General features: G+C 38.9%; 1 protein-coding gene across 1 annotated transcript; it reads left to right on the top strand.

Annotated features, from left to right (window-relative positions):
* Positions 1–36191: 36191 nt before the first annotated feature.
* Positions 36192–52773, top strand: LOC107832199 (uncharacterized). Its single transcript, XM_016660012.2, has 4 exons — positions 36192–36351; positions 51160–51371; positions 52209–52357; positions 52445–52773. The coding sequence occupies exons 1-4, from the start codon at positions 36312–36314 to the stop codon at positions 52527–52529; spliced, it is 486 nt and encodes a 161-aa protein (XP_016515498.1). The 5' UTR covers positions 36192–36311; the 3' UTR covers positions 52530–52773.
* The last annotated feature ends 19316 nt before the right edge of the window (positions 52774–72089 follow it).

Below are 72089 nucleotides of genomic sequence, written 5' to 3'. Positions count from 1 at the left end.
GCAAACACTTTAAGATAATCACATAATGAACATGAACTCGAGAAGCAAACTAATACATTAGGGCAGAGTTACATATGACAAGAAACAGGGAGCCTGGATTGCAAAGTCAGCAGGCAAGGGCATTAGACTAGTAAAACCAATTAATACAACCAGTTTAGAACTTAAAGGATCAAATTATACCAAACTCAGGATTAAACAGTATAACACAAACAGGATCAGGTACCATAGAGGGCATCAGTCAAGAAAGAAAGGATAACAGGTTATTAGAGGTAAAGAATTGGATACGGCAAGAACACATAGAGTGAAAATCATATTCGTAGGGGCACACTATACATTTAGAATGAAGGTCTTAAACAAACTAAGGCATATTAATGACAAAAACTGATCACTAGAGGCAAAACACATGGATTAAGCCATATAATCAAGGCAGAACATTCAGATTATCAGCAATCACCAAGCTAAACATGCTTCAATCTGTCCAAATTGACTAAGCTAGGTGCAAAGACATTATTAGGCTAGTAATTATAAGCAGAATTAGACAGAAAAGAGTCAAGGGAATACATAAAGTCATGCTGTTTCAGAAAATATGCTAAGTTAATGGAATAAACATTGCGAAGGTTTAGAAACTAACCGGTGATTGTTTAATAAACAAGAAAGAACAGCAAATAGGACCCAGAGTCTCAAATGTGTCAAGTTCCCAAGGATTTCAAGAACCCAGGGTAGTGCTCACACCCAAGAAAGGTAAAAAGAATAGAAAACTGGTGGCCTAGGATTTCAGCCAACCAAGAGCCCAAAACAGAACAAGATACTCAACGAGCACAGAGTAAAGCTTCAGTTTTAGTGGGAAAATAGTGATTGAAGTTCTGTCCCAAAAAGGGGAAGGGGAATGGGTTTTTATAGTAGTAGGAATCGAACAAACAAACAAGAAAATATAATCAATCAGACATAAAAATAAGGAAAGAAGAGCATGCAGAATCAATTAGAACCAATTTAGGAGAAAAATTAGGTCAAACCCTAGTTTTAGGGAAAACAAATATCAACGAAAAATACACAAAAACAGTAACATAGGATGAATATAGACACAAATAGCACTAAAAATCAGGGATTCGAACCAATTATGGTCTGATTTAAGGAAATCTGAAAACTCTAATTTTAGGGTAAGTAAGAATCAACAGAATATAAATGAATATTTGGACACACAGTAGCATAGGATGAATATAGACAGAATAATACTCAAAATTAGGGGTTTGAACCAATTTTGGTTCGATTTTGAAGAAAATCTGCAAACCCTAGTTTTAGGGTATGTAAGAATCAACAAAATATAAATAAAATCGGACTCACACGGTGTAGAATAAACGTGTGTAGACGGAATATCATCCAGATTCAAGAAATGGGAGTCAATCGGACAGAATCAGAGTGGTAATACTTGCCATGTTTAGGCAAGTATTAGGTAATACCATGGAGAATCAACCAATAGCGAAGATATACTAATATGGTAAGGAGATGAGAGGAAAATCCCATTAACCGTAGTATTAGGAGAGGGTTTTGAGAGGCGGCGGCTAGGGTTTCTCAAAGAAGAATAGAGAGTATAGAGGATTTAGGGGCGATGGGTGGTGAGAATAGTTAGGGTTTGGGCGGGTTTGGATAGTTAAAGAGAGGGGGTGAACGGGGGCCATTGAGAGATCAATGCCTGGGATTAAAGATAAATGAGGCGGGTCGTATAAAATAGGTATTGACCGAATTTTGTAAAGGGGTGTTTGGTTTGGGCTTGAGATTTATTGGGCTAGGGTGTTAGGTTTGGGCCAGCAATTGGTCCGAAAATGGGTGAGTTTTTAGTCTAGTTTTTAAATACCCAATATTTAATAAATAAATAATTTATAAAAGTAATTAATAAATAACAAAATATAATTTATGCACTAAAATAATTAAAAATAATTAATTAACATTATAAAAATATAAAAGTCATTTTCTGCATAAATAATGTAATTATACATGCATATGGGCTATTATTGCAAAAATGTGCAATTATCCCTAAAATGCAAATGCAATTATAAGAAATGCACTGGAAAAAAAATTTAAAACCTCATGCTGGTGTAAATGATAAGTTTAGATGATTAAATCATCATAAAAATAATTTGGAGGATAATTATTGAATATTTATATAATAAAATGCAGGAATAAATTAGTTTAAAGTCTTTAGAAATTATGAAAATTTATGAAAAATACTTGTGTATGTTTATAAATCAAAATGATGATGTATATGCACTATTTTGAAAGTATATATTTATATATTTAAAAATATGAGGGAAAATTGGGTATCAACAGGTGCCCCTCTTTACCCGGGAATGATGAAAGAATTGTCGAGTAAAGAAATAATGACCGATTTTGTCCGAATGGGGTAATTTTGAAAACTATAGGCCGAACCCTGGTTTCTGGTTTGCCTACATTTCCCTGGTTTTACATGAATTAGGCCATGTGTAGTTCTGGATCCTACGATGGAATAAACCGATGGAATTGTGGTAGGAACGGACAAGCTTTTCTGGATAGGACGATATCGGAATTGTGAATGGATGTACCTTGGAATGGTTATGGATATTTTAACGGTTATCATATGGAAATGGTCAATGGACGGTGGTTGGTTACATTTGAAATAATTGCAAGAATTGAACGCTGAACGAAAGTCGGAGCGAAGATTGCTCCCGTTAGGAGAACGGTTATTTCCTGGATTACCTGCAAAACTTAAAACACAATGCATGCAAGTATATATGGATTATTGCGAGAATTTAAACATGATGCAAATTTCCTTTGGACCATGAAAACTATCTTTGGACGATGGAGATAGTGTCCTTAGACCATGATGTCCTGGGCCATGAATTGCGTGATAAGGGATTCGCAGGCCATGAAATGATGTTCTCGGGCCATGAAAATGGTGCCTCTGAACTATGACGCCTTTGAATAATGATGTGTGCTATTGAGAGATCCTCAGGCCATGGCATGGTGTCTTCCGGCTATGAGGATGATGTCTTAGGACTATGATGCCTTCGGACAAAAATGGCGGTATTTAGCCCATGAGATGCAAAGACATGGCATTTGGGTATGCGAAGCGAAACAAGACAGAGCTTAGTCTTGTGTAAGATCGGGGGCAGAGCTTAGCCTGAGGTGGAGAATAGTGCTAAATTTCAAGTAGCATAGCATTTGGGGTTACACAAGGAAAGGCAGAGCTTAGCCTTATGTGATTAGGGAGGCAATGCTTAGCCTCATGCAAAGTGGGAGACGATGATTGGTCTCATGCAATTGAGGAGGCGTGGCTTAGCCTCATGCGGGATGGGAGACAATGCTTAGTCTCATCTAAGGAAAGACAGTGCTTAGCCTTGTGCAAGATTGAGGCATGGCTTAGTCTCATGCAAAATAGAGACAATGCTTAGTCTCATGCAGGGGAAGGCAGTGCTTATCCTTATGCAATTAAGGAGGCAGGGCTTAGCCTCATACAAAAATGGAGACAATGCTTAGTCTCATGCAGGGGAAGGCAGTGCTTAGCCTTTTGCAATTGAGGAGGCAAGGCTTAACCTCATGCAAAGGTGGAGACAATGCTTAGTCTCATGCAGGGGAAGGCAGTGCTTAGCCTTATGCAATTGAGGAGGCAGGGCTTAGCCTCATGCAAAATAGAGACAATGCTTAGTCTCCTGCAGGGGAAGGCAGTGCTTAGCCTTATTCAATTAAGGAGGCAGGGCTTAGCCTCATGCAAGATGGAGACAATGCTTAGTCTCATGCAATGAACAAATAATAAGTAGTAGCAGAGTATTTCTTAGCTGGAAATGTGTTTGCGCTTGGCAGCTTTGTCGTTATGAAGTGATTCTGAGGTGTGCCCGAATTTGAGAATATTTCTTGTTCCTACATCCAAAGGACAATCGTAAGTTTTACGGGGGAAGGTTGGTTCGTGCCTCCGCTTGTCTTCTTTGCTTAACTCTGTATCGAAGTCCTGCTTGAGTTACCACGGGTAGCATCTGGTTGTTTCATAAAAATAAAGTTTTCAAAAATGTGTGTGCATATGATGAAGGTAGTTATTTAAAATACATCAATATGCAATATCGGATAAATTAGATGAACCAATGACTCTGACACTTTAGAGATATTGCGACCTCCTTAGAATTTTGAGGGTCCTCCTCAAAATTTTGCCCCAGTTTACTTAGGCGATTCTCTGACCGTTATGCATATGATGACGTTGACTCGACTTGCTCCGGAATTTTGAGGGTCCTCCTCAACATTCTGCCCTAGTTTCTAGTTGTGGGGAAAATGAAAATTTTATTGAATTATGACCGAACCCACAGGGCTGCCTGCATATCCCCTCTTAAACGGGAATCAGGTTAAGCGTAGTTCAATTACATCAGATGAAGAAATGCAAACATTCTAAACATAATATCTTTTGATTGTGTCTGAATTGATAGGCTTTGGCCAAACCTCTCCGTCGATTTCTGTGAGTATGAGTGCTCCTCATGTTAGTACTTTGTGAACCATGTAGGGCCCTTTCCAATTGGGCGAAAATTTCGCTTTGGCTTCATCTTGATGCGGGAAGATCCACTTAAGTACCAGCTGCCTCGGTGCAAACTGTCTAGGTTTGACCCTTTTGTTGAAAGCTCTGGACATCCTATTCTGATAGAGTTGACCATAACACACTGCATTCATTCTTTTTCCATCAATGAGAGCTAATTGCTTATAGTGGCTTCTTATCCATTATGCATCACTGAGTTTAGCTTCTTGTATAATTCTTAAATATGGAATTTCAACCTCGGTAGGAATGACAGCTTCGGTACCGTAGACCAGCAAATAGGGAGTTGCCCCGGTTGATGTGCGGACTGTGGTACGGTACCCCAATAATGCAAATGGTAACTTCTCGTGCCATTGCTTGTGGTTGTCTACCATATTCCTTAGTATTTTTTTGATATTCTTGTTTGTGGCCTCCACGGCTCCATTCATTTCAGGCATGTATGCTGTGGAATTCTTGTGCTTGATTTTGAAGGTTTCGCACATAGCTTTCATTAGGTCACTATTGAGATTGACGGTGTTGTCGGTGATGATGGACTCTGGAACACCGAATCGGCAAACAATACGATCTCTGACAAAATCTGCGATGACTTTCTTGGTTACAACTTTGTAGGATGCAGCTTTGACCCATTTTGTGAAGTAGTCTATGGCCACTAAAATGAACATGTTCCCATTCGAAGCAGCGGGCTCGATTGGTCCAATGACGTCCATTCCCCAAGCGGCAAAAGGCCAAGGTGCACTCATTGCATTGAGTTCATTTGGCGGTACTCGTATCATATCTGCGTGTATTTGGCATTGATGACATTTCTAGACATACCTGATGCAGTCTGTTTCCATAGTCATCCAAAAATAACCTGCCCTCAGTATCTTTTTGGCTAAAACGAAACCATTCATGTGTGGTCCGCAAGTTTCAGAGTGTATCTCTTCGAGCAGTTTGGAAGCTTCCTTGGCGTCAACACACCGTAATAACCCTAAGTCTGGAGTCCTTCTGTACAGAATTCCTCTACTTTGGAAGAAATGGTTGAACAATCTTCGGAGCATGCATTTTTTAGTATGATTTGTATGTTCCGGGTACTTTCCTTTTGCCAAGTACTCCTTGATATCATGGAACCATGGATTCCCGTCTGCTTCTTTTTCAACATGAGCGCAGTAAGCTGGCTGATTATGAAACCTTACCGGAATTGGGTCGATGAAATTCTTGTCCAGATGCTGTATCATGGAGGTCAAAGTGGCCAATGCGTCTGCGGACTAATTCTGGATTCTCGGGACATGTCTAAACTCTATCTTTGTGAACCTCTTCATCATCTCTTACACATGATATAGATATGGTAATATCTTGGTATTCTTTGTAGCCCATCCTCCTTGCACCTGATGTACCGGAAGATCTCAATCACCAATTACCAGTAATTCTTGGATATTTATGTCAACGGCCAAATTGAGCCCCAATATGCAAGCCTCGTATTCTGCCATATTTTTGGTGCACGAAAATCTGAGTTTCACGGATACCGGATAATGTTGACTTATTTCTGACACCAAAACGGCTCTAATACCCACTCATTTGAAGTTTGCGGCTCCATCGAGAAACATTCTCCATCCGTCGTAGGCTTCGGCGATATCTTCTCATACGAATGATACTTCTTCATCAGGAAAATACATTTTTAGTGGTTTGTATTCTAAGCCTACAAGATTTTCCGCAAGATGATCCGCTAATGCTTGTCCCTTAACCGCCTTCTGAGTCACATAGACGATGTCGAATTCACTCAACAATATCTACCATTTTGCCAGCTTCCCTGTAGGCATGGGTTTCTGGAAGATGTACTTCAGAGGATCCATCCTTGATATGAGACATGTGGTATAGGCACAGAAGTAGTGCCTCAGTTTCTAAGCTATCCAGGTCAAAGCACAGCAGGTGCATTCCAGCAAAGAATATTGTGCTTCGTAGGGTGTGAACTTCTTACTCAGATAGTATATGGCATGTTCTTTCTTTCCCATCTCATCGTATTGTCCCAAGACACAACCAAAAGCCACATCTAATACGGAGAGATAGAGTAGCAGTAGTCTACTAGGTTCTAGCGGGACTAGGACTGACGGTGTGGACAAATATTCTTTGATTCTGTCAAAAGCTTTTTGGCAGTCTTCAGTCCAACTGGTTGCGGCATCCTTCTTTAACATTTTGAAAATCGGCTCACAGATCACGATTGATTGTGCTATGAAGCGGCTGATGTAATTAAGACGTCCGAAGAAGCTCATCACGTCTTTCTTGTTCTTTGGATATGGTAAATCCTGGATAGCCTTAACCTTTGACGGGTCTAGCTCAATTTCTCGGCGGTTGACGATGAATCCTAACAACTTTCCTGCGGGGACCCCGAAGGCACATTTTGCGGGATTTAATTTCAAATTGTACCTCCAAAGCCGATCAAAGAATTTTCTCAAGTTTGCTATATGATTTGTACTCTTCTTGGATTTGATGATGACGCCATCCATATATACCTCTATCTGCTTGTGTATCATGTCGTGGAAAATAATTGTCATGGCCCTTATATAAGTGGCCCTGGCATTCTTCAGACCAAACATTATCATTTTATAGCAGTACACCCCCCACTGTGTAATAAAAGTTGTCTTTTAGGCATCCTTTTTATCCATCCAGATCTGATGCTATCCCGTGATGCAATCCACAAAGGATTGGAGTTCATGCTTGGCGCAGTTGTCGATCAGTATGTGTATGTTAGGTAACGGGAAATCATCTTTGGGACTTGCTCTATTTAGGTCCCGATAATCGACGCATACTCTGACTTTCCCACCCTTCTTCGAAACTGGAACGATGTTAGCCAACCAAGTTGGATATTCAACCACTCTAAGAACCTTAGCTTTGATCTGCTTGGTGACTTCTTCTTTGATTTTTAGACTCATATCTGGCTTGAACTTTTTGAGATTCTGCTTTACTGGCGGACACATTGGGTTGGTGGGTAGTTTATGAGCCACTATGGACGTGCTCAAACAAGTCATATCATCATAAGACCATGCGAAAATGTCTTTATATTCTTTCAGGAAACGAGTGTATTCTTCTTTCTCTGATGGTGACAGGTGAATGCTTATGCAAGTTTCTTTGACTGTTTTGGAATCTCCCAAGTTGACTATCTCAGTTTCATCCAGGTTGGACTTAGGCTTGTTCTCAAAATCTTCAGCTTCTCTAACAATTTCCTCAGGTATTATATCCTCTTCTTCTATTTCTTTCGAGTCACTATCCTTATGTTGCGTTGTCTCATTACATGTCACAGTCGTAAGTTCATCGGAATAGGTAATAATAATGTTGTAGAGAAAAAACATACAGAATAATAATAAATACTAAAAAACAATGCATTAGATAAATCTTGAAAATGTCAAACAGGTACGGCTCGATGACCCGAGCAATTATTTCAAAACAAAACATGCTTAAAATAAAATAGTGAAAACGTCTTAAATGCTCATAAAAATTGCTTTTAAAATAAATGATGCTAATTGCCAGGCTACCCAGGAACTCGACGGGCCCTTGTTGGTGTGGCAGTCTAGTTCCTGAGAACAACTCCCTTCTCTACTGTCTGGATGATGAGGCCTTCCTCCTCCTCCTCCTCCTCAACTATTACACTACAGTCCATGTCTTCATCTTCTAAGAATAGATTCCTCAAATTAGCTAGCACTTCATCTTCTTCATATCCCCACATCATATCCGCTTGATGGAAGGACTGGCTCAAATGTGGTATCGGTTGCTCGAGAGGGTGATAGGGACCACGCCATGGTGGCGACCAATTTTGATACTCATGCCAAGTGTATTGATATCCCAGTCCAAAGGTCGTGCTGTGACGTTTTAACTGTATTAATTTGGTGATCCCTTGGAGATTCTTGCCGAGACCCTTGCCGGGTTCATACCCTGTCCATGCCAATATGCTTTCTATTTTGCTACTCCACTATTTGTCCTTCTCGATCATGTTAACATGCTCAATGCGATGGTAAGTCTCTCCCCTTAACTTCCTCATATTCTTCACAATCGGGACAGTCTGGTTGGTGTAAATAGGGTTACTCCCGTCTCCATGAACGATCACCTCCTGATGATTCCATTCGAACTTCACATCCTCATGTAGAGTAGACGCTACAGCCCCAGCGGCACGTATCCAAGGTCGTCCCAATAGCAGATTGTATGAGGCGGATATGTCGAGCACTTGGAATTCAATATCAAACCAAGTTGGACCCATTTGTAAGCAGAGGTTGGTTTCTCCGATTGTGGCCCTTTGAGACCCATCGAGCACTTTTACGTTCATAGTTCCTGCTCGTATCTCATGCAAACCTTTACCTAACCTCTTCAAAATAGTCAACGGGCAGATGTTGAGACTTGAACCCCCATCTATCAGGACCATGGCAATGAATTTGTCTTCGCACTGTACTGTGATATGCAATGCCCTGTTATGGCTCAACCCTTCTGGTGACAATTCATCTTCGTGGAAAGTGATATTATGGCATTCCAATACTTGTCCTACCATGTTGGACATCTCTCCACTGGTAATGTTGTTGGGTACATAAGCCTCATTCAACACTTTTATCAACGCGTTCTTGTATGCCTTAGAATTCTGCAGTAGTGATAGAATGGATATCTGAGCAGGGGTTTTGTTCAAATGATCGACCACAGAATACTCCCTTGCTTGCACCTTTATCCAAAGATCATCCGGGCCGGTTTCAATGACAGGCTGCCTGGAAGCGGCTTATTTACTTGTTCCCCCCAAATGCTCGGGCGTGTAAACCCTACCAGTTCTGGTCATACCTTGTGTTGCACCAGTTTTTTCCATTTTCCCCTTTCCTTTCTTCCTCGCTTCTATAGTATAGTCCCAGGGCACATCATTGGAATTAAAGGATGGTGTGGGTGCTACCGTTACGGTAAATCGTGTGGTCACTTCTACTTCGAACGGAGTTGGCGTGGCTGAGGGCGTTGTTACTTTAACCTCGAATAGAGTTAGTGCGGCTACCTCAACTTCAATCAGTGACTGTATATTTACCACAATAGGTGTGAGAGTGACTGGAGGCATTTTGGGATCATCCCCTTCTCGAATGAGCCCAATTTACCCTTCTGGATCCCATTCTTCATCAGTTTCTATCACATTTACCTCCTCGCCCCTGTGATCCGGGAGGGGATTGTTGCGGATATTAGGTGCAATCTCCTTTTCCTGTATAACTTTGGTATCAATCAGTGTCTGGATCTTATCCTTCAGAGTGCGGCACTCATCAATAGTGTGACCTTTTATGCCCGAATAGTAGGCACATGTATTGTTCAGATTGACCCATTTAGAGGAATTTTCCATGGCGACAGTGGGAATGGGAGTGACATAACCGGAATCTTTCAATCTCTCATACAACTGGTCAATAGGTTTGGCAATATGAGTGTATTGTCTGGGCGGCCTACGGTCGAAATCTGGTCTGGGTTTTTGGTAGTTTTGGCGGGCTGGTGGTGAGTGGTAATATGCTGGCTGAGTGTTGTAAGTGTGGTAGGGGTAGCGGGTTGTTGATATCTAGGAGGTGAAGGCTGATATGTGGGTGGAGGTGTTTGGTATGTGAGAGGAGACTTCGGACCTTGGGCTACCATCACTGCCCCTACTTCCTTCTTTTTAGATATACCGCCCGACTGCAAGGCTTTGTTCGTAGCCTGGAGTGCCTCAAAATTGGTTACCATTCCGCTTTTAATTCCCTCTTTTATTCTTTCTCCCAATTTGATGATGTCGGAAAAATTATGGTTTTCAATAACCATCAACCTCTCGTAATACTGCGGATCCTGAGCTCGGACAAAGAACTTGTTCATTTGCTCTACTTCCAACGCTGGCCTTACTTTTGCAGCTTCAGACCTCCACCGAGTAGCATACTCGCGGAAAGTTTCCGTTGGCTTCTTCTTGATATTTTGAATGTAGAAAACGTCTGGTGTGTTTTCTGTGTTAAACTTGAACCGATCCATGAAATCTGATGCAATTCTTACCCAATTAACTAATTTTTTGGGTTCTGATTGATGTACCAAGATAGGGCGTCTCCAGTGAGGCTTCTCATGAACAGCTTCATGCAGATTCTTTCATCCCTGCCAACTCTTACAAGCTTGTCACAATATGTTCTCAAGTGCACCTTCGGATCACCAGTTCCGTCGATCATTTCGAACTTAGGAGGTTTGTAACCCTCTAACAGTTCTACATCTGGCTAAATACACAAATCTTCATAATTCAAACCCTCAATGCATTTGCCTCATTTGACACTTTGAACCCTGCCAGTAAGTTTCTTGAGTTCCTCTGCCATGTTCTTGATGAGCAGGTCCTTCTCGGCGGATTCGCGAATGTATAGGGTATGTTATGGGGTGTGGGGTAAGGTTGCCACATATATGGGATTGCTTTAGTGGAATCTGGGAATCTGGGAGTAATGGTGGTCATTGGTTGAGTTTTGCGGGTCAGGAGTAGGCTGTGGTGCATTCTGAGGGGTATGGTAGGTGGTAGTTTGTGGGTACTGGGTCGGATGATGATGATGTTGTGGAGGATTTGGTACTGGTGGAGGATTAGGATTTTGGGGAGGCGTGGCGTATTGGTGAGGTGCGGGAGGATTTTGCTGGTGCTGGTTTTGTGTGTTTTGAGGAGGTGTTGGATTTTGGGCATTTTGTTGGTTAATGTCGGGAACATTCAGGGTAAGGGAAAGGTTTGCCAAGTTACGGACCTGCTCAAGTTCCCTTTGTAACTCCAATATCTTCTGTTCTAACCGTAAAACCAAGTCATTCTGCGTCGGAGTACTCCGACCATCCGAAGTTTCGACATTCTCAGCGTGCATAGCGTTGTCTTTCCTGATACCACTCATATCGTCCATCTTAGCTTTTCCTTTATTCTTGGGATCACTTAGAGGAGGAGGAGGTGGAGGACCTCTAGATCTGGTATGATATGCTGATGATGCCAGTATGCACAAACCAACCTTAAGGGATGGGAATAAACAAAGAAAAGAAGAAAAACAAAAGGTAAACAAGTTAGTAAGGAGTATTAAAAGGATATTTACGATATTTAAACACTTATTGAGGAATTATAAATTCGCATCCTAATTTGGGGACCTCATCATGCCCGAGGTAGGCCTAGCTACATATAGCTTTGGAGAAAACTCAATGCCGATAACTGTGTCATTTCATTAATATGGTAAATAAACCAAATCTCTACTAAAATGACAATAATTATAAAGAGTCACTAGTGGCATTTGCCTTATTACAATCAAATTCTAAAACGAATCTAGAAAACATCATTCCTAATCTACTCAGTCCCAGAGGACCTTCTCCAAGCTTGGCATTCTTAGCCCCATCAATTAGATTCCCCATGTCGCGCATGTCCAACAGTAGATACGCCCTTGCTAGATGTCCTCCTTCATTTCCCTCTGCGTTCTGACAATCCGAGACCATTTTCCTCATCTTTCTCTCAAGTTCCATCAAACCCTGGTCCAAATACTCCAACATTTCTATTGATTTAGTAGCCATTCCCCTCCATTCATTGATTGTCTCCATGTCCACTTTATGTTGTTCCAAATGCCTGGCCTCAGATTCAAAGACCCTTTTGCGCAACCTCCTGTATTTGACTTGTGCTTCAGCAGCGTCGTCGATGACCCTATTTCTCAAATCAACCCCTGGCTTGACCTCTCCTTCTATGTCATCGACCATCCATGATGGGTAGAAGTACAAATGGCCAACATGATACATGTCTGGCTCGATGGTATCTTTCTCCACAATAATCTTTTGATGCCACATGTGTTGTGCCTCGAACTTGAATGGAATGGCATTCCCTCGGAAGTCTGCTTTGTAATGAACCATTTTGGAAACTTGTGGTATAACATGTTTTCTCCCAACTTGCCTCATGACTCTGATAGGATCATAAGGATATATTCCCCTTAATCCGATTAGCACTAGATGAGGAACTTCTCTCGATCTGATGATGAATTCACTGCTAGGGAACCACTCGAGCATCCAATGTACCTTGTCATCAGTCAAATTGCTAAAGAAATGTACCTAGCTCACAGCGTTTCCCGGTTATGCAAACTTGTCTGGGATAAAAGTCATTCTCTTCGAATGGTGATAAGCTATGTGGTCATTCCATGGTCGTCGCGGAAATTCTTGATGGTATTGTCCTCTCTGAAGGTGTTCTAACAACCATATTTGCAGCAACAGATTGCAACCCTCGAAATGCCCATATCCCTTTTTGCAACGGTCCAAGGTTCGGTACATCTCAGCCACGATCATTGGGACAATAGTGTAAGTTTGCCCCTCAATTCCTTCCATTAGGGTCTTAGTGACCATAGCTAGGCGAGTGTGGATCCTTTCTCCTTGTATTGGGAATATCAGCATCCCTAGAAAATAGACAATGAATACAAAAACCCGAAGGTGAGTCAAACCCAAAGAAGTGATGGCAAATTCATCATGGTAAAGACGATATGACTTGCTGTGACCATAACGCTCGTAAAGGAAGTCGAATGGTATGTAAGATTTCTTCAGACATACTAACTCATCATTTTTAGGAAACCTCAAGAAGTACAGTTTTCCGGTACCAACAAGCCAGGGCTATCCCATGGGAGCCCGGCGAAGCTTACTATTTCCTCTAGAAGGGGAGTCATTTCTATATCACCAAAACGGAAGATGGCCCTTTTCTCATCCCAGAACATGGTGGCAGACTCAATTAACACATTGTTCGGCTTAATATCTAACAAAGAAGGTAAATTCCCGAGAACTCTTTTCACATGGTTTTTGTCACTCGGCGAGAGATTTTCCCACCAATCTAGCAACAAAGGTGGGATACTTCGAACCATGCCGAACCTAGGGACTTCGTGCCTCATTTCTGCAAAACAAATAAAGTTAGCCATTTCCCCCTCCGGATTCGACTATTTACACATTAATGATTAGCATATCTGCACATTTTCTCCAAATAATGCACATATCATGATTGTACCTATTGGGATTTAAGGAAATCCCGGAAGGCTTTGGACAAGGCTTGCCTTAGAGAGTTATTATGCGGACCACGTTCTAACTCATACTAGGTTTAGACATGATGCATGCACAGTTAATATTAGATTGGGAGTTTCTAAAAGAGTCTAGACCGGTACCGTCAAGTGGATAACTTGAGAGGGGAAGGCATGGAACCGTCGATTGCACCGCTGATCGATTAGTTTTACCACAAATAAGCCTTTCCAAATTTAAAAGGGTGATTTAGGAAGAGCGCGAACACTCATCAAGCGCCGCTATGGTATTAATTACGCACGAGCGGAATATGATGTGGAGCATGCTTTATGTAAAGATAAAACAATACGTTGTCAAGTATTTTGCATGATGAAGACAATAAACGCAGTATTAAATGGAGCGTAAAGATATAAAAAGAAAGGAAAACAAGGAAGAAGTTAGTTCGCGCAATGTGAAAGAATTGCAATAAAGCAAGCAAGGGGGTAGGGGTAGGGAGAGACATGATGTAGCAAATTTAAAAATGATTCGGAGCAAGTGAACATGAGGGACAAAGAGTGATAACTTGGCACCTCTCTTTGGCCAATAAACACATTTCTCTTTTTTCTTCTTTTTTTGGATTTTTCCTCATTCTTCTCTTCCCTTCAATTATTACTTATTACTTATATATATTAAAGAGACCAAAAAATTGATTTAAAACAATAACCGTTTGCCATTCAAAAGTCACGACCGTTTCCAAAGAATCATCAATATATTAAAAGTCCAAGAGTCTCCCTAGGTAAAAAGGCACAAAACTACGATTGCATTGTACAGCAACTCTTCGATAAAATATATTTTACAGAAACTCCTCTAGCAAAAGTGAGGCAATATTCACGAAGCTATTGAGCAATTGTTTTGCCGAAGAGCATGGAAATCCTGATCGTGAGTCTTAATTAATGCTGCTTGCAAGTCTACTAAGGATATTGCAGATGTAGAACCGTCCCTTATACATCCTATACGAACGGCCTATCTTGCAATTTCTCAAAATTTTACAATTAAATTATGAATTATTCCAATTGTGCTTGTAATCGCCAAAAAGGTCAGAGAAAATTTCATTATTCTTTTTTTTGTCTGAACCTTTACAAGCAATTTAAAATTTTCCTTCTTTATAGATCTCTAATTATGGTTGTATAAATTATGTAAACGTCCATTAACAAGGTAGAGAGCACGTGGACAATAGAACTTATTCGCAATAATTTCATTTGATTCTTAACCAGGACATGCAGTACGAGGGAACAGAAGAGATAAAGTAGCAAGAAAATGAGATAATAAGTAGCGGCAAAATGGGTTTAATAAGCAGTTTGTAAAACTTATGAAAATCATTTACTTCATCATTTGATCGCCATGGTAATCTTTTTTCATTGCTTTTATAATTAATTTCTTTACCAATTCTAAATTACATAATAATTTTAAGCTTTCATTCATTATAAAGATCCACTGCTGTGCAAAATTACTCCGGCCACCAAATCAATTCTGCTGGTGCTAAACAAAAGATCATGGGTGATAACCTATTGATTGCTGTATAAAATTCTTCGGATGGCATTATCAAGTCTTTCGGAGGCATAACCAGTGAAAATGAGTTCTTCGATTAACAATACCCATAAAACCTTTGGAGCATTGCATCATCTTTCTTCTTTTTTGGATTGGCAGGGTCTGAGTTATTTGAGCAGTTTCTTGGTATTATTAGTTGTTCATAATAAGTCTTCACATTTGTTGGTTCAGGATCTTAACAAGGGAAGACTAGAGTACTAGACTGCTTTTATGACCTCAATGCAGTACTACATATTCTGAATTTAGGATATTTTCTTTCATGTAAGAAAGTGTTAGCATGTTCTATCATTTATATACATGATTTTTTCAAGAATACAATAAGTTTTATAGTCCGGAAAAATGATACTACTGAAATTATGAAATACTTCTCTCAGTCAATATTTCAAGTTCAATTTGTGGCTATGAATTGCAGATAATTTATGTTATTTCATCTATATTATCAAAGAAATACACATATTTTCATCTGTTGCTTTAATGAAGATCCTTTACTTATAATTTGCAACTATTTGCTCCCTGCAGTGACTCCTGATTTGGTTGTTTGAGATAGCAATTTAGAATGTCAGTCGGCGAAAAAGCAAATGTGAATACATGTCTGATGTCCACTCTTTTTCAACTTTTTCTAAAAGATGAAATTGCTATTATTGGAAAATGAATTCCCTTTAAATTCAGAAATTCTTTGATTCTATGGGCATAAATAAGATTAGCTTCACAAGCAAATGAGCAAGCCCATGTACCTTAGCTGTTCTTTTCTTTCATGGTATCACAGGGGCATTGTTGTGATGAATTCAACCGTTGATGATATACAACAACAACAATCAAGTATAATCTCACAAGTGGGGTATGAGAAGAGTGGTGGGTATGCAGACCTTACCTTCATCCTAGAGAGCAGAGAGATTGTTTCTGATAGACCATTGGCTTAATAGTTGATGATATAAATACTATTATTCACGAGCCAAATAAGAAATAAGAAGCTTATATATCATGTTGAGTACGCTTTACAACTGCCAATATTCTGTTGTGAATCAATCAATTGCGACCCTTTCAGATTACTAGAAATAGAGTTTTCAAGAAATTAATTATTATACATGGTAATGGGAGACACTAGAATTTTGTATTCATAATTTCTTTGCATGTGTATGTATTTAATCTAATTGAAAAACAGAAAGTGAATAGTTTCATGACGAAACATTGTTGGAGATGCTATGCCGAAGTATAGTCAAGTAAAGACAATAACTTATGTTCTATAATCTGAATATATATATATATATATATATTTAATTAATTTTTTTTTGGAATGATCCTCATGGAATATATGCTATTGTAAGCTCTTTTTATTGATTCCCTTTAATATTAAAATTAAAGGAGGAGAGATGAAAGGGAAAAAGAAAAACAAAACAAAAAAAGAACAAGAAAGTCAAAAACCAAAAAAAGTGTAAAAACAAAAACCAACACAAATTTTGACATCGAGATGACAAATTTTATTTTACAATTTCTACAACTCTTTTCTTTGTTTTTATGTGTCTTCAAGGAAACGTGCTCACTGCCAGTCCTTCTATGTAGATGGAGTAGCCGTCAGTTCCTCCCTCTTGGTTACTGAAATTTCTATATTTTTTTCACTAAAATAAAGATCATAATCTTAAAGATTATAATATGATAGGTACCAAAGAGGATGGCAAACATTTAGTAATTGCAAAAATAATGAGTAACGTATATTTTGGAGTTATAACAGAAACAATATTAAGTGTAATAATTATAATATATTTAATAGTAAAAAGTTCACTGAAAAGGGAAAAACTTTTGGACGAAAAAATAACAAAGAATGAGAAATATAACCGCGCGAAGCGCGGATATACTCACTAGTTTAAAAATAATTTGGAGTAAGTGAACATGACTAGAAAATAAAGGAAAACGCACATTGTAACCAAATTAAGCAAAGATTTGCATATTAATACAAATTCAAAAATATAAGAAAATAGGGGAAAGGGTGTGCATGTAGCCATAAAAAGGGAAAATGGAAGCGGGATGTACATGTAACGATAAAGAACAAGGAAACACAATCATCAAAGAAGACTAATCTATATAGACTAAGTTCGCTATGGTAAGAGCCTAAAAATATCCCCAGCAGAGTCGCCATGCTATCGCGACCCTCGTTCTCGCAAAATCGGGTTTCGACACGTGACAACTCTTTTAAAGGAAGGTGTTAAAAGAGAGAGTCGTCACCTAATGGGTTTGAGGTGCGTTAGGGTACCTATTTGCAAATAACTCTGGTTTAACCAGTTTGCGTCACCAAAGATCGGGTAGGGGCTCAAATTACCTCGAAGAGGAGGTGTTAGGCACTCTTCGAGGTCCACAACTGTGTGTCCCGGCCGAACTTGAATTATATGAATTAGTCAAATAGTCAGAGAGAAAAACAAGAAATTTGAAAAAAAAATCATTATTAGAAAGTTCATGAGTAAACACAGATAATTGGTTTAAAGACAAGATGGGGGTCCTAAGTTTTTTAACCTAAAGGATCACCCCGTACAACATAAATAATACTTCGTAACTCTTTCGAGGTGGGGTGTTACTCGTATTATTCAGCGGGCACATATTATCATCTCCTGCTACCCGATTACTATCTTTAAGTTTTTACCTAAAACGCACTAGTTGATTCTAAACTATGCACTATGCGTGCACTACCCGTCCCATGCCTATGGCCCAGGAGGCGTTTGGACCTCTATTTTGGATAGTTTCTAGACTTAGCTTAGGCTGCTCAGAAATGATAAAACTAGGCGACATACAAAACAAGTTGGACTTCATGTGAAGGCAATTAAAGGCTCAAGTTAGCCTCCACACATAGACAACAAATGCACGCAAACAAATTAGGCGTTTGACAGTTTCAGAATTGAAACAAGTTAAAGCCAATAAGCCCTATAGACATAGTTTCTATGTGACCTTGGGATTCAAACGTGCAGGCAGTTTCAGAGCAAGATGCCATTTTAGGTACAATTTCTAAGCGACTACACAACTGGCCTACTAATTACAGATTATAAGCAATTAAACCTATAGACATGATATCTAGGTAGTTTATACGGTAGTTGGCAATGATAACTATTGAAGATAGTCAGAATTACTCAGTTTGATCCTATAGCATGCTTTCTAATAGTGGCAACGAAACAGTGTTGAAAGTTCAATATTAACACTTAAAAGCGAGTGGTATTACCCTATAGGCAGGATTTCTAACGATTAACGATTGAAATTAATTTTTTATACTTAGCTCCTATAGGCATGTCACCTAGGTGGGCAGTATAACAGCGAATTAACCAAGTAGAACCCTATAGGCATGATTTCTAAATGCAGATTTTGTAGAACATAAGCTAACATAGCCCTATAGTCATAGTATCTAATGAATATGCTGCAGTTATGTAAATTGAAAGATTGGTCATTGACATTTTATTTCCTATTGGAATGGTATCTAATAAAATACATCGGAGCAGAATATGTTAAACGAATTAAACACTTGGGTCCTATGGGCAGGTTATCTAACAACACATAGGAGCAGAACATGTTGAGTAAATTAAACACCTATAGGCAGGATTTCTACCCGTTCATGCAAATATTAGAATAAATCCATTTTCTGAATTTTACTAACACCCTAATTGGTATTAAAGCATTATTACAGGCCCAATGAATGAATCAAATTATAAAGTTACAAAATCACTATAGTAGGCCTAAGACAGGCCCAAAGTACACCCAGCCTAGCCAGGCCTTCAAATTTCGTATCCATACAGATTTTACCACAGCCCAGAAGTCATAGCCAACCAAACCCAGAAAATAATCTTCATTTACATAAAATAGCCAAAAACCAGTAACCACAGCTAATTAACAACCATTTACACAAACCAAATGGTTCATTCAGTAGGTTAAAAGGGAGGCAAAATCGAGCAATTGGGACAAAGTGGCCACAGATCCTTAGACCCTAGTGTGTCAGAGTTCCCAAGGGTTTCAAGAATCCAGGGCAGTGCTCATACTAGGGAGGTTAATAGAGAAGATTTAGGGGGCCTTGGCTTCCAGCCAGCCCAGAATTAGACTCATAAAAAGAAACAATCAAAGAAATAGTAATAAAGTAATAGGTTTGGAAAAGCATTTGCAGACACTTTAAGATAATCACATAATGAACATGAACTCGAGAAGCAAACTAATACATTGGGGCAGAGTTACATATGGCAAGAAACTAGGAGCCTGGGATTGCAAAGTTAGCAGGCAAGGGCATTAGACTAGTAAAACAAATTAATACAACCAGTTTAGAACTTAAAGGATCATATTATACCAAACTCTGGATTAAACAGTATAACACAAACAGGATCAGGTACCATATATGGAATCAGTCAAGGAAGAAAGGATAACAGGTTATTAGAGGTACAAAATGGGATATGGCAAGAACATATAGAGTGACAATCATATTCGTAGAGGCACACTATACATTTAGAATGAAGGTCTTAAACAAACTAAGGCATATTAATGACAAAAACGGGTTTCTAAAGATTAAGAATTAGGCAGAACACATGGATTAAGCCATATAATCAAGGCAGAACATTCAGATTATCAGCAATCACCAAGCTAAACATGCTTCAATCTATCCAAATTGACTAAGCTAGGTGCAAAGACATTATTAGGCTAGTAATTATAGGCAGAATTAAACAGAAAAGAGTTAAGGGAATACATGAAGTCATGCTGTTTCATAAAATATGCTAACATAATGGAATAAACATTGCGAAGGTTTAGAAACTAACTAGTGGTTGTTCAATAAATAAGAAAGAACATCAAATAGGACCTAGAGTCTCAAATGTGTCAAGTTCCCAAAGGTTTCAAGAACCCAGGGCAGTGCTCACACCCAAGAAAGGTCGAAAAAATAGAAATCTGGTGGCCTTGGCTTTCAGCCAGCCAAGAGCCCAAAACAGAACAAGATACTCAACGAGCAAAGAGTAAAGCTTCAGTTTTAGTGGGAAAATAGTGATTGAAGTTCTGTCCCAAAAAGGGGAAGGGGAAGGGGAATGGTTTTTTTATAGTAGTAGGAATCGAACAAACAAACAAGGAAATATAATTAATCAGACATAAAAATAAGGAAAGAAAATCAGGGGTTTGAACCAATTTTGGTTCGATTTTGAAGAATATCTATAAACTGTAGTTTTATGGTATGTAAGAATCAACAAAATATAAACAAAATCAGACTCACAAGGTGTAGAATAAACGTGTGTAGACGGAATATCATCCAGATTCAAGAAATGGGAGTCAATCGGACAGAATCAGAGTGGTAATACTTGCCATGTTTAGGCAAGTACTAGGTAATACTATGGAGAATCAACTAATAGCGGAAACATACTAATATGGTAAGGAGATGAGAGGGAAATCCCATTAGAAGAGAGATTAGGGAAGGGTTTTGAGAGGCGGTGGCTAGGGTTTCTCATAGAAGAAGAGAGAGTAGAGAGGATTTAGGGGCGGCGGGTGGTGAGAATAGTTAGGGTTTGGGCGGGTTTGGATAGTTAAAGAGAGGGAGTGAACGGGGGTCGTTGATCTTGAGAGATCAACGGCTGGATTAAAGATAAATGGGGTGGGTCGTATAAAATGGGTACCGACCGGGTTTTGTAATGGGATGTTTGGTTTGGTCTTGAGATTTATTGGGCTAGGGTGTTAGGTTTGGGCCAGCAATTGGTCCGAGAATGGGTGGGTTTTAGGCTAGTTTTTAAATACCCAATATTTAATAAATAAAAAAATTATAAAAGTAATTAATAAATAACAAAATATCATTTGTGCACTAAAATGATTAAAAATAATTACTTAACTTTATAAAAGTATAAAAGTCATTTTCTGCATAAATAATATAATTATACATGCATATGGGCTATTATTGCAAAAATATGCAATTAGCCCTAAAATGCAAATGTAATTATAAGAAATGCACTGAAAAAAAATATTTAAAACCTCATGCTGGTATAAATGATAAGTTTAGATGATTAAATTGTCATAAAAATAATTTGGAGGATAATTATTGGATATTTATATAATAAAATGCAGGAATAAATTGGTTTAAAGTCTTTAGAAATTATGAAAATTTATGAAAAATACTTGTGTATGTTTATAACTCAAAATGATGATGTATATGCACTATTTTGAAAGTATATTCTTGTATGTCTCAAGTTGTTCACCTTCCGAATAAGCTTTGTGACAAGAGATATATGTTCTGTACGTGTTCCAAATGTTATTGTTGTATTGTGTTACTATTGTGAGAACGTGTTCAAAGTATGGATTGCACATCTAAATGTTATAACTTCAAGTCGTGTTTCAAATAAAAACTATGATGCTAAATTGTGTGGAGATTGTGATTGGGATTACACCTCAACCCGCATACATAGGGGTGAGGCGGCAAGGCCGTTTTGTGTAGAGTTTTGGTATTATGGAATACACCTCCACCCGAATACATTGGGGTGAGGCGGCAATGCCGCTTTGTGTAGAGTTTCTTGTATTGTGATTGCACCTCCACCCGCATATATTGGGGTGAGGCGGCAAAGCCGCTCTGTGTAAAGGTAGTTGTAGAGAATTCCCGACTGGAAATTTATAAATGTTATTGGAAGTTCTTAACAAATCTGTTTGACTCTTAAGGCTATCTAAGCCCTATGATTGTTACCACGATTCATCATATCCATGTTGTATTTCCAAGTTCTTGAATAGATGTTTTGGTTTCCATACTAGTACTATTTGACATGTACTAACGTCCCTTTTGCCGGGGGCGCTGCATCTTTAATGGATGCAGGTGGTTCCACAGCAGGAGACATTGATCAGTGATAGCGGTACATCTTCTTCCTATCTGACTTGGTGAGCCCCACTTCATTTCGGGGTCATGTATCTTTTGTTCCTTGTGTATTATGTTTAAGGTATAGCCTGGGCCTTGTTACCGGCAGCATCATTGTACTCTTTTATATCTATTAGAGGCTCTGTAGACATAGTGTGGGTTGTGTATTAGTGTGGGAAAGTTAAACTAAAAATGTCATAATTGTATCTCATGCTTCCACTATAAAACTATGGTTGTGAAATGTATTGTTTTGGAGACCAAGTAATGAAGTTTATATCCTTTTTATTTATGGGTGAGTTGGGTAGAAAGAAATCCAGCATGCTTGCTCGACCGGGTCATCTCGGTTGAGCGCCGGTCGCGCTCTCCGAGTTCAGGGCATGATAACAATGACCCCTCCTCCTCGGTTACCATGATTTTGTACCATCACTCTGACAAATTCCTCACGATCTCTTGTTAAACTTTTCATAACATAACTCGAATTATCATCTCCAAACACACACTCGACCTCCTGGATGCTACACCATCTTCTTCAAGCGATCCCAACTCACATCATAGTACATACTTCATGTTGGATAGAAAATAAAGTTCTTTAGAGGATCTTTACTAGGAATCAAGCAACTCCTAACACTTCACATGAGATATCCCACCTGGGCAACCCCATATCGACATCTTCCAACAACATTGCCCTAATTACAACCATCAAAAAATTAGTTAATTTCCTAAGCCCACGCTAGCCCACCAGTCGAAGGTGCCCGCTCATTACCGTTAACATCAGATGAAGGTCCAGCGATGCATCCAAAACTCAAAGTCATATTGCATCCCAAGAAAATTCTTTTCGTCATATTCAAACTTCATAAGCACAAAGCCACTATCTCAAACGAAATACACAGACTTAGTCCCTTGCTCACTATGACAATAATCGTGCCAAGCTTCCTGGAAGCATGTGGCCATCCTACCACAAAATCCATACGATACGCTAACATTCCCACTCTGAGTTAACCATCCTCCGATGCCAACTACTCGACCTCTAGCAATTCAACCTCCGCGAGACACCTCCCACCATGTTCTTCCTCATCCTTCGCTACCCAAATACTACCTTAATTCATAATCCATGTCGGTATCACCCAAACTAATAAATTACTACCAATTCTAAGCCTCTTCGAAGATCATCTTTTTCAAGCCATCAATATTAGAAACACTTGTTCGACTTTGAAACCGCTACACGCCTCTTAGGCACCATTTCACAACACCCTACCCCGAAGGCAAATCAAAGAAGACCATAACACCGATGAGCCTTAATGCATTCCAACAAGAACTATGACACCATACCACAATAAAAATTCCACCACACTAAAAAATATCAAGTCTCGATACTCCATCAACCAAGGCCTGGTCATCCATAGTCCAATTGCCTTTCCCTCACCGGAACTAAATGCCAAACCTCTAAACCATGAACCGAGAAATCATCTTTTCTAGTTAGTCACTACCGTGACACATAAAAAAGGCACCATACCATTTACACCAACATTGCACTATAACAACACATGAACATTATAATACATTGTGAATAGCCTGAAAACCATAGGCAACACTAGCACTGGGCTGAAACAACTGAACACTCTTCCACAAGGCGACGATAATGGCCTGCCTGAATACGCAGGGAGAAACATCATGCACCACATCTGTAGTACCACTACAACTCCTCGATGCCCATTTGATAATAAGCTCTCATCATCGTATAAGAATGAGTAGGAAGTAAATGATGGCATAAGCTTCAATGAGATCAAATCGCACGACGGGGAATCAAGAATCGAAGTGCTCCTAACCTCCATGTAGCCTCCTCTCGAAGATAAGTATGGACGTCTCTGTAATGATCCGCAAGACTCTACTAGGCTTGATCATGACTCGGGAGACCCAAGTGAACCTAGAGCTCTAATACCAAGCTGTCACGGCCCAAAACCCACTATAGGTCATGATGGCGCCCAACGTCACCGTTAGGCAAGCCAACAGTCAACTACCACGTTAATTATTTATTTTATTATTTGTAAAATCATGAATCTTATTAGATAGAGAAATTAATGCATTAAAATCGTAAATACATACATTATGGATAAAATATAAATTAAAAATGTGTCAATGTGTCAATATAAAGAAAATCATAAACAAATTCAAGAACATCCCAAAACCCGGTGTCACAAGTGCATGAGCATCTACTATGAAGTGCAATAATAATACAACAACTGTCTGGAAAATGAAATAGAAAAGATAAAATAAATAAATAAGATGGAGACTGTGAGGGCTACGGTACGTGGCATAGGAAGCAACTCACCATAAAGCCCCCTCAACAGTTGCGCCTATGCGCTAGGATGACCACCAAATGAACATGTCAGAACCTACACGTTTAGTGCAGAAGTGTAGCGTGAGTACATAAATCAACGCGTACCCAGCAAGTATCTAGCCTAACCCTGGATAAGTAGTGATGAGGGGTCAACATCGACACTTACTAGTGGTCCAATAAATAAAATACAAGAATTATATGTAGACATGAAATACAACAGCATCAATAGAATAAGAAATAGTAATTAACATGAGCCTTTAACGAAATATCAATTTAAATTTTCCATATAGCACATGTCATCTCAACAAATAAGAATCGTCAAGTAATTTATCCAATCTCCGGTTACAATGGGATATCATGTAATTTCCAAGTTCAATCAAGAGGGAAACTCTCGTGGGTATTCGGACTCCTAGCAATTTTACGCACGAATTATGCTGAGGTCGTTCGGCCTGATCCATATAGTCGTGTACATACATTGCCAAGGTCATACGACCCGATCCATGGATGCATCTCATATATACATATACTGTCGAGGCGTTCGGCCCGATCCCCAAAAAGAGAAGAAACTTATCGAATTACGGGCCACGTGCTTACAACACAAGAACATGAGCATAAAGTAAACACAACTTTTACCAAATATCAAATATCTCTCATCAAACAACTCAAGGTGGTAAATCTCGGTCTAACATAATTCCAAATCAATTCCCATTATAAATTCAAGTAATTAAACTAACAAATTGAGTTCAAATAAGACAAATATTGCATGATAAAGTTCTAAGTCTACCTAGACATAAACATGCTTTTAGCTATGTACGGACTCTCGTCACCTCGTACATACGTAGCGCCCACAACTAGTAGCACATAATAATTTAATACCTACGGGGTAGTTTTCCCCCTCACAAAGTTAGACAGGAGACTTACCTCGCTCTGAAATCCCACAACCAGCTCCAATGTCTCTCTAACACCTCAAGTTGATGCCCATCAATCTAAAACTAGTCAAACAACCTGCAAACCAATAAAAATATACCCCAAAACTCTTAATTAATCAATTTTTAACAATTTTTAACTCCACTCGAAAAGTTGACAAAGCCAACCCTCAAGCTCACATGCCCGGATTTAGTAAATATTTGAAGATAAACATTACCCATTTCACCATGAACTCAAATAAATAATTCATTCTCAATTTCATGTCCAATTTCGTGGTCAGAATCCAAAAACACCATTTCTAGGTTTTCTTTCAAAAATTCCACAATTTCTATCGAATTCCATGTTAAAATCCATACATAACCCATGTATTTAACTCGAAACAAGTAGGAATAACTTACCTTATGATATATGGAGAAAATGATCTTCAAGAATCATCCCAAATAGCCCCACATGCGCTCCAAGAACTTAAAAGTGAAGAAATTAGCTGAAAATCTCGAAATTAGATGTTTAATACACCTGTCAGGCCTCCTTCTTCACAATCGCGGTCATAATCCATGCGATCGCGGTTAACAAAAGTTCCAGCAATGTTTCCTTCATCGCGATCGCGACCAAAATCTCGCGATCGCAATGTACAATTTGTGTTTTCTTCTACACAGACACTCTTCAATATAATTGCCATAACGCTTTGTAGAAAATTCTAAATGAAAAGGGTTCAAGTTTTGAAAAACTAGATTCAATGGGCTACAACTTTCATTTTCGGATCATCTGCAAATTCCTTATATATTGCAAGGAATAAGCTCTCGAAGTCAGATTACTGATAACAATAATTTCTTCTACGTGATCGCGATCTTCCTTCCGCGATCGCGATTCTCAATGGCCTGGAATGCAATTTCCTCTTCCCGATCGTGACCCAGACCTCCGCGATCACGAAGAGCACCCCTAGCATCAGATAACAACGGTTCAAAATGGCCTAAAAGTGGTTCGAAACCACCCCAAAACTCTCGAGGTCCGAGGAATCCCGTTCAAACATTCTAACAAGTTTATATACCCTATATAAACTTGTTCAAAGGATCATAACACGAATTACAACATCAAAACCAAGAATTAAAGATAAAACTAAATTTCTTAAACTCTCTTAACTTTCAAGCCTTCATGCTTTGCCGAACACATCCGAATCCCACTTAGACATTCCGGAATGACGCCAAATTTTACGTACAAGTCACAAATCACAATACGAACATATTTCAAGGCTCAGAATCACAAATGGAAATTGATAACACCAAAGTCCACTTCAAGTCAAACTTATGAAACTCTAAAACCTTCAAAATGCCAACTTTCCACATTATGCGCCAAAACGCTCCCGGACCATCCGATACTCAACTCGAACATACGCCCAAGTCCAAAATCATCATACGAACCTATGGGAACCTTCAAATCATGATTCTGAGGTCGTTTACTCAAATGTCAAACCTTAGTCAACTCTTCCAACTTAAAGCTTCTGAATTGAGAATTTCCATCCAAATCAACTCCGAACTTCCTGAAATTCAATTCCGACTACGTGTACAAGTCATAAAACATGAAGTGAAGCTACTCAAGGCCTCAAAACACTGAAAAACGTGCTAGAGATTAAAATGACCGATCGGGTCGTTACATATTCTATTTTTGTTCTCGTGCAGATGGCGAGAACACGCACTCATCTACAGCCGGACATGAGCCAGATCCCCCTATGGCAGCTACTACCAGAGGTAGAGGCCGAGGCAGAGCCAGAGCTCAGCCTAGAGCTCGAGCATAAGCACCCGCAGTGGATCCTTAAATTGATCACAAGAAGGAGGTTCCGGCTCAGACTGTACCCGTCAGACCGGCTCAGGTCCTAGAGGGGTCATAGTAACTCCAGTGATTCAGGACGTTCTAGTCCGTTTGGTGGACCTTATGGAGAGTGTGTCCTAGATCGGTACATTTTCGGTGGTACCAGTAGTCTCTCGGGTTGGAGGAAGAGCACAGACTCCCGCTACTCATATCTCGGAGCAGGTGGCTCCCTAGTATTAGACTCCAACAACCTTGCCAGTTGGGGTAGTTCAGCCGATTGTTGCGGCACAGGCCGGTGATAGGCCTGCTATGTCTACTGAGGCTTTGTTAAGGTTGAATAAGTTTACCAAGCTCTTTCCTATTCATTTTAGTGGTGCACCTTCTAAGGACCAACAGAATTATCTAGATCGATGCCACGAGGTGCTGCGGAACATGGGTATAGTTGAGACCAGTGGAGTCAATTTTGTAGTGTTTCAGATTACTGGTTCTGCCAAGAGATGGTGGAGAGATTATATGTTGAATAGACCAGTTGGTTCGCCTTCACTTACCTGGGATTAGTTCTCATAGCTATTTCTAGAGAAGTTCATCCTTGGCACCCTGTGAGAGGATTACTGCAGGCAGTTTGAGCATTTTTAGCAAGGTAGTATGATTGTTACCCAGTACGAGACTCGATTTATGGATCTAGATCGCCATGCCATTATCTTGCTCCCTACTGAGAGGGAGAGAGTGAGAAGATTCATCGATAGGCTCACTTTCACCATTAGGCTACAGATAGCCAAGGAGACTAGATATGATATTACTTCCCAAAGTGCCGTAGATATTGCTAGACGGATCGAGATAGTTCGTGCTCAGGAGCGGGGGCGGTGTCTAATATGAGGCCTCATCATTCTGATAGTTTTAGTGGTGCCTCATCTGAAGGCAGGGGTAATTTTAGTAGAGGCCATCCTCCCAGACCATTTAAGTCAGCGCTTCAGGCATCTCACAGTGCTTGAGGGAGTCATGGTCCTTTTGTGCCTCATTTTAGGCAGCCATCCTACAGTATACCATCAGCTCCTATCAGTGCACCTCTGATTCATAACTATCACCGTGGTTATTCGGCCCGTTCGGGTCAGCTTCAGCAGCTACAGTAGCAGGATGGGTGTTTTGAGTGTGGAGGTACTGGTCACATCAGAAGGTTCTGTTCAAGATTATTGGGTGGCATGCCACAACAGAGTTCTCGTGCCATGGTCCCGACATTGGTTGCTCCACCGCCCGCTCAGCCAGCTAGAGATAGGGGTCAGGCAACCAGAGGTAGAGGTCAGGCCGTTAGAGGTAGAGGTCGGGCCGCTAGAGGTGGATCCCATCCAGTTAGAGGCCCTAGAGGTGGAGGCCAGCAAGTTAGAGGCGATGTTATCATAAGTATTGTTCCAGTTTACCATAGATATGCTTCAGTTCTAGTTGATCCGGGCTTTACTTATTCCTATATGTCATCCTATTTTGCTTCATAGCTAGTTGTGCCTCATGATTCTTTGAGTGCTCATGTATATGTGTCCATGCCTGTGGGAGATTCTATTATTGTAGATCGTGTCTATCACTCGTGTGTGATCACTATTGGGGGTTTTGAGACTAGCGTAGATCTTCTACTTCTTGATATGGCAGATTTTGATGTTATCTTGGGTATGGATTGGCTGTCACCTTATCATGATATATTGGACTATCACGCCAAGACGGTGACCTTAGCCATGCCAAGGTTGCCTCAATTAAAGTGGAGAGAGACTCATGGATATTCTAGCAGTAGGGTTATTTCCTATGTGAAGGCTCGACGTATGGTCGAGAAGGGATGTCTAGCATATTTGGCCTATGTTCGTGATTCGAGTGCAGAGGTTCCTTCCATGGATTCAGTTCTGTTATGCGTGAGTTTTCAGAGGTGTTTCCTACAGATCTACCGGGGATGCCATCTGACAGAGATATTGACTTATGTATTAATTTGGCTCCGGGCACTCAACCCATTTCTATTCTACCATATCGTATGGCCCCGCCGGAGTTAAAGGAATTGAAGGAGCGATTGCAAGATTTTCTTGATAAACGGTTCATTAGACCTAGTGTCTCACCCTGAGGTGCGCCCGTGTAGTTTGTGAAGAAGAAAGATGGATCGATGAGGATGTGTATGGACTATCGGCAGTTGAACAAAGTCACTATCAAGAACAAGTATCCATTGCCGAGGATTGATGACTTATTTGCTCAGCTTCAGGGTGCCAAGGTGTTTTTGAAGATTGATTTGGGGTCTGGCTACCATCAATTGAAAATTAGGGTATCTTAGGTCCCTAAGACGGCTTTTCGGACTCGGTATGGGCATTATGAGTTCCTAGTGATGTCATTTGGGTTGACAAATACCCCAGCAACATTTATGGATTTGATAAACCGGGTGTTCGTGCCCTATTTGGATGAGCATGAGCAGCATCTTCAGATTGTACTTCAGACTATGACATATAGCTAGTTATATGCCAAGTTTTAAAAGTGTGAGTTTTGGTTAGACTCATTTGCCTTTTTGGGGCATGTCGTATCAGCAAAGGGCATAAAAGTGGATCCTAAGAAGATTGAGGCAGTCCAGAACTGTCCTAGACCTACTTCAGCTATAGAGATCCGGAGTTTCCTAGGTTTGGCGGGTTATTATTGCCGATTCGTGGATGGGTTGTCATCCATAGCATCCCCATTGACTAGATTGACCCAGATGGGTGCCCCATTCAGGTGGTCGGATGAGTGTGAGTTGAGCTTTCAGAAGCTCAAGACTGCTTTGACTACGACGCAAGTGTTGGTGTTGCCCACAGGTTCAGGATCCTATAGGGTGTATTGTGATGCATCTCATATTGGGCTTGGTGCAGTATTGATGCAGGATGACAGGGTGATTGCATACGTGTCGTGGCAGTTGAAGGTTCATGAGAAGAATTACCTTGTTCATGACTTAGAGTTGGCAACCATTGTTCATGCATTGAATATTTGGAGGCACTATCTTTACGGCGTGTTGTGTGAGGTATTCACGGATCATCGGAGTCTGTAGTATCTGTTCAAGCAAAATGATCTCAACTTGAGGTAGATGAGGTGGTTGGAGCTATCAAAAGACTATGATATCACCATTTTATATCATCCTGGGAAGGCCAATATGGTGGTCAATGCCTTGAGTAAAAAGGCTGTGAGCATGGGTAACCTTGCGTATATTCTAGTTGGCGAGAGGCCGCTTGCAGTAGATGTTCAGGCTTTGGCCAATCTGTTCCTGAGGTTAGATATTTCAGAGCCCAATCGTGTTCTAGCTTGCACAGTCTCTCAGTCTTTCTTGTATGAGCGCATCAGGGAGCGTCAGTATGATGACCCCCATTTGCTTGTCCTTAAGGACACGGTGTGGCATGGTAGTGCCAAGTAGGTTACTGTTGGAGATAATGGGGTTTTGCGGATGCAGGGTCGTATTTGTGTTCCTAATGTGGATGGGCTTCGTGAGTTGATTCTTAAGGAGGACCACAACTTCTGGTATTCTATTCATCCGGGTGCCGCCAAGATGTATCGGGACTTACGGCAGCATTATTAGTGGAGGAGGATGAAGAAGGATATAGTTGCACATGTAGCTCGGTGTCTAAATTGTCAGCAAGTAAAGTACGAGCATCAGAGGCTAGAGATTCCTGATGTTTCAGAGCCCAATCGTGTTCTAGCTTGCACAGTCTCTCAGTCTTCCTTGTATGAGCGCATCAGGGAGCATCAGTATGATGACCCCCATTTGCTTGTCCTTAAGGACACGGTGCGGCACGCTGGTGCCAAGTAGGTTACTGTTAGAGATGATGGGGTTTTGCGGATGCAGGGTCGTATTTGTGTACCTAATGTGGATAGGCTTCGTGAGTTGATTCTTAAGGAGTACCACAACTCCTGGTATTCTATTCATCTGGGTGCCGCCAAGATGTATCAGGACTTGTGGCAGCATTATTAGTGGAGGAGGATGAAGAAGGATATAGTTGCATATGTAGCTCGGTGTCTAAATTGTCAGCAAGTAAAGTACGAGCATCAAAGGCCTGGTGGTTTGCTTCAGAGGCTAGAGATTCCTGAGTGGAAGTGGGAGCGTATCACTATGGATTTTGTTGTTAGACTCCCACGGACTCAGAAAAAGTTTGACGTAGTATGGGTTATTGTGGGCAGGTTGACCAAGTCGGCACATTTCATTACAGTGGAAGTTACCTATTCTTCAGAGCGGTTAGCTGAGATCTACATCCGCAAGATCATTCATCTTCACGGCGTGCCCGTGTCTATCATTTATGATCGAGGTATGCAGTTTACCGCGCACTTATGGAGGGCCGTACATCGTGATTTAGGCACGCGGGTTGAGTTGAGTACAACATTTCACCCGAGACTGACGAACAATCCGAGTGCACTATTCAAATATTGGAGGTTATGCTTCGCGCTTGCGTTATGGATTTTTGGGGTTCTTAGGATCACTTCTTGCCACTAGCGGAGTTTGCCTATAACAATAGCTACCGGTCGAGCATTCAGATGGCTCCCTATGAGGTATTATACGGGAGACAGTGTCATTTGCCAGTTAGATGGTTTGAGCCGGGAGAGGCTCAGTTTTGGGTACCTGGTTCAGGATGCCTTAGATAAGGTCAAGATTATTTAGGATCGACTTCGCACCGCTCAGTCTAGGCAGAATATTTATGCCGACCGTAGAGTTCGTGATGTTGCATTCATGGTTGGAGAGAGGGTATTGATTCGGGTTTCACCCATGAAGGGTGTGATGAGGTTCGGAAAGAAGGGCAAGTTGAGCCCTAGGTATACCCGACCCTTTGAAATTCTTGAGAGATTGGGTGAGGTGGCCTACAGACTCGCATTGCCACCTAGTTTATCAACGGTCCATCCGGTGTTCCATGTGTCAATGCTCCGGAGGTATCACGGTGATCCGTCCCATGTGTTAGATTTCAGCTCAGTCCAATTGGACAAGGATTTGACTTATGAGGAGGAGTCGATGACAATTCTAGCCCGGCAGGTCCGATAGTTGAGGTCTAAGAGTTATCCTTCAGTTCGAGTGCAGTGGAGATGTCAGCCGATCGAGACAACCACGTGGGAGTCCGAGTCGGACATGCAGAGTATATATCCACACCTTTTCGACAGTCCAAGTACCTTTCTATGTCCGTTCGAGGATGAATGTTTGTTTTAGAGGTGGCGAATGTGATAACCCGATTGGTCATTTATAGTTTTACCCTTTATTTCTGTGTTTTGAGACCTCGAATAGCTCTGTTTAGCCTTTCTCGTTTTACGTGCGTAGTCTGTGTCTTTTCTGAAAAAATTTTATGCGAAAAATTGATAAAAATGTGAAATTTTGCATTAAAAATAATTTAAGTTGACTACGATCAATGTTTTTTTGTAAATGGACCTGGATCAGTGTTTTGACGATCTCGATGGGTCCGTATCATGATTTGGGTCAGAATTGAATTTGGAAGTCCCTAACTTGATTTAATGTAATTTGTTGAAAACTAGTGATTTGAAGGCTAAAAAGATTTCTAAGTTTGACCGTAGGTTGAATTTGTTGCTACCGGGGTTGGATTTCAGTTTCGAAACTTGTTATAGGTTCGTTTTAGTATTTATGACTTGTCTGCAAAATTCAGTGCAAAACGGAGTTGATTTGACGTGATTCTGACGTCCGGTTGTAAATTTTCATATTCTTGAGTTTCTTTGAAAAATATTGTCCATTTTGATGTTTGATTCGTAGTTCTAGGTCTTATTTTGATATTTTGATCGCACAAGCAAGTTTGTATGATGTTATTACACTTGTGTGCATGTTTGGTTTGGATCCCGAGGGGCTCAGGGGAGTTTCGGATAGGCTACGGACCATTTCAAACTTAGAAGAATGCTCGTTTTTGCTGATATCTGATGTCTGGTGCTTTGTGCTTCGCGATTGCGAAGCTACTTTCGCAATCGCGTAGGGGAACTGGGACAGGGGCGGAATTCCTTCATCGCGATGTGATGGCTGGGATGTGAACGCGAAGCTTTGGTCACGAACGTGGACAGCCTCTCGCGAACGCGTAGGGTTGAAGGGACTTGAGAAGGGGCATGGTTATTACTCTACGCGAACGCGAAGGCCTTGGGGGGGGGGGAGAAGCCTTCGTGAACGCGTGAGGAACATCACAAACGCATAGGCCATTCTGGCTCCTGTGTATTGCAAACACGTCATGCCCTTCGCAAACACGAAGAAGGCCTGATGCCCAGCCAATTAAATATCCCAAAGACGGGATTTTCCTCATTTTTCACCATCGTCTCATTAGAGCTCGGCCTAAAGACGATTTTGAAGAGAAATTTCATCACCATTGCATAGGTTAGTATACTTTAACTCGTTTTCTTCTATTTTCATCAATACCTATTGATTTATAACCTTAATATATGTTCTTTCATGTAGAAAATTAGGGATTTGGGAAGAATTGGGGGGGGGGGGGGTTGTAAAATTGATATTTAGACCTCGAATTGAGGTCAGATTTCAAAACTAATCACATAATCGGGCTCGGGGTGAATGAGTAATTGGGTTTTGGTCCGAATCTCAAGTTTTGACCAAGCCGCCCCGGGGTTGACTTTTGTTGACTTTTTGAAAAAAGTTTAAAGATCTTAACTTTATGTGTTGTAATTAATTTTTCTAGCATTGTTTGTTAATATTAAGTCGATTTTGGTTAGATTCGGTTGGTTCAGAGGTGAATTTTAGAGGAAAGGCCCCGATTGAGCTTTAATTTGCTTGCGGAGCAGGGCAAGTGTTGGGTCTAACCTTGATTTGAGGGAATTAGGAACCCTTGAGCTATGTGTTATGTGATTTACATGTATAGCGGCGTATATGCGAGGTGACGAGTGTATATACGCCGTCAAAATAGTTGTTTTCATGCTTTCCCATATTTCATTAATTATCTTATTCCATGTCTTAACTGTTACATGTCTTAATTGCTTTCTATGCCGTAACTTGTTACTTGTCATCTATTTACTCTTGTATTGAAATGCTCGTTTACTCCATGACTCCACGATTAATTGCTACTTGATTTACTTGTCTTACTTTTACACTTTAATTGTCATATATTTGGCTTGTCTTGTTGCCTTGTATTAATTGTAGTATTTCTTGATTTGGTACAAGGTTCCTTTATGGCTTTGCTTTCTTATTCTTTAATTATAGAGATTCTTGTTAATTGAGTTGTTGAATTGATCACATTTATTAATTTTGTTTATGGATCGGGTTACACGCCGCAACGAGTGAAATAAGGGAGAATTGATATTGATATAGTGGGATCGGGTTGCACGTCGCAATGGATTTTATATGTGATTATGATATGGTGAAATAAGGGAGGATTTATGATATTGATTCTGATTATATGGTAGGATCGGGTTGCGCATTTCAATGGATTTTATATGTGATTCTGATATGATGTAATAAGGGAGGATTATGATATTGATTCTGATTATATGATGGGATCAGGTTGCACGCCGCAACGGATTTTATATGTGATTCTGATATGGTAAAATAAGGAAGGATTATGATATTGATTTTGATTATATGGTGGGATCGGATTGCACGTCGTAACAGATTTTATATGTGATTATGATATGGTGAAATATGGGAGGATTATGATGTTGATTCTGATTATATGGTGAGATCGGGTTTCACGCCACAACGGATTTTATATGTGATTCTGATATGGTGAAATAAGGGAGGATTATAATGTTGATTCTGATATGGTGGGATCGGGTTGCGCGTCGCAACGTATTTTATATGTGATTTTGATATGGTGAAATAAGGGAGGATTATGATATTGATTATGATTATATGGTAGGATCAGGTTGCACTCCGCAACGGATTTTATATGTGATTATGATATGGTGAAATAAGGGAGGATTATGATATTGATTCTGATTATATGGTGGGATCGGGTTGCACGCCGCAATGAATTTTATATGTGATTCTGATATGGTGAAATATAGGAGGATTATGATGTTGATTCTTATTATATGGTGGGATCGGGTTGCGCGCCGTAACGAATTTTATATGTTATTCTTAATATTGATATGGTGAAATAAGAGAGGATTGTGTTTGTACGGTGGGATAGGGTTGCACGCCACAACAGATTGTGTGTTATACATTCATTGTTGCATTGTGTTAGCTTTGAGTGTTTTCATACGAGATTCTGAGGACTGAGGTTTCTAGTTTTACTGATTTCGAGGATCAAGTTTATTTTCATAAGTTAACTGCCTTACTTTTCATGTGTTCGTTTCCTGTTATTATTATTATTATACTGCGTACATGTTATTGTAAGTGACCCGCCTTAGCCTCATCACTACTTCGTCGAGGTTAGACTCGACACTTACAGAGTACATAAGGTCGGTTGTACTCATACTACACTTTATATTTCTTGTGTAGATTTTGGAGTCGGTCCTAGCAACAGTCAGTAAATTATTCGGATTGATTGCCTGACAGAGACTTGATGTACAACTGCACGACGTTCGCAAACCTGAAGTCCCCATCTACCTTATTCTAGATGTTTATTTCATTTCAGACACTCATGTTTTCATTCAGACCATTATTTGTATTACTCTAGTCGCTCGTGTACTTGTGACACCAGTGCTGGAATTGTATCTAGATATCGCTGTTGTTATAGATTTCTCACTCTATTTCAGTTTATTCAGTTTCTTGGTTATTATTTAATTTGAATTGTTAAAAATGGCTAAAAACTATTCTAACGTTGGCTTGCCTAACAAGTGAAATGTTAGGCGCCATTACGGTCCCGGGGATGAGAATTCCGGGTCGTGATACTTTTATATTACAAAAAAAAAGCGAGCAGACAAAAATATTAAATAAAATAATATGCTAATAAAAATTTCTATTAATAAAGTAAAAATACTAAACATTGGATAATAGAATAAAGAAAAATATAGAACAAAAATATTATTCAATTACTATATAAGTCTCTTTAAGATATTGGGTATATCATATTGACAAATAAGATGACAATTGAAATTTATTAAAGCAATACGATCTTATATGTTCAAACAAGTCCGATCATAATTTAATTTAATTAATATTTTTGAATATTGATCGCGAGTACAACTAATAATTCAGTGCCAAATTTATAGGGGTTTTAAGGTATCCTGCCAAAGCAAAAGGCCGAGGGCAACTTTAGCGAAAAGAAGGGGCTGAGGGCAACTTTAGCGAAAAGAAGGGGCTGAGGGCAACTTTAGCGAAAAGAAGGGGCTGAGGGCAACTTCGGCAGTTTAGGAAGTATATCAGTTCAAAGAAATATCCCCCCTTTGAGAATCGTCATTTTAACCATAAGATGGAGCTCATCTCTCTACACTTCTCGCCATTTATTACAAGTAAGATTACGTACCACAATTCTTATTTATCCCGTTATGCTTCACTTACCAGTGAGTTTGTCTTCGTTCTTGATGTTTAATTTGTTTCTGTTTGCCACCTGTAATGCTAACATTGTTATCCCCTCCTATCCATTGGTTAGAAATCAATAGCGCTATTGCATTGAGTTCGCATTTATCAGTTCCCACTGCAGAGTAAAGTGAGTACTATAGTGAAACGGTTCCATATAGTACGAATTGCATTGTGAGTATTCATATACGACCCCAACTAGCTATTTTGGATTGAGGCGCAGTAGTAGTTTTAGTCTGTACCATAGATGAAATTGTAACAAAAAGTAGTTGATGAAGTTGAAATATTGTGTTAACAATTGCAAAGTGATTGTGGATTAAAGGACACCACGGGCGATTTAATAGATTTTGTTCATATCAAATTCAATTGCATTTAATGTTATGTATGGTTGATAATGAACTTACCGTTTAGATAAGAAGATAAAGCTAAATTTCAGTCTGGTTTTTGAGTGTCTGGGGTTATTGATAAGTTTTGAGTAACTGAAGCAAGTACAATTCACATAGGTTCTGGTGCTAAGGGTTGAAGGTCATTGGATTTTTATGTTTACTTGGTATTCAGAGTTGTTGAGATGCAGGGAGAAACTAAGAAAATTATCAGAAACAGTGTTCACTAACAGTGATTGATGAGGCTGGTGTTGTATGTTGATGGGGGCAAATTTTCAACTCAAATGTTATTGTTTAGTGAAATAATGGACCTGTTAGTCTTCAATAAATGGACGGGGACAAAGCTATTGTCCTAGAACTGACATTAACAAAACCGGGAATTTTAAAAAAATAAAATACGTACAGCAAAGAAAGAAAAAGTTTTTAGAGCTAAAATTGGTTGAGGTTTCCCCTGGCTAATTAACTTGCCCTCAGCAAAAGTTCATACTCATGGGGATGTTCTTGGGTAGATGTGTGCCCCTTGTAGTTCTATGTTTGTTGTGGAAGGATTACCTATTATTTGCAGTTTCCTACTTGAAGTTTCCATAGTAGTTAGATGATTTCAAATACATGTTTAGCTTTTGATGAATGATTTTTACAACATTCGGTTCACATCTTCATTATGCTCATGCAAATGGCCTCTTCAGTGGGTTGTGCACTGCATCCCTGATTACACCCACCCCCTCACTCCCACCCCTATCTAGAACCCGGCCCACCCATAAGCCCATCCAATCACCTTTGTTCCACTCCTACTCTAAGTAATGTGTACGCAGACCTTACCGCTATCTTGTGAAGGTAGAAAGACTGTTTCCGATAGACCATCGGCTCGAGAAAAACTTTTCTCTAGCATGTTTGAAAAAGACCAAATATAAGAAAATAAGTAAGAAAATCACTTATCTTTTGAGAAACATTTTCTACGAAAAATATTTTCTTTTATACCAAACACACCAAAAAATATGAACTTATGCTAGCTCAGCTGAGCTATTGCTAGACTCAATCATCCCACAACTGATTATTTTTTTGGAACCTCCTATCAAGGGTCATGTCCTCGATAAGTTGAAGTTGCGCCATGTCATCTCTAATCACCTCTTCCTAATACTTCTATTAGGGCCGGAAACTCGGGTAGTGCGAAATTTAGCTAAACAACGCTATAATAATAATACCAAAGACAATGTAAGTTGATAATAACGACAATTAAAGCATATAAAAGAGGCACAAATTTAACGTGGTTCGGTCAGTATGACTTACGTCCACAAGCGGAGAGGTGCAATTTCACTATACCAACAAGAGTACAAAAGAGAGTATAATATTAGAGATAAAACTCTAATCAGCCTAAAATATCCTCGAGATAATAACCTCACAAGATCACTCCAAAGATGGGATTCACACAAGTATTTTCCAACACTCAACTCTCTTACAAAAATATTCTCAACAAATAAAGGAGGGGGAGAAGAAAAAACGAATTGAATCCTCAATCTTGTTGGTGCATCTGTGACATGAAGGAGGCTACCCTTTTATAGAAAATCAAGGCCAAAATATTTGGCCAAGGCCCAAGAGATAGCCACGTGAGACTTGTCTTGCTTGAATGAGAATGGGCCAACAAGGCGTTTGGTTACAAGGTCAAAGATATGGCCACATTACTAATCTCTACCTTAGTAATATTTTGGTTGATATAGTAAATTTGTTCCACTTTAATGAGCCAAATCATTATTCATAACGCCAACTGGAAGAGATTTCGTGAACATATCAGCAGGATTGTCTCTAGTATTGATCTTCTAAATAGAGACTTTTCCTTCAATAATGGTTTCTTGGATGAAATAATACTTGATATCAATATGCTTCGTCCTCTCATGATACATTTGATATTTAGTCAAGTGAATCGTATTTTGACTATCACAAAAAATGATAATACCATCTTGGTGTAAACTTAGTTCAGCAAATAGACTCTTTAACCATAAAGCTTCTTTGATCACCTCGGTCTTTCCAACTGATAGGGCAACCACCAATGCAAAATACGTAGCCTGTTAGTGATCTTCTTTTCCAAGATCACCTGCATAATCTCAGCCTACAAAACCAACCATAGTGTTAGTATGTCTCCTGAACTCCAAACATGTGTTTGAAGTACCTCGCAAGTATCTGAGAATCCATTTGATATCTTGCCAATGTGTTTTATCAGGGCAAGCCATATATCGACTTACTACACTCACTGCTTGTGAAATATCTAAATGTATACACACAATTGCATGCATAATACTATCGAGTGCACTGGAAAATAGTACCTGTGCTATATACCTCTCTTATTCCTCTAACTGCGGTGACTGAGCAGCTGATAACTTAAAATGAGTAGCAAGAGGGTACTCACTGGTTTAGCATCTTTCATGCCAAACCTCTCCAAGACCTTCTCTAAGTACTTCTTCTGAGTCGGGAATAGCCTGCTGGCTCCTCGATTTCTTTTGATCTTCATGCCTAGGATTTTCTTAGCTACTCCCAAATATTTCTTCTCAAATTCACTTTTCAGCTGACTTTTCAAATTGTGAATTTCTATCAAATTCTTAGCAGCAATGAGCATGTCATCAACATATAACAACAAATAAATAAACGGAAAAGGGCCAGAACTGCCCCTGAAGTATTGAAATTGGTACAAAATTGCCCTCCGTCCACCTATTTGAATAAAAATGCCCCTACCGTTATTTTTTTGGCTCAACATTACCCTTATTACTAACAGAAAATTTATAAAAAAAGATATTTTAAATAATATCCACGTGTCACCGTCCCATTGGCCTAACATAAACCCCAACCCGTAACCCGCCCAAATATTGACCCGCCCCAATTTTAAAACATAACTCTCTTTCTCTCTTTTCGCTATTTCATTTTAGTGAGCATTTACTTACGAGTGTATGTCTACTACTCCCTCTGTTTCAATTTATGTGAACCCATTTGACTAGGCACAGAGTTTAAGAAAAGAGAGAAGACTTTTGAACTTGTGGTGTAAAATGAGGCACATATATTTTGTGTGGCTATAAATCATTGCATAAAGGTAAATTGTTTCCAAATAAGGAAAGAGGTCATTCTTTTTGGCACGGACTAAAAAGAAAATAGGTTTACATAAATTAAAACGGAGGGAGTATTATTCATGAGGCAAACTCAAAATTGAGTTCTCTATTAGAATTATTTTTATGCAAGATGGAAGGAATTGTCATATTCTTCTTAATGCAAAAAGTTTAGATTCTTTTTATTTATGCAATGGATATTCTTTATTATATAATTTTCTTTATTTGAAATTTATGGGGAGGTTTCTTCACTATTTTTTGTCATTCCTCCGTGAAAATTTGAGGATTTGTTTTTCAATTTTTTTTATTGTTTATGTGATGTGTATTTCTATTTTTTATTTATTTCACTATTTATTCAATTAATATGTAAGCTTTTCTACTCCGTGTAACGGGTATTGTGCAATTGTCACATTTCATACACACTGGTTCATATGATGTACTAATAATAGTTAACAATTTTTTGAGATAATTTCTTCAGTATTTATTTTCTTATTTTGATTGTTATCATGGATTCAATTTTCTCGATTAGATTATTATGTTAAGTCTAGTAAAAAAAGGATTTTCTACTCATAATTTGCAAATGAGATAGGCTAATGTGTACGTTGCTATTTCCGGCGGATCCGCCGGTGAATTCCGCCCAAGTAGCAACAAGGCGGAGAGAGAGAGAGTTGTGTTTTAAAATCGGAGTGTGTCAATATTCAGACGGGTTAAGGGTGAGTTTAGTTATATTTTAGTTGAAGTTTAAGTTAGGCCAATGGAACGGTGACACGTGAATATTAATTAAATTTTCTTTTCCCCCCAGAATTTTCTGTTAGTAATAAGGGTAATGTTGAGCCAAAAAAATAACGGTAGGGGCATTTTTATTCAAATAGGTGGACGGAGGGCATTTTTGTACCAATTTCGATACTTCAGGGTTAGTTTTGGCCCTTTTCCGATAAATAAATGAACCATCATTTAACTTCCGGAAATAAACACAACTATCATACATGTTCCTCAAATAACCATGACCCAACATAAATGAATCAAATTTGTAATACCATTGTCTTGGAGACTGTTGTAATTCGTATAAGGATTTCTTCAACAATCAAATATGATCTTCTTTTCCTTCAATTTCAAATCCTTCGGGGGTTGATTCATGTATATTTGTTCCTTAAGTTCGCCATGTAAGAAAGTTGTCTTAACATCAAGCTGTTTTAATTCCAAATCATACATGACCACTAAAGCAAGCAAGATACCAATGGAGATGTGCTTAACAACAGATGAGAAAATATCATTAAAAACAAGTCCTTGTACCTGATTATAGCTCTTTGCAACTATTCGTGCCTTACACCTTGCATCTTCAACGCCTAAAATGCTTTCCGTTTTCTTGAATACCCATTTGCAACCAACAATTTTCTTTCCTGATGGCGGCTTCACAAGAGACCAGGTACCATTTTTGTGGAGAGACTCAATTTTTTCATTCATTGCAATCAGCCATTTGGCTGAACCAGCACCCAAAAACTACTTCTAAATATTTTGATGGTTCTTCAATTTCTTCAATTTCCTGTGCAACTGAAAAAGCAAATGCAACATAATCTCCAAACCATGATGATTGCTTACTTTCTCATCTTGGTCTATGTTTGGCCATGGAATACTCCTCTGGTTCGACTTCAGGAGTCTCAATTTTAGGAATTTCAGCTTCTGACTCAACTTTAGGAGTTTCAACTGTATTTTGCTCCAAAGTTGATAGCTTGGCTCAGAAGTATAAAGTTTTGTAATGCACAAGAGGAAAAGATGATTTTATTCATGAACCAGCCCGCTATTTATTTAGAGCATATACAAACTAAAACACATGTTTGCATCAGTGGACGTTCCGGATAAGTTAAATTAGTAGACATTAGCAGATAATTAGCAGGAAATAAAGAAGGATAAGGAGAAAGAACTCAAGTAATAAATGGAACTAACTAATATGATAAGATTTTGTGCAACAGAATATACTAGAATACAGGAAACTAACATATCTTAGCACTAGTAAATAGGAAGCTAATAACAAATTCCTAAACTGAAATATAACAAATATTATCCTTTAATACAACCCCGCAGGTTGGGGATGACTAGAACAAGCCCCAACTTGTGAAAATTGCACAGAAATGTTGTACATGGAAGAGGCTTGGTGAGAATGTTAGCAACTTGATAGTAGAGTGAAGTTGATGAACCTCAAGTATTTTTTGTTGAACTAGCTCATGAACAAAATGGAAATTAATAGCTACATGCTTTATCTTACTGTGAAAAGTTGGATTAGCACAAATGTAGGTGGTGCTAACGTTGTCACTAAGTACTGTTGGTGGAGCGGACAATGGAAAATGAAGCTCATGGAGCAAATTCATGAGCCAATTAACTTCAGAAACAATAGCAACAACAGCTCGGTACTCAGCTTCCATAGATAAGCGTGAGAAAGACCTTGCTTTTTGGAAGACCAAGAGATTGGTGAATTCCAAGGTAGACAACATAACCTATTATTCAGGTTCTGTCTTGTGGATTTCCAGCCTAATCAGTCAGAATAAGCAAGTAAATGCTCTGTTGTTTGTCGACTTAACTTAACTCCTATTGTGCTGGTGTGGTTCAAGTAGCGTAGCAAACGTCTGATGCTTTTCCAGTGAGACACTTTTGGATTATGCATAAACGGAGACAACTTGCGAACATCAAACTCGACGTCAGACCTAGTGAAGGATAGGCCGTGAAGCTTACCAATGATTCTTCTGTAAAGTAGCAGAATCGGCTTCAGAATCAACGAAGGAGTAGGTTGATGTCATCGGTGTTGGGAGACCTTTACAATTAGCCATATGCAATTTATCCAAAAGATCCATGACATAATTGTGTTGAGACAAATATATGGTAGTTGGCGTTGATGTTACCTCAACACCCAAAAAATAATGCAAGAGCCCAAGATCTCTTAGAGAGAATCATTGAGAAAGAGACCCAATGATGGACCTGACACTTCTCTCAACGTTTCCCGTAATAATTATGTCATCAACATAGATGAGAATGTAAACAATAACCTGAAAAAGTATGAAGGATATACAAAGATGAACCAAAATTGGACAACCCAATACTTGTCAAATAGTTAATGAGCTCAGTGTACCACGCCCGAGGAGCTTGCTTAAGTCCGTATATTGCTTTTTTTTTTTTTAGCCTGCAAATATATGTTGAATGTTCAGAGGACTCGAAACCAGGAGGTTGTCTCAGGTACGCTTCTTCTTCTGCAAGTCTGCCTTGTAAGAAGGCATTATTAACATCCAAATGATGAATAAGCCATGAGCGTTGGGCAGCAATTGCAAGGACCAAAAAGACTGTTATAGGCTTGAAAACGGGGCTGAATGTAGAATGATAATCCAAACTAAGACTTTGCATGAAATCTTTGGCTACTAGGCGAGCCTTATACCCAGTGTTTTAGATAGCGTGCGGCGACAAATAGCGACGAGGGTCTGCTTCACTGAGGCGAGAGGCGCCTTTTTGATGTGAAGCGACAATTTATACAAAAAAATAAAATATTATATATATAACTAAAAATTCAATAGCAATAATATATTAATTCAAAAAAATTAAAAATTCAAAAATCCAAAGTGAAGCTGTGAAAAATTGAAAAAACAAAAAACAGAGCAGAAAAAAGAAAGAAGAAGAGAAGAAGAACTGAAGAAGCTCTCTGAACTGAAGAAAAAACAGAGCTTTTCTCAGACTGTTCTGTTGAGTGCAACAACAGTGATAAAAAACAGAGCCAAAAAAAAAAAGAAGAGAAGAAGAAGAAGAAAAAGGAAGAAAAAACATAGCAACACAGACTTTATTCTGTTGTAGCAGCAGCGATAAAAAACAGAGCCCAAAACAAAAAGAAAGAAGAAGAGAAGAATTAGAAGAAAAAGGAAGAAAAAACAGAGCAACACAGACTTTGTTCTGTTGTAGCAGCAGCGATAAAAAACAGAGCCCAAAACAAAAAGAAAGAAGAAGAGAAGAAGAAGAAGAAAGAACAAAGAAAAAAATTGGACAGAGTCATAGAACAGAAACTCGAAGAAAGAAGAAAGGAGAAGAAGAAAGAAGAAAAGAGATTAAGAGAAGCATACCTGATGAAGAAACTTGAAGAAGAAAGGAAATAGCTGGTCTGCTGTAGGTCTGTTGTCGACTTGAAGGAGAAAGAGTAAAGAAATCGCGAGCCCTAATTTTTTGTTTTAACAGATCGCTGCTGCTGCCTTCTTCTTTTCTTTTTTGCAAAAAAGCGACGCTACAGGTCGCCACACGCTACAGAGGCAGACGCAGAGGCGCTCGCCTCTTTGAAAACGCTACGCCACACTGTAAAATAGCAATGGCAGCTCGCATCGCCTTGCCTCATGCTATTACCGCTGAGGCGAGCGCTATTTACAACTCTGCTTATACCTGTCAATACTGTCGTCATCAGGTTTAAGTGTAATTTTAAACAACCACTTACTGTCCACAACATTCCGAGAGGGATCACTAGGAACCAAATCCCATGTCTGGTTTCTGACTTAAGCATCATATTCTGCTTTCTCGCTTCTTGCTATTGGTGGTATAGTTGGGCTTGACGGTGGGAGCGGGAAATTGGTGGTGAGATATTGGTTTTGGCAAGAAAATTCTTGGGATTCAGGCTATTTGTTTTTTATCGGGTAACCATTGGGGGAGAAATGGTGGATGGTTTTGATTGTAATGGAGGAGCAAGAACGTGTTGGGGTTGGGATTCTATGAGTGGCTGTGGTTGAGGGGCTTGGACAGATGTGGTAACTTTAGAGGTCCGACGGCTATAGGTTTGGGTAATGGGTGGTTTACTTTTTGTTGCATGAGGAGATAGGATTGATTGAGTTGGGGAGGAAGAATCAGAGGTGTGTGTTGCATTATTGGGATAAGGTCGAGAATTACCGGAGGTTTGCGATGCTGCTGGAGAAAGAACGGAGCAAGACTTTTGTGCATGTGTAGACAACAACGGAGGTAGCTCCAAACAATGTGAATCTATTAGGATATCTGTTTGGCCTTTCGGCGGAGATACGTCATCCCAAGAAATTTTCATATTTTAATTTCTGTAATTAGAGAAAATATTGGCAAAAGGATAATTATTTCCAAAAAGTACTAACATCTCTCGAAAGATAGATTTTGGAGGTGGTTGGTTCAAAGCATTGATGGCAGTAATATTTATTTGAAAATCTCAATTAAACACAGGGCTTTAGTTTTGAATCAAGCTTGTTTTGTGAATATGCTTTTAGCCACGTTTAACATGAGCAACCAAAAATTTTGACGTTGTCATAATTTGGCAACTCTTGAAATAAAATATCATACAGACACTTGTCTTTTAAATTTGGAGTTATCATTCTGTTAATGAGAAAATTAGCTCGATGACATGCAAAACTCCAAAATATGGCTGGTAAGGAAGCTTGATGCATTAGAGTTTTGGTAGTCTCGACAATATGGCGATGTCGTCGTTCTACCAGAGCAACTCTTTGTAGAGTATAAGGTGGGAAAATTAAGTGTTCAATGCCTTGTGATTTTAAATATGAAGTTAAGCTTTGAAATTCACCACCTCCGTTAGTATAAAAAGGTAATATTTTTGTTTGAAACCAACGTTCGAGCAATGGATGTAGTGTTTTGAAAACATCTAAAATCTCGTTTTTGGATTGTATTGTACGGAGCCACAAGTATTTTGAATATTGATCGGCAAACAAAACATAATATCTTTTTCTAAACTGGTGAAGGTCCGCACAAATCACGGTAAATAATTTGTAGCGAGGTTTGACTCAGCAAAGATCTTGTAGAAAAAGATTATCTATGGCTTTTATTTGATTGACATGAATTACAAATCGAAAGAGACTCTTTCATAACTGGAATGGAAAATTTATTCAAAAGTATATCTAAATTATGGCATATTGGATGCCCCAAACGCCGATGCAACAAATCTAAAGACACAACCAAATTGCATTGCGATTGAGAAGAAGGGTTGTGTAGCGGCCATTCATATAGTCGTCCTCAACTCTCTGCCCTTGAACCAGTGGCCCCCCCATACTCAGATCATTCACAAGATAAGAGAATAGAAAGAATTCAATGGATGTTTTATTGTCGTGACAAAATTGAGAAACTGAAATTAAGTTGTTGGCAATGAAAGGGGAGCCAAGGATATTGGATAATTGAGAGCGGCAAACTCGAGCTGAGTGTCCAATGCGGTTACATAACTGGAAAACTAAATTGTTGTCTTGCTGATTGGTAGGACGATTGCGCCATTGCTGAGAACGATTCTGCTGCCTGTTGTTTTGACGCCTGTTGTTGTTGTTGGTGTTGGTCATTATTTGAGAGTTGGTCTTACGACCAACAACAACAGTGATTGTGGTAGAGGTGTGAGGCAGAGCATTGTGTTTGAGGAAAAGCTCATGGTCAATAAGCTTTTCAAATAGTTCTTCATACGAGATAGGTGTGTCACGTGCTAGAGACGGTTCTGAAATGCTGTTCTGGTCCAAGCCCATTGACAGCTGATGCTGATATCAAGCCTGAAGACAGGTGCTCCTGTAGTCGCAAGTTCATTGCAGAGACATCAGACTTGATTTAGATAGTCCATGACAGGAAGGCTCTCTTTGGTGAGATGAGCAAGGCAATCTCGCAAGTTAAATACACAAGTTTGCGACTTATTGGCATAAGCAATATGGAGGTAATCCCATGCTGCTCTGCGGTGGTTGCAGCAGCTACAATGGTAGCAGGAGTTGGATCGACTGACGCTAAAATAGTGTTTTGGATTAACTGGTTCTGACGAAACCAATTAACATAATCGGGATTGGCAATTGTCTGGTTGTTTGTTGTGGTGGTCTGGACAGGAGAAGGGACGGTCCCATCTAGATGGCCATAGAGATTGTGTTCTCTCATGAGCATGAACACTTGTGCCTTCCAGTGGGAGAAGTTAGCATGTTTGATCGGAAGAAGGGTAATCGGGTTGAATGAACAATAGAGGTGGTGCTTGTTGCATCGGAATTGGTAACAGAGAGTGCCATTTGTATTGGCTGGGTGGGTAACAAGAACCTTAGAACTCTCTGTGGAGAAAGATGTTATTGATACCATATAAAATTTTGTAATGCACCAGATGAAAAGATGATTTTATTCATGAACCAACATGCTCTTTATATAGAGCAAATCAAACTAAAATACATATAAAAATGGAACTAACTGATGTGATAAGATTTTGCACAACAGAATACACTAGAATACAGGAAACTAACAAATCCTAAAACTTGAAAATAGGAAGGTAATAATAAACTCCTAAATTAAAGGATAACAAATATTATCCTTTAATAAGAAGGAATGTCAATCTCAACCTCCACCTGCTTCTGTGTGCTCTTTCTTTTATCTGTATTACAAGAACTAGGAGACTCTTTTCTAGAATGTAACATAGAAGATTTATCAAAAGTTACATCTCTGCTAATTATAAATTTTGGTGCAATGGAAGCAGGATACCATAGTCTGTATCTTTTCACCCTAAATGCATACTCAAGGAAAATACACTTCTTAGCCCTTGGCTCTAATTTTTCATCCTTTACATGCATATATGCAGGGCAATCAAATATCTTTAAATCAGAATAATTAGCAGGAGTACCTGATTACATTTCCTCTAGATTCTTAAAATTCAGCGGTGCAGAAGGAGCACGGTTAACAATATAACAAGTTGTGGAAATAGCCTCTGCCCAAAAGGCGTTTGTCAACCCGACATCTAAAATCATGCAACGAGCTCTTTCCAAAAGAGTTTTGTTCATTCTTTCTGCTATACCATTTTGCTGAGGTGTCATCCTCACAGTGCGGTGTCGAGCAATTCTTTCATTCTTGCAAAATTCATTGAACTATCATTACAGAATTTTTAGCCATTATCTATTCTAAGTCGCTTAACTTGTTTTCCTGTTTGCTTCTCAATCAAAAATTTTCATTGTTTGTAAGTTAGGAAAACATCACTTTTATTTTTTAGAAAATAAACCCAAACTTTCCTTGAATAATCATCAATGAAAGTTAATATATACTTGATACCACTTTTTGACAGGGTCCCGGAAGGACCCCAAAGATCTGAATGAATGTAATCTAAAGTATCTTTTGTTCTATGGATTGTTGGAGATTTGAAGCTAACACTTTTCTGCTTCCTGAACACAGTGTTCGTAGAACTCTATATTCCCAGTACTTTGTCCACTCAAAAGACCTCTTTTGCTGAGGATGGAAAGGCTGAGGATGGAAAGACTTTTTCTCTCACATGCCCCAATTGCATATGCCACAATTTGGTGATGTTAAAATTAGACTTATCTGATATTGAAGCTACAACATCAGCTGTAACAGTGGATCCCAATAAAGTGTACAACGTACCAGATCTGCGTGCTTTCATGACCACAAGAACACCTCGAGAAACTTGCAGAACTTCATCTTTACCTGTGTATTTGCACCTAAGAGATTCTACAGTGCCCAAATAAATGAGATTTTTTTTCAAGTCAGGAACATATTTAACATTGTTGAGTGTTCTCACCACACTATCGTGCATTTTGATTCGGACTGGACTTTTACCAATGACGTTGCAGCCATCATTGTTGCTCGTCATGACAACTCCACCTTCAACAGATTCATATGTTGTAAACAAATCCCAATTGGGACACATATGATAAGAATAACCTGAATTCAAAATCTACTCATTGTTAGATTTGAAATATTATTAGTTACTAAAAGTATAGTTCTCTCAGTCTAATCAACAACTACACTTGCTTTGGCGGTGTTAGTATTCTTGTGCTCATTTTTCTTCTCTGTATGCTTTTTTTTGTTTTTCAACTAAAAGCATTCAGAGATAATGTGGCCTCTCTTATGACTATTTGCACACTACATTTCTGTATCTGAACTTTGACCTTGATTTAGACCCCCACTACTTCAATTTTTCTTATTAGATCTTCTTCTCACAAACAACTCTTCCCCTTGGTTCATACTAGTTTCTCCAATAATATCTTTATCTATCTATTCTTTTGATTTCAAAATAAATTCGATATCTTTATAAGAGATATTATCCTTTTCATAAAACATAGTATTTATTAAATGCTTAAATGACTGGGGTTGGGAAACAAACAATAACACGTCTTGATTCTCATATTTGATTTTAGCATCTATGTTACTCAAATCTGTAAGATGTATGAGTATAGAGGTACCTTCAACCATACGAAAAGAGTAGAGTTGTTGCTTTAGGTAAAGCTTATTTTAAACTATCCTTTTTCATGTACAGGTTTTCAGCTTTTCCCATATACCTTTGGCTGAGCTTTCTACGACAACTTCACGCAAAACCTCATTTGAGAGATTTAGAATGATACTAGCTTTTACCTTCTATGACGGCAAACTCATTGTCCATTTTATCCGGCTTTTTCTCCTTTTCTTTTCTTGCAGTGTTATGTCTAAGCCATCCTGAATTAGGATAGCTTTCATTCTTAATTGCCAAATCCCGAAATTTGTACTTCGGTCAAATTTCTCAATATAAGTCTTTGTTAGAGTCATATTGGCTATTGAAATTAACTCGGTTAGATCCAGCTCTAATACCAATTTGTTAGGATTGGAAACTCGGGTAGTGTGAAATTTAGCCAAACAACGTTATAATGGCAATAACAAGGACAATGCAAGTTGATAATAACGACAATTAAAGCATATAAAGACACAGATTTAACGTGGTTCGGTTAGTGTGACCTATGTCCACAAGCGAAGAGCAATTTCACTATACCAACAAGAGTACAAAAGAGAGTACAAGATAAAACAAAACTCTAATCAACCCAAAATATCTCCGAGAGAATAACCTTACAAGATCACTCAAAATAAGGGATTCACACAAGTGTTTCCCAACACTCAACTCTCTTACAAAAATACTCTCAATAAATATAGGAGGAGGAGAAGAAACAAGAATTGAATTCCCAATCTTGTTGGTGCATCTGCAACGTGAAGGAAGTTGCCCTTTTATAGAAAATTAAGGCCAAAATACTTGGCCAAGAGATAGCCACATGGGACTTGTCTTGCTTAAATGAGAATGGGCAACAAGGCCTTTGGTTACAAGGCCAAAGCTATGGCCACGTTACAACTTCTTTGGCCTACTTCTACCTTTCCTCAGGCTCACCATGGCCGACCTCTCACACCTCGCTGGGGCATCAATGCATCTCCTCTTCATATGCCTGTACAATCTCAGCCTCGCTTCTCGCATCTTGTCCACCACGAAGGCCACGCCCACCTTGTCCCGAGTATCTTCATTCTTAATCTTATCTCTCCTTGTATGCCTACACATCCATTTGAGTATCCTCATTTTCGCTACTTGGATCTTCTGGACATGGGAATTCTTGACTGGCTAATATTCCGCCCGATACAACATATTCGGCTGTAGAACTTACCTTTAAGTCTTGGTGGCACATTCTTATCACAAAAAACACCAGATGCGAGCCTCCATTTCATCCACTAAACCAATACGATGTGTGACATCATCGTCAATCTCCCCATTACCTTAGATTATTGACTCCAGGTATTTGAAACTTCCTTTCTTAGGGATAACTTGTGTAACAAGCCTAACGTCCCCGTCTGCTTTATGGGTCACGTCACTGAAAAAGGCACATAATGTACACTTAAAAATATGTGTATGATTGGACTTGAGTTAAATCGTGAACATAAGACTTAAATGTTAAGTAATTATGTAGAGTAGACGTTCTTCTTGAGCTGCCAAAAGGACATATTGGCATAACAAAATCCTTCGTTTAACGAAATGGCTATGCTTTGTAATTTAGTCGGTAAGACGATTGTTAGCTATATGATGTGATGGTTTCAAAATATTTCTCTATTTGTCAATATCCCTAAGTTGATTTGGGCATGTTATTGTGATTGTTTAATAGTTTAAGTACTGGAGCTTTCTAAAAATTTGCTACTTGTTTGTCATTTTAACTCTTGGATGGTACAGAATATATTGGTGATATAATGCAGTTTAAGCAAGTGCTATATAGTACGAGAGCCTAAATAATGAAGAATTAGCCAACATAAGCAGATTGAAATTGTTGCTGTATCCAATGCCAAACAGGTTTCCCAGTTTCAATACTTTAACTGCTTGCCCTGTTGTGTTCAAAGGCTTATGCTTAGCTGTCTAGTTTTCAGTATTCCTCTCTGTGAATTATTCCAGGATGTTTCTGAACTATTTGTGGAAAGAATTTTAAGATAATGGAAGATAAAAGGGTCAAATATATATTTTCTTATAGCTTATCTTGATTTTTGATCTTTGAAGCAACCGGAACATTGAAATCTAGAGATTGCAATGCGTTATCTACACGCATTTATCCTCTTGGTTCGACCAAGTCAAAAGAATCTGCTAGCAGAGTGTTCAGAGTAACTTCTGCACTTGCAGAAACAGCAGTGTCTATTGCAGTTGCTGCCACAGTTGTGGGTGCTGCAGCAACTATTCTTGTAAGGAGAACTAAAGCTTCTGAAGCAATTGAGGTGAGTTGAAAGCTGACAAGAGTTATTTCTTCTGATATAAATATTTGTTCATATCCTAGAGCAGCTCAATCAAATATTTAATCTTAGCGCTGAAATTACACTTAAGGACATTTTCTGATACTGATCTTGGAGTACAATGAAAATCTCGTTGCCTTCTATCCCAAAATGAACATATGTTTTATACCTTAAAAATATCGAGGAAGACACGGCTTTTTCTTCTACCATTGTTTGACAACATTTTCGTCTTTCAAGAAAAGAAGAAACATATTTGTTCGGTGAAGGGCAACAACAAAAAATGTTTTCTCCAGCAGAAAGCTTGCGAGTTAGCATTTTCAGTCAACTGTTGCATCAATTTGTATTCAGATATATCCTGCTAAATATTCTACTGCAACGAAAAAGGAAATGATATTTGTTTCTAGCAATTCAGTGAGGTTAACCTAATGTACCAATCTGTAGTTGGTTAGTTTCTGCTCCTCTTGGTTTGATTATTGATGTATCTCATCCGTATAAAAACTAAAATAGGCCAAGATTCGCCTAGCTTCTGATCAGAAAAAAGAAATTCAGAATTACTTTTGCATTTACGGTGGAAACAGTTCTTTCAGTTAGTAGAACAATTTTGCCATTTCATTATCCATTTTCAGCTTGTTCTCTCTTTGAAGCAAAGATTAAAGATTTGTGCAGTAGCAGGTTATTCTCCAAACTAACCAGAAAAAGAGAAATACTATGCAGAATTGTGAAGTTTAAGTAGGGGAGAAATCAAATGATTTGTAGCTCAAATGCACTTCTTATTATGCTCTTAGACTATCCCCTTTGATTGTTGTTCTTATCAATAGACAGGCCCCGCCGAAAATCTGTGAAGACTGCGGTGGCTCTGGAATTTGTGCAGAATGCAGAGGGGAAGGGTTTGTGCTAAAAAGGATGTCCGATGAAAATTCTGAGAGAGCAAGACTGATGGCAAAGAACGCAGCCACAAGATATACAGCAGGGTATGTTTTCCATTTCGTTAAGCCCCTCGTTCATATGCACTGAGCTCTAGCCTCTAAGTATATGAACTCATATCATGCATTTGGCAGGCTTCCCAAAAAGTGGAGCTACTGTATGAAATGCAACGCGGCTCGCTCCTGTAATTCATGTGGCGGCAGTGGGAAGTTGAACTAATTGTTAAATTGCCTTAGGATTTACCATATCATTCAATTGTGTCAATATAGTGGCAAAATTTGAAGAATATGTAGGCGGTATTCTATGCATATCCTAATTATGTATAGTTTGTCAATAATTCTTTTGGAATATGGTCTTCTTGTGATAGTGCTGTAACTTATCCATTTTCAAGACTCAATCTGATGTTTACATTTTCTATGTCCTTATTGAAATGAGGTAAATACTTCCTACGAGGTATGTGGAATAACATGATGCGATTTTCATACTACCTAAACTTCATAAACCAAAAAAGCATCGAGATATTTAAGATTCAGCTTCTTGATGTTGAATCTGGTATTTGTAATTCCACCACTTTTTAGGTAATGATTTGCCATAATAATGGCCATTTGCATCCTAAAGTATTGCTGCGCTTTATATTTTCTGATATTCGAAATTCATTGAGAAGCTTGCTTAACGCAAGTCTCATTTTAACCTTAACAGACCATTTTACTACCCAGGAAGCTCCGGTACTATTGAACTACCAAATGTGATTGGAAATTAGAGCTCCATGCTACTTTGCACTTCTACTCAAAATATCATGAATCCACAATTTAGTTATTTTATTAGGGAATTTTTCCTTCCTATGTAATATTTGAAACTTATTTATCAAAATTGTCCTAATTTTGTATGTTACCTGCCATAAACAAGGATTACTTATAAATTATATACAATCCATTATTAGTGCCTTAAATTAGAATATTTAGTTACATTTTTTTTTCTATTTTCTCTCCGCTCCTCTTTCAATAAGGATATTAGCAACTAGGACCAATCAACTAATCCGGTACTGAGTCAGCATTTTCCTTTCCAAATTCATTACTGGGACAGGAAGGAGCTAGGTTTGCAGTACAAATCAAGATTGCATCAATTGTAATGTAGTCTCTCGACTGTGTCGCAGTATTTTACTAGTAATGTCGGGAATTGATCAACACTCTACTACTCTCCATTCCGTTAATTAACCTTATGAACTTGGGTACATAGGTATGTCTAAGTATAGACCCTTTTGATATGTCATCGGAGATATTTTGATTGTAGCCGTGAAGTCTTTTTAATTCTTATCTTAACTGTTGTATAAAAAATATGATCAAAATATTAAGAGGTGAAGTCGCTTTTATTTTCTTGCAGACTTTACTTTCCACGAACAGTTTCCAGTTCAATCAGATTTGAAGTCTATACTCGATTAACTTTGAGGGCTAAAACGTGTACGCCATGAATCAGTGCACATGAGTCAATTTGGAATATTGTTGCTACAATATTCAAGTTTTTCAATTTAAACAAATATGAATCAGTGCACACGAGTCAATTTGGAATTCATTCTCTATCTTTCTTTCTTTAACAAATCGAATAAGAAAAGAATAATGTATGGTATATCAACATACAAATTTAAAATAAATTTTATACAAATTTGATAGATCTACAACAACATACATACAAAAAATAAATTTCATACAACTAAATATATAGTATACAACTTATTTACAACTTTCATACATAATTATTACCCAGTTAAATACAACTAGAACATCATACAACTTAAATATAATTTTCATACAAATTTATACAATATTTGTTTTGTATGTATTTTGTATATGATTTGTATATATTTTGTATGTGGTGTGTTATTCTCCCTCTCTGAAATTCCAATCAAAACTTCCTCTCTTAATACAATTTTGATACATATCAACAATTTTATGTAAAAAAATAATATTTATAACTTAAATACAACTTTCATATAACGACTCATACAATGTACAACTAATTTCCAACTTTCATACAATATTAAAAAAAACTACGAATAAATACAACCAAATATAGTTTTCATACAAATTTCATACAACTATTATACAATTTTATATGTATATTGTATGTCATGTGTTCTTCTTCTTCTTCTTCTTCTTCTTCTTCTTCAAATATCAATCTAAAAATCCAACCAAAATCAAATCTAAACTTTACCAAATACCCTCAAAAGCGAGATATAAACTCCATAGAATATTCCCAATCGTTTGCAATAACACCCAATCCAAAAAAAAAATATTTTTTGAAAATTCGAATTCAAAACTTCGAAACTTTTTAATGGCTGCCAATGATGGAGAGTCAAACACCTTTAAAATTTATTAATTGACAATTTCAATTCGAACAATCGAGCCAAATAATTAATATTCATCTGCTGCTAGCCCGCCATCAAAATGCCAACAAGAAAAGGGAAAGCCCAGAAAAGCTCCAAACTCCAAACTCCATCCATAACAAAATTAATCCCTTTCTTTGCCATTGTTAGAGAAAAATATGAGCTTTAGAAGAAAAAATCTTGTAGAATCAGTGTAGAAAGAGGGTTGATTTCTAAGAGACAAAGAGAAAAATCCTTTAGAATAAACTGTGGTTGGGGTTTGTTTGGGTAAGAAAGGAATTGTGAGGGTTTAAGGGGATTTACTAAATTAAAAGGCTACAATCAAGGGATACTCATTTAAAATTAATTTGTACATAATTAGTAAATTGTATATGACTATGTAATTAAGTTAAAACTTGATTAGGGAGGGTAAATAAGTTTCATATGTATTATAGATAGGTAAAAAATCTCTTTTATTAGGTTAGTTGTTTACTTGCCTTGCTTGGAGTTCCATTCTCTAATTAGTTGAATGGCCAGGTTTAGGGGTGGCGAATAAGTGGTTTGGGCTGAATTTGGACGGGTCAAGATGGGATGAAGTAGTAATTGGGTCATCGCTCAATCATGGCCAAAGTTTACTTGGGCTAAGATGAGTTGGGTCAATAGAATAATGGGTCATAACCCAACTCGCCTAACTTGACCCAAATTTTCAAATATCAATAAATATTTGGAAAAATTAAGCGACACGTCAAACATATACAATGTATTTATCATTTGCAGCTATACTTTTAGCAAATTTATCATTCTTAGCTATATTTGAAGTTATAGCAAATCCATGAAACAAGAGATTAATTATTTTGAACTGAAAGAAGAGAGAAACAAGCTCTCATAGCATAGTTGGTTAGAGTGTCTGCTTAGTTAGCGGAGGTTTTGAGTTCGACTCTCAGCAAGTATATTTTATTTTCTGTATTTCTTTCAAGGCGCCTTGGTTGTATTCGTTGCGCGTTTGAATACAGACGATAAATGTGATACATTTTGTATTCGTTACCCGAATGAATACAATTGCGCGAACGAATACAGTTGATACATGTTGTATTTGTTACGCGGACGAATACATTTGACATAGGTTGTATTTGTTGCGCATTTGAATACAAGCGATACAAGCTGGTAACAATTGAACAGTAGCTACGAATGGTAATTAGGCAAATTTAATTACTAGGTTCTAAACTATAGTGCTTTATGAAAATTCCTCGAAAATTATGCGACACGTCAAACATATAATTTTTTCTCAAATTAGTTCATACATATTATGCATTAAGCATTCTAGTACCGGAGGGGTGCCATCATGGGACTTCCCATTTTTAACCGAAAATAGAGAATGTTAACAGACTTTATAATTCTAATTTTTCTTTATGCCATTTTATGTTCACAATTTTGCTTTTTTTTTCTAATGTATAAATTTTACTATTTAATATCTAATAAAAAAATAAAGAAAAGAAAAAGCTTACTACTACTGCTTAATAGTATGAACACCTAATTTTTTCACCCTTTTAATCACCTAAAGAAGTCAATCTTATCTTTACTTTTGATTACTTCTTTCATGATTTTGTGCATTTTTATTAGCATTCTATTTCACAAAAATACCAAAAAATGTTTTTCTATTTTATTTGCCTATTTTTGTTTGCATCTTTAAATTATATATATCAAAAGGATTTACTTTTTAATTGTGCATTTTTAGGATAATTAAAGGTTGTAGGATTGGGCTAGTGGCATTTTAACCAAGTTGGGCCAGATTTAGCCCATGATTCGAACCCAAATGCACAAAACCCTCGGAATTGGCTCTGCCCGGGGGAAGACTGAAAGACGTAGTTTTTATTTAAACTACGTCATTTTTAAGTGAATTAAGATCCAATCTTGACCATCCATTGCCCTTCAAACCAATGGTCCGAATTTCCCCATATGTAAGGATTCTAAATGTAACGACCCGATCAGTCGTTTTGTGTAATTGGGCCCCGTTTTTCTTTTTTATGTTTCACACATGTGTGTTTATGCTTTTATGACTTGTGAGGTTGGTTAGTTTCGTTCCGGAAAGTTTTCAGGTTGATTTGGACCCTTGATTCTTGACGTAGAAGTTTAAATTTGAAAAGGTTGACCAAACTTTGACTTTTGTGAAAACGACCCTGGAACTGTGTTTTATGACTCTGATAGCTTTGTATCGTAATTTCGGACTTGGGCGTATGTCCGAAATTGATTATGGAAGTCCGTAGGTTGATTGGGTTGATTTGCCAAAATTTGGCCATTTGAAGTTGGAAAGTTTGACCGTAGGTTGACTTTTAGCTATCGAGCTCATAATTTAATTTTGGGACTTGGAATATGTACGTTATGTTATTTAGAACTTTTTTGCAAAATTTGGCGTCGTTCGGAGTTGATATGATAGGATTCAGACGCTTAGTTGTAATTCTAGAAGTTCTTGAAAATTTCTTCGGATTTCATGCATATTTGGGTTCGATTCATAGTTTTAGATATTATTTTTGAGCTTTGATCACGCGAGCGAGTTCGCATGATTATTTTAGAGTTGTTTGAAGGTTTGGTTTGGATCCCCGAGGGCTCGGATGAGTTTCGGACACGTTCCGGAGTAGGTTGGACTGGAAATTGCAGAAAATTAATGTGTGGTGCTCTGGTGTCGCAAATGCAAACACCAGGCTCGTATTTGCGAAGGTGACATGTGAGGGGCTGATGTCGCAATTGCGACCTCATCTTCGCATTTGCGAAGAAGTTAGGATTTGCACATAGTTCGCAATTGCGAACGAAAGCTCGCTTTTACGAAAGTCTTCTGGGATGGGCTAGGTTCGCAATTGCGATGTTCAAGTCGTAATTGCGAGTGAAGCAAGGGTCGCAAATGCGATCCCATCTTCGCATATGCGAAGAGTTTCCCCAATCCCTCGGTGCCACAATTTCGAGGCTTTATTCGTAATTGCGAGGGTTCGCAATTGTGACATCTGCAACTGATCAAATAGCTGGGAGACGAGATTTTTGAGTTCATTCTCTTATTTTTGAACCCTAGACTCGGTAGGAGATGACTTGGAGAGGAGCTTTTCGCCTACAAACCTTGGGTAAGCAATTCTCACCTAATTCTAATCATATTTCATCAACATATCTTAGATTTTAACATCAAAATCATGTGAATCAAAGTAGAAATTTGTGAAAATTTGTTAAGTTTTTAAAAAATAAGAAATTAAGTTTTGAGAGTCGATTTGGACTCGAATTTTGAAACTAATCACATATATGAACTCGTGGGGTCATGGGTAGACGGAATCTACCATTAGACTCGGATTTTGACCGGGCGAGCCCCGAGTTGACTTTTTGGGAAAAGTATAAAGATCAAAGCATTATTTAAGGGGAAAATGATTTCCGAGGGTTGAGTTGGGTTAGTCGAGGTAAGTGTCTTGCCTAACTTTGTGTGGGGGAACTACCCCTTAGGTTTGGTATTGTTTGATTCAATTGTGCTCAATAAAATCCATGTACGCAAGGTGACGAGTGGGTACACGGGTTGTACATGTTATTTGACCGTATTAGGCTACTTAGGCTATTTCCATGCTTGAATTGAAATGCCCTATCATGTTCTAAATTCTCATAGTCAATGTATCCTTAATTGTATTAGATTATTCGTACATTCCTTAGTTTACTTGCTTAGTACTTGTTCTACAACCCACTTGCTTAATTGCTCCCATGCTTAGCTGAACTTGTTGTCTCTTTAAATTGTTACATGCTATCTCTTCATTGATAATTATTATTATTTGAAATTATTGTCCGTGTTATTTCTTTCCTTATTTGATTTTCTACTCGAAGTAATTATTCATGCTATCCTCTTACATGTTGATTTTCATTATTTGAGGCTCATTGTTAATTATTATTTCCTTCATTGCAAGTTAGTCTTATCTAACATCATGGTTATACATTATTTCTCTCATTGTTGAGTTATTTGGTGTTGAAGTTGTGAAAGTCGTTACTACATTAAGGCGATATTGGTTATTGTTGAAACATCTATCTTGTTGAGCATTTTTCATTCATTGTTGTTGTTGATATTCTTGTATACGTTGTGGTGGAGCCGTGGGCTATTGTAATGACCCGACCGATCATTTTGCTTTCTAGATCCCCATTCCCCTAAATAAGATTTCCCGTATGTACTTTTACTATTTTATGACTAGCGGGGATGGTTCAGGATTTGGAAGAGTTAAGATTGAAATCAGGATGCTTAGTTCCTTAGTTGGCTTTTAAAAGGTTAAGTTTGACTTTGGTCAATATTTTGAGTAAACGACCTCAGAATCAGAATTTGATAGTTCCAATAGGTTCGTATGATGATTTTGGACTTGGGCGTATGTTTGGATTGGGTTTTGGATGACCCGGGAGCATTTCAGCGCTTAATATTGATAGTTGGCACCTTGAAGGTTTTAAGATTCTTTAAATTTGTTTTGGAGTAGATTTTGGTGTTATCGAGCTCCGTTTGGGATTCCGAGTCTAGAAATAGTTTTGTATGGTGATTTAAGACTTGTATGCAAAATTTGGTGTCATTCAGAGTAGTTTAAGTATGTTTCAGCGCGTTCTGAGTAAGTTAGAAGAATTTGAAGTTCATAAGTTGATCCTATTGATTTTGGGTTGCGATTCTTGTCACACCTCCTTTTTCCCGATAGGGGATAGGGGAGTTTTTCTAATTAAAGTGACATTATTCGAATTAGAATTATTTAATTAATTTCAGAGTCGCCACTCAGAATTATTTATTTACGGTGTTCCGAGTCACCATTTATTTTTAAAATTCCAAATCGAGGAAATTTGACTCCATTAAAAGTATGCGAAAACCAGAAGACCGAGTAAGGAATTCTATTAACCCGGAAGAAGGTGTTAGGCACTCCGTAATTCCGTGATTCTAGTACGGTCGCTTAATGATTCATACTTGGCTTATTTGATCTAATTACTCATTTTAGGACCTATGTGTATTTATCCTTTACCAATTTTAATTACTTGATTTATCTAAAGGATTACCTTAATGCGAATTACGCGTACTTATACCCGTTTAGTTTGGTGTGTCAAAAATAATGTCACGCGTACACAACTCACAACATTTGGTTTATTTAAGAAAATAGTCAAAGTCGCGCGAACGCGTACCTTGGATTTATTTGGAATCGAGATCACGTCACGCGAACATGTATGCAACCACGATAGTAGTTTAAAATCCGCGCCTAAAAGCATTTCTATGAGTATTTGATTAAGGCGTTTTATTTACTAAGAGTGTTTGACCATGGTCACACGAACATGTACCTTGGTTTATTTTGGTATCACAACGATGTCACGCATGCATGTACATAACTATAATAATTAATTTAATTATGAGTACCTAAAGTCATGCCTACGTTTCTAATACTATGTCGTATATCTAGGTATAAAGTTTCAGTACTAATGTTACATATTTGTTTGTATCTAATAGGGCAACTTATCTACAAACTGCCTATCAGGCCTAGATTTTTTAGAAGTTTGAGGCATGATCAGGACTGAGTCCAAATAGACTCTGGCCCATGATTATATTGTCCATTGTTTGGACCATACTACTGAATTAATTGGAAAAGAATTTGGGCCTGTTTGAGTCCAATTGGACTCTGACCCAATTAAGCATCTAATCAGTTGCACACATTTGATTCAGAGGTTTGGGCCTAGTAATAAGTTTGAATGACACTGGACCAATGCATATTTATTTGAATGAGTTTGAATTTAACATTGGTAATGACATATGTAAAATTTACCTATATTTTGTTTATACTTTAAAGCAGAAGTAAAAGGATCTTTGAATAAAACAAATCGAAATCTAGTTAAACTTGGCTAAATTTCCTACTGATTTGCATAAGTTTTTCATTTAAAATGCTAAGTTTAAAACTCATTTATATTTGAAAATCTTAAAGTGATTATCCTTAATCAAAGTGTTTGTTTAATTTAAAGACTAAAATCTAAAATACAGTTTCAGAGATCCAATTGGTTTGGGCTTGAAACTGTATCAAAGCTTGCTACATTAATTATCTTGTGAACATCCCAGTTTCATACAAATTTGAGTTATTATATATAATCACTAAAAAAGAAAAAGTAGTAAATGACTAAAATATTAAGCGGGTCTATATCATAAAAAGATGTAAAAAAAATGAAATTGTTACATTACTTGTTTTGACTAACTGAACAGTGATAAAATTTGCTTGTTATTACTTAAACAAATTTTCTAGATTATTTTTCCCTTATTCTCACTTCTGCATACAGATTTCATGAACACAAAGCTTTAAACTTATTTCATAATTTGCTGAAATTTTAACAGTACCACCTAATTTGCCTAGATAATTAATCCTTCATGAATTCACACATGATATATCACTCTACCAGCATCATTTAGGTGATAACTTAGCTTAAAACATCCAGTCAAATTCAAACCAACCACACACTTTATAACCAGTAAATGAAACTTCATAGCAAAAAGAATGGAAATTTACATTATTAAGGAGGTACCTTGACAGTAGCAAGAGAAATCAAAATAGTAAGAAAATAAGTCTTTGAATAAACTTTGAAGCAAAGCAGCAGCAATGAAACCATATTTCAAAAATAGGAAGATATGTTTTTGATTCTGAAAGATCAAGACTGATTCTCAGAAAAGAAAAGAAGGTTTTTCTCTTAAGGATGAAAGGAAAATTTCTTTCAGGCAGTGCAGAGATTTATGTGTGTATAATGTCACTCAAAATCTGTTTTTTTAATGAAAAGGGAAGAATGTATTTATAGAGTGAGGAGGTGAAAAGAGATAAGAATTAAGGTACAAAGAATCTGCCAGAATTCCCTATAAATTAGGGAAAATGGCATCTTCTTAACAGAAATGGACCAATTTCTAGTACCTTCCTTATCTCAGAAAATGGACAAGTGTCCAGATTCTGGATATTTTGGATCTTATCCCTATTTTTCTACTCAGCATTGGGACAATTTACCCTATTCCAGAAAGTTCTAGTACTTTTTGAATTAATTTTAGAATTAGGTTTCCAAAATCGACCCTTAAGGGTCTTGGAAGTACCTCAAAACCAGATTGGTTCTGGGCCTGAGTCGGGTGACTCTTGGCCTGAAGAGCTTGGGCTCTTAAACTTTTAACAAAGCTATGGGCCAGGCCCAATAATAATAAAATAACAAAGCTATGGGCCTGTCTATTTAGCTAGACCCAATTAATTTAAAAATAAATAACAGGAAATAAAACGCAACAGTAAGCAATAAATAAATAAATAAACTTAACAATGATTAATCTGTTTTAATTAATTAAGGCAAATAAAATAACAGATGATGTAAAAATTAATAGAATATATTTAAACCTTGATTTTGTATATTTTTTTAATTAAGTTCGATTTAATTAGTTAAACTTAAAGGAATATAGATGACAATAATAATTAATAAAAAATAAAAACAGAACAGATTATAACAATAAAAATAATTAACAAAAACAGAAAAATGACAGAAAATAGCCAAAACTTGTAAAAAAGAGTAGATCATCTAACCGTGAAAAAACTCTCATGCCAAAACTCCTGTCAGAGATCTGAGATCCTTGATGAGAGATCTTGGAAGGAGGATTTTTTGGCGTCTAGGTGGATTTTAGGGTTTTAAAAAAAAAATCTAGTCAGAGAAAAAACCCTCATGCCAAGACCCCTATCTTGGATCTAAGACCTGTGAAAGGAGTTCTTGGCCTAAGGATTTTTAGATGGACTAGGTAGGGCTTCTGGGAATTTAGATCTAAGATTTACCAAATTTGATGGGTTTTTTGGAAAATCTATTGGTAGGATAAGGATTAAGAGGGTGTGGGAGGTGTATGGTGTAAGTTTGAGTGGGTTTGGAGTTCCACCACCACCGTAGGGTGATTTCCAACGGTGGCGTGGGGGAAGGATTTTAGGGTGGCTAGGGTTTGGTGGTGGTTTAAGGTGGAGGAAGATGGTGGCGGCTAGGGATTTAGTTTGGTGTAGAGAGAGGTGAGAGATGGGGCGTCTCTAGGGCTAGAGAAAGTGAGACGTGAGAGCGCGGGGGGGGGGGGGGGGGTGAAGGCGTTTGGACATTTATATACTAAATGGGTGAGGGAGTTCCGAGCTGTTGGATCTCTTGGAGATCAACGACTGTGATTAATTGACATCTAAACGACGTCGTTTGATTTAGTGATGGGGCAGACCGGTTTTGGGGGTATTGGGCTTAGGCGCTTTTGGGTTAATTTTGGGGATTGGGCTGGTTTTACACTGGCCCAGTCCGAATTTAGGCTAACCTATTTTGTTTAATTAACTTTAAGTCTATTTAATTTAAACAAATCCTAAATTAAGTGCTAAATTACCTTAAGTTGTAAAACTAAACCAGCTACTCCCTCCGTTCCAATTTATGTGAACCTGCTTGACTGGGCAGGGAGTTTAAGAAAAAATGAAGACTTTTGGAATTTGTGGTCCTAAACAATTCAAAAATGGGTTTAGAGTATTTGTGTGGTTATAAAAGCTTTACATTAAGGGTAGAATTGTAAGTTTAAGCAAAATTATTTCCAAATTTAGAAAGGGGTCATTCCTTTTGGAATAGACCAAAAAGGAAATAGGTTCACATAAACTGGAACGGAGGTAGTATATATTTGTGTTATTTGCATAATTAGTTAATCTTCAATTATTAAAGGAAAAATCACTAATTTTAACGCTAAAACTAAAAATGTCAAAAATAAACCATTTTTGTGATTTTCTTCTAATAATATAATCAAATCATGTAATTAAGTGCTAAATTCAATAAAAACCTAATAATGATATATGATGAGGATTTAAATATTTTGTTGTTTTCTATTATTTCAAAAATGCTAAAAAATGCGTGAGAAATGCAACTAAATGCAAATAATTAACAAAAATCCAAAGAAAACATAAATATGAATAATTTATATATAAATTTTGTAGGAATGTTTTGGTAGGGTAAAAATTACATGCTCACAATTCTTAGTTTTAATGTTGTTTTCCGCGTTCCGAGGGTGTGAGCAAGTCCGTTTTATGATTTCAAACTTGTTGCTATATTTGGACAGGGCCTCGGAGGCCTCGAATGCCATTTGGACGATGCACGGAGGTCGTTTGGCCTTGGGTGAGCAGCTGAACCATCCAGCTTCTGGTGCAATCGCACATGCGGAGGGCCAGCCGCAGAAGCGGTCCAGCAGGAGCAGCCCAAGAACTACAAATGCGGGTGAGTGTGCGCACCTGCGAACGCGTAGGTGCGCTGGAGGAAACCGCAGAAGCGGCCAAAGCCGCAGGAATGACACGCGCGTCGAGGGAGAGGACCCGCAGAAGCAGGCCAGTGGTTCGCAGATGCGGAAGAAGGCCAACTAGGCAAGGGTCGCATCTGCGATGATAATTTCCGCAGATGCGGCCAACCCTTCGCAGGTGCGAAAATCGCTGGAGGCAGAATGGTTTATTTATTGCGGGACATAGGCTATTTTGGCTCATTTTCCTTCATCTCTTGGGTGATTTTGGAGCTCTTGGAGGGGGGTTTTCACCTAGCACTTTGAGGTAAGTAATTCCTATACAATGCGAGTTAAATACATAGATTATGGGTAGATTTTAATATGTAAATTTGTAAAAATCATGGGTTTAGATGAAAAATCTATGTTTTGATAAAAATGGGATTTAACCACGAAAATAGTTATGGAATTGAGTGAAAATATATATTTGAGTTCGTGAGTTTATGGGTAACAACCTTCTTCAAAATTTTCCGGAATCCGGGCATGTGGGCCCGAGGGTGAATTTCAGGAATCTTCTAATTGGGGTTGGGTAATTACTCTAATAGTTAAATTATGAACTTTTGAACGTGTATTGATTAATTTAAACAACATTTGACTAGTTTCGGATTTATTGGCACCGAGTTGAGGCTTTAGAGTGAATTTGAGGCGAGAAAGTGAGCTTGAGACGAGGTAAGTCTCTTATCTAACCTTGTAAGAGGGAATTTGCCCCATAGGTGATTTAAATTAATATTTGATTCTAATTGTGGGGGCTACGTACGCACGAGTTGACAAGAGTCCGTGTATAATTACTATTTATGCTTAGGTTCGGGTAGTTTAGGACCCAAATCATGAATTACTTATAATGTTGCACCCTACTTGTTAATTTAAGTGCATTAATGACATTAGAACTTGTTAGAGGAATTGTAAAAGACCGAATTTCTCTTACTTGAATTTTTAGTAGATTACTTGACCGTAAATGGAACATTTATCAAATTTTGTATTAGCCTTGTTATAACGTTTAAGTCAAATGCGTATAAATTATCCTCACTTCTTGTAGAGCGGGACGAATTCCTCGGCAGTAGATAAATGCATCTATGAATCGTGATGCACGTCTCTCGGTAGTGTACACGTTATTCTGGATCGGGCCATACGACCTCGGCATAAATCATGCTTAATAATACTCAGAGCCTAATCATACTTGATATTAGTTTGTGGCTTAGGAGGCTATATTTATTAAATGACGGGAATTTATTTAAAATGTGAATGAATTATTTGCTCCTGCTTGTTAATGATTTACTATAATTATTTACATAACTCATGCTTATTTAGAATTTCTATATTCATATTGTTAGCCCTTAGTAAGTGTCGAAGTCGACCCCTCGTCACTACTTTTTCGAGGCTAGACTAGATACTTACTGGGTACATGTTGTTTATGTACTCATGCTACATGTATGAACTAACCGTGCATGATTTGAGGTAGGTGCATCTGGCGGTCCTATCAGCGCGTATCCCAGATATCCCGAGGCCTAGTGGTGAGCTGCCTCCTGAGCCGTTCTGTAGCCCCTAGAGTCTCTCTTTTGTATTTATATTCTGTCTACTTTATTTTGGACAATAGTTAGAGTTTTGTATATTCTACTAGTTGATCATACACTTGTTGACACCAGGTCTTGGCGCACACACTAGTAGACTTTATGATTTTGGAGTACTTATATCACTATGTTTTCCACTCAGTTGTCTTCGCTTCATTTATTAGATTTTCTACTCCTTAATTTCTTATTAAATAGAATGTAATTACTTGGAAACTTATTAAAATGAAGAATAACCTGTTTAATTCACTATTGGCTTGCCTAGCGGTAACGTTGGGTGCCATCACAGCCCATAGGAGAAATTGAGTCGTGACAACATGGTATCAAAACACTAGGTTCACATAGGTCTCCCAAGTTATGAGCAGGATTAATAGAGTCTTGCGGATCGGTGCGGAGACGTCCGTACTTATCTTTGGGAGGCTATAGGGTGTTAGGAAACTACTCTTTCTTCATCTTCTATCATGAAATTGATGTGGTACTAAGTAACTTTCTCTTATTCTCTCATAGATGGTGAGAACGCGTGAAACAGATGTTCTAGTCCAGGGAGGAGCTACTCCCCCTGTTGCCGAGGGAGGGCTCTAGCCCGTGGTAGAGGACGAGGATGTCCTAGAGTTGCTCCAGCTATGCCACTAACGGATCCAGTAGAGGATTATATTATTGAGGAGCAGGGCGAGGTGCCTGCAGCAGAGCCAGCACCGGTAGATTTCATGTCCGCACCTGGATTTCAGGAGGTCATGGGCCGTATGCTACGGTTCATGGATACTATGACTCAGGCTGGTTTATTTCCAGCAGACCCGGCCACATCTCAGGCGGGAGGGGGAGCAAATACCCCTACCATTTTAGCTTTAGGGCATGCAAATACCGTATATCAGAACCCAGGCACACTACCCGTGGGCGGAGCTCAGCCAGTTGCAATAGCTATACCTGAGCCTAGACCAGCTGTGGCCGGCGATCCGCAGAAGCTATTGCACAGATGGACCAGAATTCATCCTCTGGTCTTTGGAGGTGGGTAACATGAGGACCCCCAGTAATTTATTGATCGGTGTAAGGACATACTACACAATATGAGGATATTGGAGTCCCATGGGGTGGATTTTTCTACTTTTCAGCTGAAGGGCAGGGCCCATAGGTGGTGGAAGTCATATCTCCTCGACAGACTAGCAGATTCACCTCCCATGACTTGGGACACATTCACTTGTATTTTTCTAGATAGGTATTTCCCGCCCTCTCAGAGGGAAGAGTTACGGTTTCAATTCGAGCAGCTCTAGCAGGGTTAGATGTCCATGACCGACTATGAGATGAGGTTCTCTAAGTTGTCCCGCCATACACTTAAGATCATTCCCACCGATGCAGAGAGAGTGCGGAGGTTCGTTGCAGGTTTGCACAGTGCCATTTAGTCCACCATGGCCCGAGAGGTTGAGATGGGGACTTCTTACGAGCTAGTTATAGAGATAGCTCGTAGGATCGAGGGTGTACATCAACGTAGCCGGGAGCAGGCTATGAAGGATAAGCGGTTTCGGTATTCTGGAGAGTTCAAAGATGCCCCGGATGGGGGCATAGACTAGTTTGTGAGGGGTCAGTCTAGAAGGACCACATATCCGACACCACCGCCTCCTCGGGGTGCTCTAGTGTGACCTTATTTCAGCGCCATGCGAGAGAGTTCTTACCGCCCACCAGCTATTCAGGGTTTTTCCAGTGGGTATTCAGGCCATCAGGGTTATACTTTAGGTCAGCAGTCCACCGTATCGAGAGGTTGTTTCGAGTGCGGGGATCTTGGTCATATGCGGAGGTTATGCCCCAGGCTTTGGGACAAAGCAGTACAGCAGGGTCAACAGCCTATGATCACAGCACCAGCTGCCCCACTAGCCATCCGGCTGCCCAAAGGTGGAGGGCAGGTAGGTAGGGGCCATCCTAGAGGTGGAGGCCAGTCAGTTGGAGGCCAGCCAGGTGGCACTCCATCTAGGTTCTATGCTTTTCCGGCCAGACCAGATGCAATGGCCTCAAATGCCGTGATCACAGGTATTATTTATGTCCACGGTAGGGATGCTTCAGTGCTATTTTATCCAGGGTCTACATATTTATATGTTTCATCTTTGGTTGCTAATTTCCTAGGTATTCCTCGTGAGTCCTTGGGTACCCCTGTTTATGTGTCCACTCCAGTGGGCCAGTCTTGCATTGTTACATTATGTGGTTATGAGACTAAAGAAGATCTTCTATTGCTCGATATGACCGACTTTGAGGTCATCCTGGGCATGGACTGGTTATCTCCATATCATTCCATCCTTGATTGCCATGTCAAGACTGTTACCATGTTAATTCCAGAGTTTCCTAGATTAGAGTGGAAGGGTTCATCTATCAGTGCATCTAGTTGAGTTATCTCTTATCTGAAGGCTCGACACATGATTGAGAAGGGATGTTTGGCTTATCTAGCGTATGTTCGAGATACTACTACAGAGACTCCGGCGATTGATTAAATGGCCGTAGTTCGGGAGTTCTCCGATGTGTTTCCTTGTGATCTTCCAGGCATGCCACCAGATCGTGATATCAATTTTTGTATTGATTTGGCTCGAGGTACCGAGACTATATCTATACCACCGTACCGCATGGCTCCGAAAGAGTTGAAGGAACAACTTGAGGAGTTGCTAGCAAAGGGGTTCGTCAGACCGAGTGTATCGCCTTGGGGTGCACCAGTGTTATTTGTGAAGAAGAAAGATGGGACTATACGGATGTGCATTGATTATCGCCAATTGAATAAAGTAACCATTAAGAACAAGTACCCATTGCCACGTATTGATGATTTATTTGGCTATTTGGAGGGTTCCAGGGTGTTCTCTAAGATCGAATTGAGGTCAAGGTACTATCAGTTGAAGATTCGGGATTCGGATGTTCCGAAAATGGCTTTCCGGACTAGATATGGACATTATGAGTTTCTAATAATGTCCTTCAGTTTGACTAACCCCCCGGCGACGTTTATGGATTTGATGAACAGGGTGTTCAGGCCATATATTGATTTAGTTTTCATTGTCTTCATTGATGACATTTTGATCTACTCGCGTAGCATGGAAGAGTACGAGCAACATTTGAGAGTGGTACTTTATTCTTGGGGCATGTTGCATCAGGCGAGGGTATTAAGGTAAAGTTTTCCTTGTCATACTACGACGACTAAGATCAGGAGCTTCTTGGGGTTAGAAGGTTATTATCGCCATTTTGTGGAGGGCTTCTCATCTATTGAAGCACCTTTGACTAGGCTGTCCCAGAAGGGTGCTCCCTTCTAATGGTCCGATGATTATGAGGTGAGCTTTCAGAAGCTCAAGACTGCATTGAATTCAACACCGGTGTTAGTGTTGCCTTCCAGTTCAGGGATGTATACTGTGTATTGCGACGCATCAAGCATTGGTTTGGGTTATGTATTGATGCAGGGGGGGAAAGTTATTGCATATGCTTCACGTCAGCTGAAGCCCCGTGAGAGGAATTACCATGTTCATGATTTGGAGTTGGCCGTGATTGTTCATGCTCTTAAGATCTGGAGGCATTATCTTTATGGGGTGTCCTGTGAGGTTTACACTGATCATCGCAGCAGTTTTTCAAGTAGAGGGATCTCAATTTGAGGCAGCGCAGGTGGCTTGAGTTACTAAAAGACTATGGTATCACCATCCTTTATCATCTGGGCAAGGCGAATGTAGTTGCGGATGCCTTGAGCAGAAAGGCGGAGAGTATGGGTAGTTTGACCTTCATTTTAGTAGAGGATAGGCCATTATCTTCGGACATTCAGCCCTGGGCTAACTAACTTGTGAGGTTGGATATTTCAGAGCCCAGACGAGTTCTTACATGCGTCGTTGCTCAGTCTTCACTATTCAAGCAGATCAAGGCTCGCTAGTTTGATGATCCGCACTTGTTGGTTCTCAGAGAGACGGTACTACAGGGTGATGCCAAGGAGGTTACTATCGGTGAGGATGGTGTTCTGCGACTCCAGGGTCGCCTATGTGTTCCTAATATTGATGGCTTGATGGAAAAGATCCTAGAGGAGGCACACAGTTCTCAGTATTCTATTAATCTAGGTGCTGCGAAGATGTATCGCGACCTGAGGCAGTATTATTGGTGGCGGCGGATGAAGAAGGACATAGTTGAGTATGTGGCGAGGTGCCTAAATTGCCAACAGGTCAAGTATAAGCATCAGAGGCCAGGTGGCCTACTTCAACAGATGACTATACCTGAGTGGAAATGGGAGCGCATTACTATGGACTTTGTAGTTGGGTTACCGCGGACCTTGTGGAGGTTCGATGCAGTTTGGGTCATTGTCGACAGGTTGACCAAGTCTTCACACTTCATTCCGATTGTGACCACATGCTCTGCAGAGAGGTTGGCCAGATTTATATTCAGGAGATTGTTTGGTTGGATGGTGTACCTGTTTCCATTATATCAGATAGAGGCCTTCAGTTTACTTCACATTTTTGGAGAGCAGTGCAGAGTGAGTTGGGGACCCGTGTAGAGCTCAGCACGGCCTTTCATCCGCAGACCGACAGACAGTCGGAGAGGACAATTTAGATCTTGGAGGATATGCTCAGAGCATGTGTGATTCACTTCGGAGGATAGTGGTATCGATTCTTGCCTTTGTCCAAGTTTGCTTACAACAACAGTTATCCGTCCAACATCGAGATGGCTCCATTTGCGGCTTTATATGGTCGGTGATGTCGTTCTCCCTTCGGATGGTTTGATCCCAGTGAGGCTAAGTTATATGGTACTAATTTGGTGAAGGATGTCTTGGAAAAGGTAAAGTTGATTCAGGAGAGACTTCGCACAGCACAGTCCAAATAGAAGAGTTACGCGGATCAAAAGGCGCATGATTTATCATTTATGGTGGGCGAGAAGGTTCTCTTGAAAGTCTCACCAATGAAGGGAATCATGAGGTTCGGGAAGAAGGACAAGTTGAGCCCAAGGTTTATAGGTCCATTTGAGGTGTTGAGATGAGTTGGGGAGGTTGCTTATGAGCTTGATTTGCCTCCGAGTCTATCAGGAGTTCATCCGATTTCTCACATGTCTATGCCTTGAATGTATCATGCCGACATGTCGCATGTGTTAGACTTCAACACGATTCAGTTAGATGAGAGACTGGGTTATGAGGAGGAGCCAGTTGCCATTATTGATAGGCAGGTTCGCCAGTTGAGGTCCAAGAAGATTTCTGCAGTAAAGGTTCAGTGGAGGGTCCAACAGTCAAATAGGCGACTTGGAAGGCCAAGGAGGACATGCGGAGTAGATATCCACACTTATTCAGCACTCCAGGTATGATTCTAGACCCGTTCGAGGACGAACGTTTGTTTAAGAGGTGGAGAATGTAACAATATGACCAGTTGTTTTGCTTTCTAGATCCTAGTTCCCCTAAATAAGACTCCCCGTATGTGCTTTTACTGTTTTTTGACTAGCGGGGATGGTTAGTTCGGGATTTGGAAGAGTTCGGGTTGAAATCGGGACACTTAGTTCCTTAGTTGGCCTTTAAAAGGCTAAGTTTGCCTTTGGTTCACATTTTGAGTAAACGACCTCAGAATCAGGATTTGACAGTTCCAATAGGTTCGTATGATGATTTTGGACTTGGGCATATGTTTAAATTGGATTTTAGATGACCCGGGAGCGTTTCAGTGCTTAATATTGATAGTAGGCACCTTGAAGGTTTTAAAGTTCTTTAAATTTGGTTTGGAGTAGGTTTTGGTGTTATCGAGGTCCGTTTGGGATTCCAAGTCTGGGAATATTTTTGTATGGTTATTTAAGACTTGCACGAAAAATTTGGTATCATTCTGAGTAGTTTAAGTATGTTTCGGCACGTTCAGAGTAAGTTGGAAGAATTGGACGTTCATAAGTTGATCCTATTGGTTTTGGGTTGCGATTCTTAGTTTATTGTTGTTTTCCGCATTCCGAGGATGCAAGATGATTTCAAACTTGTTGGTATTTTTGGATGGGGCCTTGGGGACCCCGGATGCCATTCAGACGATGCGCGGAGGTCGTTTGGCCTTGGGTGAGTAGCTAGACCATCCAACTTCTGGTGCAATCGCACCTACGGAGGGCTAGCCGCAGGTGAGAGCTGGTAGAAGCGAGCCAGCAGTTGCAAAAGCGGCCCAATAACCATATATGCGGGTGAGTGTGCGCAACTGCGAACGCGCAGGTGCGATGGATTAAACCGCAGAAGCGGCCAAAGTTGCAGGAGCGGCACGCGCATCGCAGGAGAGGACCCGCAAAAGCGGGCCAGTGGTCCGCAGATGCGGAAGTAGGCCAACTGGTCAAGGGCCGCATCTGCGATGATTGTTTTTGTAGATGCGGAGCCCCAGAAGCGGCCAACCCTCCACAAGTGCGAAAATCGTTGGAGGCAAAATGGTTTATTTAATGCGGGACTTAGGCTATTTTGGCTAATTTTCCTTCATCTCTTGGGTGATTTTGAAGCTCTTGGAGAGGGGTTTTCACCTAGCACTTTGAGGTAAGTAATTCCTATACAATATGAGTTAAATACATAGATTATGGGTAGATTTTAACTTGTAAAATTGTGAAAATCATGGGGTTAGATGAAAAAC

This window comes from Nicotiana tabacum, chromosome 17 (genome assembly GCF_000715075.1).
Source record: "Nicotiana tabacum cultivar K326 chromosome 17, ASM71507v2, whole genome shotgun sequence".
Taxonomy (NCBI): domain Eukaryota; kingdom Viridiplantae; phylum Streptophyta; class Magnoliopsida; order Solanales; family Solanaceae; genus Nicotiana; species Nicotiana tabacum.
Note: the sequence above shows the minus strand (reverse complement) of the source record. Positions and strands in the feature narration are given on the sequence as shown.

Coding starts and splice junctions, on each gene's coding strand:
- LOC107832199 (XM_016660012.2), top strand. CDS start 36,312: ATGGAGCTCATCTCTCTACACTTCTCGCCATTTATTACAA. Junction 36,352..51,159: donor CTTCTCGCCATTTATTACAA/GTAAGATTACGT, acceptor TGATCTTTGAAG/CAACCGGAACATTGAAATCT. Junction 52,358..52,444: donor GCCACAAGATATACAGCAGG/GTATGTTTTCCA, acceptor TGCATTTGGCAG/GCTTCCCAAAAAGTGGAGCT.